This window comes from Protomyctophum bolini, assembly GCF_963924005.1.
Source record: "Protomyctophum bolini genome assembly, chromosome: 12".
NCBI lineage: Eukaryota > Metazoa > Chordata > Actinopteri > Myctophiformes > Myctophidae > Protomyctophum > Protomyctophum bolini.
The window spans coordinates 35,406,805-35,478,893 of record NC_137873.1 but is presented as its reverse complement, the minus strand read 5'-3'; the positions used below and the strand labels follow the sequence as shown (position 1 = coordinate 35,478,893).

At 41.9% G+C, this 72,089-nt stretch overlaps 2 protein-coding genes across 2 annotated transcripts in view; both read left to right on the top strand.

Annotated features, from left to right (window-relative positions):
- egfra (epidermal growth factor receptor a (erythroblastic leukemia viral (v-erb-b) oncogene homolog, avian)) overlaps window positions 1-18,733 on the top strand; it is a 65,169-nt gene extending 46,436 nt beyond the window's left edge. Inside the window, exons 19-28 of the mRNA XM_080778111.1 lie at window positions 172-270; window positions 5,529-5,714; window positions 6,704-6,859; window positions 8,021-8,096; window positions 9,848-9,994; window positions 11,681-11,778; window positions 12,627-12,794; window positions 15,076-15,123; window positions 15,249-15,342; window positions 16,317-18,733. Coding sequence (XP_080634237.1) covers window positions 172-270; window positions 5,529-5,714; window positions 6,704-6,859; window positions 8,021-8,096; window positions 9,848-9,994; window positions 11,681-11,778; window positions 12,627-12,794; window positions 15,076-15,123; window positions 15,249-15,342; window positions 16,317-16,675 — 1,431 coding nt within the window. The 3' untranslated portion in view covers window positions 16,676-18,733. The remainder of the gene's footprint in view (window positions 1-171; window positions 271-5,528; window positions 5,715-6,703; window positions 6,860-8,020; window positions 8,097-9,847; window positions 9,995-11,680; window positions 11,779-12,626; window positions 12,795-15,075; window positions 15,124-15,248; window positions 15,343-16,316) is intronic.
- A 2,341-nt stretch (window positions 18,734-21,074) lies between these two features.
- npc1 (Niemann-Pick disease, type C1) lies at window positions 21,075-53,983 on the top strand. Its single transcript, XM_080779289.1, has 26 exons — window positions 21,075-21,194; window positions 25,088-25,213; window positions 25,397-25,503; window positions 26,389-26,558; window positions 27,783-27,950; window positions 29,104-29,353; window positions 29,679-29,761; window positions 31,022-31,386; window positions 33,062-33,288; window positions 34,046-34,146; window positions 35,001-35,103; window positions 35,860-36,049; window positions 36,873-37,055; window positions 37,907-38,021; window positions 38,794-38,921; window positions 39,651-39,785; window positions 40,533-40,622; window positions 41,845-42,035; window positions 43,802-43,917; window positions 44,828-44,957; window positions 46,176-46,361; window positions 48,605-48,836; window positions 49,500-49,613; window positions 49,917-50,079; window positions 51,050-51,887; window positions 52,321-53,983. The coding sequence occupies exons 1-25, from the start codon at window positions 21,117-21,119 to the stop codon at window positions 51,130-51,132; spliced, it is 3,834 nt and encodes a 1,277-aa protein (XP_080635415.1). The 5' UTR covers window positions 21,075-21,116; the 3' UTR covers window positions 51,133-51,887; window positions 52,321-53,983.
- Window positions 53,984-72,089: the final 18,106 nt, after the last annotated feature.

Sequence of the window (72,089 nt, the reverse complement as noted above, 5' to 3'; positions counted from 1 at the left end):
TGACTGTGTATGCCTGCATGCAAGAGCGAAATATGTCATTTTTAAAGTTGGATTTGGGTATGTACGTTGTATGTAGTACTAATGATACTGTAGAAGCCTATGAAATGACACGTGCGTGTGTGTGTGTGTGTGTGTGTGTGTGTGTGTGTGTGTGTGTGTGTGTGTGTGTAGGGGCTGTGGGTTCCAGAGGGAGAAGACGTGAAGATCCCTGTGGCCATCAAGGTTTTGCGAGAGGCCACTTCGCCAAAAGCAAACAAGGAGATACTGGATGTGAGTTCATTAATATTGTTTCATTACAGCACAGGTTATTCTGTGTGTGAGCTCACTGTCGCAGCAACTGCAGCTACTAGTGGGAATTTAAGTAAGTAGCTGACTACTGTATAGGATCCCAGCTTACTTAACCCATTTTGACCTGAGATCAGATACAAAAAATGTCTTCTACATTCTGACAGTGTTTCTATGTCAGTCGATTTTTCAAAAATAGCAGACCAACAAGCTCTTAGCGCGCCACTCGGTGGTGCGCTATGAGCTTGTAGATCTGCTATTTTTCAATAGCTAAAGCATAAGCAGAACTGGGAGAAATGGGAGAAAAGACTGTACTGCAGCCCGACAACAAGCCGCGGGTTCGATTCACGAGTCCGACGGCCATTGCTGCCTTTCACTCCCTGTCTCTCTCTCTCTGTCTCTTTCCTGTCCTATCTTCACTGTGCTTCCAAAAAATACCTTTTTCTTAATTTGTTTAGGTTTTCTGAGCTCAATTGCACCCAAAAAAAACAGATTTTCTGTGGTCTGGGGTTTTCTGGCTCAAACAAGTGCTCTGATTTTCCTGCTGTCTGGCAAATCCCATATACTGTATGACATAGGAATCTGCCAGCAGATGTCACTGTTTTCCACTGTTTTGCCTGTTGTCATTGCAGCTCAAAAGGCTTCACAGACACAGAAAGAATCCCAGACCACAGAAAATCCACTGAATGTTCAAAGTTCAGGGTTTTTTTGGGTGCAATTGAGCTCAAAAAGTAAAGAAAAATTACAAAACCTTTTTTTTATGTCAATCCCTTTAAAAAGAAAACAGAATTAGCAAAATACAGGTATAATACCATTGAGTTGGTATATTATGAATGGCCCGGCCGGGGAAACTCTCCCCTGTCAGGTGAAAAGAAGCAGCTTGGACTCCTCATGCATAGAAGGAAGCATGAGGTCAGTGTAGCGCCCAGGATTACATTAGATAATTGACACTGGGTGAAAAAATGGGTTACAAAATCGTGGGTTTACAAAAATATATATATAAATATTGTGACTGGCAATTTTTTCAAGCCAGATGTTACTTTAATGTCACGTTTCCTCTAATTCAACGCACATGATGTCTATTTAGATCTAATGACCGATGATTTTCCCTTAAATGAGTAATGTGTCGGGTTTCTAGAGTGACCTTCAAATGGAGCTGTAAGGAAATGAGATTAACTCGCTGAAGACGAGAGTTTGCTGTACAGCATGGTAGTGTTCTGAAAATAACTGCCATTACCGACACAAGGAAAGAGTATTGTAGCTTTAGTAGTTGTATTCGTCACTGTACGGAAGCTGGTTAGATAAGCCAATTGACCATATTAAACATTTTCATAAATATATGGCCTACTGCCCTACAAGGTACTTCAAGTTTGTTGCACAAAAGTAGCTAGTTGCAACACGTTGTGAGCTTAAGTGTTTTGTTTTTTTTAAATCATGATTTAAGTTATTATTAGGGAAAGAAAAAGACGAGTGTTATATTATTTGTTTTTGTTATTTATTCGCTGCTTTCTTTTTCGTTTCGTTTGTCACCTCACGCTTCACATCCAGTAGATCCTGTGATCTTTTGTGGCCAGATGTAATTTCTTGGGGTCTAGTAGGACTATAGTAAATCATAACAAAGAAATCACTGTGAAAAACAAAATACACCTTTAATCACTTGTTCGAATGCCCCCGCTGCCCTGTCAAAAACAAAAAATCTAAAATCGTTAAAACGAAAGAAAGCAGAAAATGAACAAAATGTAACACTCTTCAATCTTTTACTTTCTCTAATAACAACCTAACCTTGGTTGAAACCCCCCCCCCCCACGAAGTCCTTTAAAGGTAGAGTAAGCGATTTCACTCAAAAAACCTTAGGTTTCGTTTTTGGCTGCGGGACCTAAGCCTTCGTCCAATCAGGATAGAGAGTCAAAAACGAAACCCCCAGGGGTTAACTGGGGACAGGGAGGAACTCCTTATATGGTCAGCACACTCTATAGTAGAGAGGATTATCACAACAAAACAAAAAAATAAGTGATATTTGAATTAAGTGAAATCACTTACTCTACCTTTAAATATCTGCTATTTTTTCCCACTATATTTGAAACTTTCTGAAAGTGAAAGTACAGTAAATCTGCCTGTGGGTTTGTACAAATATTTAACCAATTAAACTCATAAGAGCTTGTGAATCATTTATCATCTACATTGGATACATTGGATTGGAATGCAAGTTTCTCCACCCAACAGCGACGATGTGAATGTGGAAAAGTACTGTATAAAGCTCAGTATTAGTATAAGGGCTTATGGGAGATGTTAGGTGGTCAGTTAGTCGATGCTTCTGGTTGTTCTCCGCGCCATGCGTGGGCAACTGGCGGCCCCGGGGGGGGGGGGGGCACATGGGGCCCCCACCTTCACAACAGTTTAAGAGCCATAGCCGTAATCCCGTAACCAATTTAACTATGCACTGATAGCCAGAGCCGTAATCCCGAAATTAATCACTTTTAATTGGATTTCAATAGACGGGACTGTTGCGCAACTTGTGACTGCGACTTTAACTCGCATATATGGTAGGAACACTCTGAAATCATGTGCTAAAAAAAACCAACCCCAAATGGTTGCTTTTCTGCCGCCCCCTTGTCGTTGGTGGTAGAAAAAGTACCAAGACGAAAGACAGGTTGGTAGCGAGCGACTAGAGCGAGAGAGACGCTGGCACAGACAATCAGTTTTTCTGTTCCCTCTCACAACAGGTTGATTTCGAGCGGTGTGTGTGTGTGTGTGTGTGTGTGTGTGTGTGTGTGTGCGCGCGCGCACCGCTAGAAATGAACGAAGAAAATCATAACAGAAACGGGGCAAGTGTTCTTGTCACGTAAGACGTAAGACGACACACACACACACACACACACACACACACACACACACACACACACCCCGTGTGTGTGTGTGTGTGTGTGTGTGTGTGTGTGTGTGTGTGTGTGCTCAGTTTCAGTTACATATCAATCAAAAGAAAAAAGAAACGCATGCTGACTCTCTCTCTCTCTCTCTCTCTCTCTCTCTCTCTCTCTCTCTCTCTCTCTCTCTCTCTCTCTCACACAGTCAATGTGTTTTATACTGTCATCTATCTCGTCCTCTGTCTTTATTACCCCTCATCGGCCCACTATGAGTCACTGACTGTAAGCTGGGGCTTTGTTATCTCTTCTCTCCCCCCCCCATTTTGAGGCGATGCAACTTTTTGTTGAGGCGCAGGGTCGTCTCTCTCGCTCTCAAAGTTACCAACTAAATACTCGTTTGATCAAATGTAGCAATCACTCCATGAAACCTTCCCGTCAAACATCGATGTGTGTGTGCGACGGTGTGTGTAGCTCACCTCACGACCACCATGAACTAGTGAAGAAAAGTATATAATTCCAATCGGACATTGACTCACTCCCAGTCCCAGTCTGCATGCTGGTTGCAAAGTAGCAGCGCACGCATGCACGCGCGCGCACGTGCGCACGCATGCACGTGCGCACGCATGCACGCGCGCGCACGTGCACACGCTACTTTGCAACCAGCATGCAGCGCCAGCTGGTGCCACAGGGTGGTGCACCAACTCTGTCAAAACGATATTTTTATCCAGGGCCAGATTGGGTACTTGGGTACCCCTGGCCTGGAGCCAGGGGGCCCCTGTATAAACGGGGGGGCCCGTTTTCTTTTTTTTTTTTGTTTTTTATATTTTTTCCTAGCTTTTTTTTTTTTTTTTTTCCTTTTTTTTTTTTTTTTGTGAGAACAAGTACTGTGTGATATCACTGACATACAAAATAAAAGTCTTTAGTGAGAATTCTGAGTGAGAAAGTACCTCACACTAAAATGCAGTTTTCTCAGCTTCCAGTTTCCAAGATGGCCGTTTTTATAAAACCAAGCTTCATTCAAAGGTCAATAACTTCAGAACGGTGAAAGCAAACGACTCACGTATTTTTTCTGGGCAAAGTAGAGTAGTAGATCTTTCATTTGAGATATGTGACATCATATTTTGGTATAGCACAACATATTCTGTGGGCCTTCAAAGATTTCTAAATCGCATGTAAAAAGTGGCACCTGTGACAAAGATGGCTGACTGACTGTGGCACTGAAGGAGTTGCGGCCCGCTGGTTAAAGGACCACTTCACCACTTTTCAACCTATCTTCATATAATAGGTCCTCACTAACAATCATGAAAAAATGGCACGTTTTTTTCCCTACTCAGTCTGTGTCTCGTAGGACGGCTGTGGGCAGTTTAGAAACCGTCTTCCAGTGACATCATCATTAGGCAGATTTTTTTTAAACAAGATTTTTTTAGATGATGGCTTCCATTTTCGCATTGCAACTTTTCAGGACTAGAAAGCCTGCAGTTTCTATTAGCTTGTATTCCCCATCGATGATGTCACTGGAAGACGGTTTTCTGAACTGCCCACAGCCCTCCTATGAGACACAGACCGAGTAGGAAAATAATTTGCACAATTTTTTCATGATTATTAGTGAGGACCTATTATATGAAGATAGGTTGAAAAGTGGTGAAGTGGTCCTTTAATACTCATGTAGTATTGATTTCAGCTGTCACAATTCCAAACATGACTTTAATTACTTAAAGTGGGCCAATAATAATAATAGTAGTTTAATGACTACCATTACAATTGTATTGTGTTTTTAAAGTCCAAGGTATTTTGTTTTACGGTTTTATAAAATAGAAGTGTTTCATTTCACGATTACAATTGTGAGCTTGTCCCCTATAGGGTAGGTACCCTCACAAAAAACATGCAGTAATCCTGGTCTCTAAACTGCCTCCCCCTGGCCAGCCGGGGCGCCTGATGGAGGGGAAAGGAACTGTTTGGAATAACGTGTTCCTTCCACGCGCTACGTCCAACCAGGGAAACTCCCCCCCTGTCAGGTGTAAAGGAGCAACTTGGACACTCGGGCATGAAGGAAGCATGAGTTCAAGTCCGTTGCTCTCCCCAGGTTGGCGGAGGGTGTGCAGAACCCGGGATCACATTAGATAATTGACACAGGGGTGAAAAATGGGTTACAAAATCGTGGGATAATTTTTTTTTTTTAAACAATTGTGAGCTTGTGCACGTTTGTGTGACATACATTAGAATGACGAATTAGCGCAATAATTAGGGCAAATAATGGAGATAAGATGGTTAATAAATGGTTTCTGCCCGACAGTATATATAATGCAAATTTGTGCCCCTCTGGAATGAGTGTGGACCTTTCTAATTGTCTTAATTGTCAACACCTGCTCCACACCACAGGAGGCGTACGTGATGGCCAGCGTGGAACATCCCCACGTGTGTCGTCTGCTGGGCATCTGCCTGACCTCCACGGTGCAGCTGGTCACTCAGCTCATGCCCTATGGCTGCCTGCTGGACTACGTCAAGGAGAACAAGGACAACATCGGCTCCCAGCACCTGCTCAACTGGTGTGTGCAGATAGCCAAGGTATGGGAAACCATTCGCCGTTTACACATTTAGTTCAGTGGCCAGGTTTTCAATATTTGAATCCTGTCGAAGTTCCTGAGTTATTTCCCCACGTACACAATTTTGCAGTGCTTAATTTGTAATATTATTACAAATTAGTATTTCTCCATAGGCTTTTCAAAACGTATTTATTTAAAGACCTTTTAAGCGTGGTACGAAGCCAACTCGAGTCGTGACAAATCATGACAACAAACACAATATTTTGAAGAAAAACAACAAAAAAAGTGTTGGAACCTGCCGTTTTTTTCTACTTTCTAATTCTTTGTTTGGTCCAAAACATTGTGTTTATTGTCATGATTTGTCACGACAAGAGTTGGCTTTGTCCGCGGCGTAAACGTCTTTAAATAAATACTTTCTGAAAAGTCTATGAGGAAAATGAACGGGGATTTCTTTTCCGGGTCTCTCGAGGGGGCGGGACTGCGACACTCTATAGGCTTCAATCCCAGCCTTGACGGCGTGTCGCGGGGTCGGATCTCGATCCCGACGACCTTTGCTTGGCGTGCCACTCCTCATCCCCCATTTCCTGTCAGTCTACTGTCCTATTAGCCTGGCCCAATGCAGCCAGCGTGCTTTCTGGTATAGAGGGCCATAGGTAGCGCATGGAGCAAAGTGCCGAATAATATCGGTTCACCAATCTGAGCTCAAGTTCCGTCAACTTGGTGCTATTGATTGAACAATGGAATGCAGTGTGTAGAGAGACCCCAGGATATGTAATCACTAGAAAGAACTGGTGAAAGACATTACTAATTAAGAAACAACATGAGGTACTCTTCTGACGGAAACCGGGGGCTTTTAAAGTGCCTTTTTAAGATCCGACTTACACGAGTCACATGAGAAGTGACTCCACGGCAGAGGTCAGCCTGATTAATTAACGGGGCCACTGAACACGGCGCCGGCCGTGCCAGACTGCTCCTTTTAACCGCTCACTTCACCCTTTGTTTGACATTTAGGGTATGAACTACCTGGAGGAGCGCCACCTGGTCCACCGGGACCTGGCGGCCAGGAATGTCCTGGTGAAGACTCCTCAACACGTGAAGATCACCGATTTTGGTCTGGCCAAGCTCCTCAACGCAGACGAGAAGGTGTACCACGCAGACGGAGGAAAGGTCGGTCGGACAAAAGCGATCTGTGCACAGTATATACAGTGCATACAGTAGATTCATAAAGAGGACTTCAGATCAGATTAAGTAGTTCCGGTCATTTTGTGGGGGGCACTGGGGGCCACGCAGTAAAGGTAAATTAATCCACAAAACGAACGTAATTTGTATTGTTGACCTATTTCTAAAATATTAGCGCGACTCTCGTTCAACTTTGACCCCTCCATCACATGGAACTATTTTTTTGGGCGTAGTGATATGGACACAAAAAATATGGTTCTGTGTGATAGAGGGGTAAAAAAAAAAACGAAAGTATTATATTAATATTAATATTTTAGAAATAGGTCAACAATACAAATGACGTTCGTTTTGTGGATTAATTTACCTTTACTGCGTGGCCCCCAGTGCCCCCCACAAAATGACCGGAACTACTTGATACTTCACCAAAACCAGAGCAGAACTCCCACCACGGGAATCTGAACTATCCCTTTAACCCATTCTGACCGGGAACCCATTTTGGTGTTCGCACCATGTTATGCTTTAGCTATTGAAAAAATAGCAGATCTACAAGCTCGTAGCGCGCCACTCGGTGGCGCGCTACGAGCTTGTAGATCTGCTATTTTTTCGCTTTTTTAGCTTGTAGGTCTGCTATTTTTGAAAAATCGAAGAACGACTGACATTTTTTTAGAATCTGATCTCAGGTCAGAATGGGTTCATCAGACCAGTGTGTGTCCAGTGGAAACCTCGTATGAATCTGATCTCAGGTCAGAATGGGTTTAGGTTGTTGAAAAACCCGATGGAGAAACGCAGCTAAGAATCCGAAAAATGCGCTCTTTGTCCAGTGGACCTTTACTGTAAAGGAATCAAATTGTTCATCACTACATTGCTGGTTTTACCGGTAGATGTTCTGCGAGTAATGTGATTTGCATGGTTTATTATCATTTGTTAAGCGTCCCATTTCAAAGTAGGGAATGTATAATTCTCCTTTGCGATATTTGTATCGTCTACTGCAGGCATTTCCACCTTAAGCATCCCATTTCAAAGTAGGGAATGTAATTCTCCTTGCGATATTTGTATTGTCTACTGCAGGCATTTCCTCCTTAACATAATAGCGGACACATTTGGGCCAATCTCTACTGTATAGTTCATAAATCTCCCCTTTGCACACAGGTACCGATCAAATGGATGGCACTGGAATCTATCCTGAACAGGACATACACACACCAGAGTGACGTATGGAGCTATGGTAAGTGACACAAGTCTTAACATTAGTTCTGGTCTAATTGTCACCATACATTCATGTGTCCCAGAATGCACTTCAAAGCTTGCACAATGTCAGACATATTATAGAACCCAGAGTGCACTTGCGGTGACAGGTGTGTGTCGGAGACATATTTATTTTCGCTCAAGTGCTTTAACAGCATGTGACGAAGGAAATGTGCGGGGGTCCTTGTAACGTTTTGTAACTTCAGATACAAAAAAATATTGTTGCTGGATCCAGTACTACCACAGTCGTCAAAATGAAGTCCACGCGGGGGAGTAAGGAATAGCATTTCGGTTTTACTAGCATCTGGGATTGTAAGACACAAGTTCTAATAAAAAACCTATACAAGAGCAAATCTCAGGTGGGCAATATCACTTCAGAAGCTCACATAAACAATATTTCCAATTCAGAAACACACATGTAATAAATACCTTCATTATTCTCACACACACACACACACACACACACACACACACACACACACACACACACACACACACACACACACACACACACACACACACAGCTCCTGTCTGTGGGCCAGCCTCCAAAACCCCTTTCTTCTTTTTTTCCTGGGGGTTTGATCATACCTTCCGCTCAACAAGGCAAACACATCAAGCAGGTTCTGGCAGCGTGACAGGCCTCTTCCCTTCTCAGTAGAGTATCCTGCTCAACTCCCACTCCTTCTGCCTCGGCCAACTCCTCATAGCTTCAGCCATGTTGATATTGTGGGATATTTCAGGAAACCTACATTTCTGTCGCTTTGTAATTTTTTTCTTCTTCCCATGCTAGAGTTCAAGGTCCTCAAGTCCTCACTCCTCACCTTGGATTATTTTTTTAAGATTTGTTTTTGGCTTTCCAGCCTTTATTGATAGTGAAGATAGACAGGAAAGAGGGAGAGAGAGAGAAGGGGAGAGACACGCAGCAAAGGTCGTCATGTACGGGACTCGAACACGCGACGCGCTGTCAGGCCAGAGCCTATTATGTGGCATGCGGCCTGGACCACTAGGCCAGCGGGCGCCCACTCCTCACCTTGGATTCTGGCATGCTGGGAGTCTAACACATGCATACAGTAGCTCATGCTAGCCCTCTAGAGGGAAAAAGTGAAGCCAGTGCCAGAAACATGCGTGAAAAACCAAAGAAGTAATGACTAATTAGGACGTGTATGCGACGCGTAGCTGTTGTTGTTGTTGTTGCGCATGGAGGAGCAGCATCGCCCCGGCGGTAGCGTGCAGCATTAGCTTAGCTTGTTTTCAGGTTTTTATAAGGTCCTAAACATCCCAGGTTGTCTCATTTAGAGCAGAAAAAAAGGACAGATATATAATTTTAATTACTGGATTAAATTAAATGAAAGAAAGACGGATTTTCACGTTCTGGCAGTGGTCGGGTGGTGGAGAGAAAAAAATGGGATCCCGCGTTCGTGACAAAGATAGTGTTAACCCATTTTGGGCAGGAACCCCTTTTGGTGTTAGCATTACGTTATGCTTTAGCTATTGAAAAATAGCAGATCTACAAGCTCGTAGCGCGCCACTCGGTGGTGCGCTATGAGCTTGTAGGTCTGCTACTTTTTTTAAACCGAAGAACGACTGACGTAGAAACATAGGCTTTTTCAGAAAACTGTCAGGATGTATAGAAGACATTTTTTTTAATCTGATCTCAGGTCAGAATGGGTTAAAGTACCAGCAGTGAGCTACTGTATACACGACTACACCATACTGTCTCCCTCCCTTTAGGCGTGACCGTCTGGGAGCTGATGACGTTCGGGAGCAAGCCCTACGACGGCATTCCGGCCAGCGAGATCGCCGGGGTCCTGGAGAAAGGGGAGCGGCTGCCTCAGCCGCCCATCTGTACCATAGACGTCTACATGATTATGGTGAAATGTGAGTTTTTTGGTGGTGGAAGTCCTGTCGAAAGACGCCGCAACGCAGTGGCGGCCCGTCCATAGGGGGCGCTGGTGCGCCGCACCACCATGCACAACCCCCTAATAAAACGTGAATAAGAATGACTGAGAAACGAAATCTGCAGCCTGTAATATATTTAAAATTAGCAATCCAGAAACGTAAATATTATATTATATAAGTAGCCACTAACTAAAGGCAGTGATTAAAAGTTGTTTTATGCTGACACGTTAGTATTATGCCTCCATGAAATGTCAAATGTTATTTACGTTGTATAACGTTTCTGATTGGTTAGTGTGTGTCACGTGTTGGTGCGCGTCCATATGTAGCCCTTGGTTCTCAGCACTGAAGAGTAATGCATTGCGGTACACATGTCTTCAATACAAACTATAGGAAGCCACTGGGTCGCGAAATATGTGCGATCCATGACGTTATTCACACCACAAAACACTTGGGGGCAGCATACACATTACAGCACAGTTTGACATAGGGTTTACAGCCACAACAACATACGCTAGAAAAACGAGGGATGAGACAGATGAATGGAGCCAGGTAAAGTCAATATAATAATAGTTTAATTCACTTGCATAATGGAAAAATAAAACTCTGTGAAATCACTGCAGAAACACCATTTGAGATAAGGACACTGCAAGAAAAAATAAGAATTAAAGAGCTGGGTCCAGACAAACCTGATGTAATCATCACAAATGTATGTACAAAAAGTAAAAATTAAGCCATAAGGTGGCAGAGTCATGGCTTTGAGGGTTCTTTTATAAGGACGTTTTGTTTATTTTTTTGTTAATGTTAAAGCCACTGTAGCAAGGTCATGTGGCTTTGAGCCATTGCACTTTTTTATGGCACTGGTCCTTCTGTCTCAGGTTTGTTTCTTTAACCCTATATGAACCTTTTGTTACATTTTGATGTATTTAATAAACCTTAGACAGGCTCCCTTAGTAGATGTATTTAATAAACTTTAGACAGGCTCCCTCAGTAGATATTTAATCTATGATACCTAGTGCATGTTTTCTTGATTTTGTTATAGCGCCCTCCCTAGGACAAATGTCACCGGCCGCCACTGCCGCAACGCCAGAAAGAGCGTCGCTGCTGCTACTCTGTAGACCAGAGGATAATAAGATGGGTGTCATGTCTTCATATGTGTACAGACAATGTCAAAATAGCACTTTTTAAAACCTACTGCACTCCACTTTATACAGCTCACTTGTTGGTGCCGATACAGCAAAGCGAAAATGAGAAAACTTCAGGTGGCATATAATGATGCTTTTCGAATATTCCTGAGACTCCCAAGATGGACCAGTGCAAGTGAAATGTTTGTGACCAGTAATGTACCCATACCTTTCATGCTGTACTGAGGAATTTTATGTTTAGATTCATGTGTAGACTGAGGGAATCAAAGAATGTATTAATTATGGCCTCAACAGGGATCACACAGAGTGACACAGTCTTCTCCTCATGTTTCTGGAAACACTGGAGGCAATGTTTATAATGTTTTTAATTGACAAGGACTGCCTGGAGTGAAAATAGCCTGCTATACATAGGCTATCTCTGTGTATCTCTTGTTGTTTTGTATTTACTGTCATGTTTTTCCCTGTCGTTTGTATATGGACCCATTGTGTCTGAAATAAAGTTTTCAATCAATCAATCTCATAGGTTGGATGATCGACGCGGACAGCAGACCTCGTTTCCGGGAGCTGATGGCCGAGTTCACGAAGATGGCGCGAGATCCTTCCCGTTACCTCGTCATTCAGGTATCATTTTGCCAGCCTTAGAAACGAAACAAACTATATTATATTATACCATTCAGGACGGGAACCCCCTTATGGTGTTTTAAGCATTATGTTATACTTTAGCTATTGGGAAAATAGCAGCTCTACAAGCTCATAGCGCGGCACTGGTGTTTTAAGCATTATGTTATACTTTAGCTATTGGGAAAATAGCAGCTCTACAAGCTCATAGCGCGGCACTGGTGTTTTAAGCATTATGTTGTACTTTAGCTATTGGGAAAATAGCAGCTCTACAAGCTCATAGCGCGGCACTGGTGTTTTAAGCATTATGTTATACTTTAGCTATTGGGAAAATAGCATCTCTACAAGCTCCTAGCGCGGCACTGAGTGCCACGCCGCTACGAGCTTGTAGATCTGCTATTTTTGAAAAATCGTGAAGATGTGTCGCAAATTTGGAATATAATGTTCTTTCAGAACGAAAGTTTTTAACTCAAATCTAAGGTTGACCTTAGAACAGTTCCCCAGCTTTTTAGCCTGTGACCCCGAAAGAGAACATTTCGGGACACAAACTAGTGAAAATAGCAGATCTGCGCGTTATGGAAATTCTTAGGTTGTATTATCTTCCTAAAATCACTGGGTTGAATTCAAAAATGCTTTTTTGGAAATGTTTTTGAAATAATATTAAATAAAAACAAAAAAAAATCAAGGGAGCCATAACAATGTGTTTGCGAACCATAAAATGGGACTCCTCCTTGCCCACCGTTTGGGAAACAGTGCCTTAGATTAGAACATACACAATGTTTATTTCGTATGATTAGCTTCATGCAGTGCAGTCCCATTATGGTACCTTTATACTGTATTTCTGTTTGCAGGGCGATGACCGGATGCACCTGCCGAGTCCTTCAGACACCAAACTGTACCGCAGCCTTATCAGTGGCGAGGACATGGATGACGCTGTGGATGCAGATGAGTACCTGGTGCCCCAGCATGGCTTCTTCAACAGCCCCAGCACCTCCCGCACGCCACTGCTCCACTCGGCGGTAAGCTCACAGCACAGCACAAGTTCTGTACTAACCCATTCTGACCTGAGATCAGATTCATACGAGGTTTCCACGGGACACACACTGGTCTGATTAACCCATTCTGACCTGAGATCAGATTCTAAAAATGTCAGTCGGTCTTCGATTTTTCAAAAAATAGCAGACCTACAAGCTCGTATCGCGCCACTCGGTGGCGCGATATGAGCTTGTAGATCTGCTATTTTTCAATAGCTAAAGCATAACATGATGCTAACACCAAAACGGGTTCCCGGTCAGAATGGGCTAATAAGCCGTTTAGACCTGAGCTCCATTCTAAGAATTGTCTTCTAAATCCTGACCAGTTTTCTGAAAGACCTACGTTTCTATGTCAGTGGTTCTCAAACTATTTCATGTCAAGGGACCCCTAGAATTATATGTATTTGGCCTCTGACCCCCATCTCAAAATATGTTGTTCCAGGGACCTCCCCAGAAGCGAAGATTTGAGTTAAAAAACTTTTGCTCTGAAAGAATATATATTCCAAATGTGCGCCACATTTTCACTATTTTTCAAAAATAGCAGATCTACAAGCTTAAAACGCCAAAAGGGGTTCCCGTCCTGGTATAATAATATAGTTTGTGTTGGTTTCGGGTCACACAGTGTATAGTATAGACAGAGTATAGACCCTATGGGGTCCCTTGTCTTTCAGTAGTTTGACGTGAGATCTTTTATATTTGTATATATTTGATTTGATTTGATTTAATTGAGCCATCAGTCAAATGCAGGTCTGGCATATCAAAGCGAAATCTAAAAATGCACACACGTTGTCAATCTTGACTACTACCGGTATGTCAAATGTACTGGCAATACATTTCAGAGAGAAACGACCAAATCCAATAAACCACAATGCAAACGCAAAAGTAAGCCTCTGAGTAATTAAGAGTTTCAGCCGGAGGAGCTATCTGCAGCATATAGATTAGGCCTTTAATTTCAGTCAGAAGAAAGCATACTTGGGAGTTTTGTGTCAACTAAATTCCAGTCCACAGCCCCTAGTTTATGAGACACTCAGGCAGGGCACATTTGCCAGCTGTGGCCCGGGTACGTATTTTAATCACATATGGATTTCAACAGGAAGTCCAGAACCCACAACCTCAATTTTATCACTTGCTTTTTTTACGGGGCAAACTTTTATTGCTGCCTCAGCCTGTGTGTAGATAGTGTATATTCAGTAATTCAGCTGCATTAGATTGAAGCTGGACATTTAATGAGGCATTTTTTGCTCGTCGGCAGCATTTAAGTTTCTTCCTCAACTGCAGAAGCTGAACACATTTGGCCTAGACCCAAACAAACAGCCCCCTATCTGTAGGTCCACTGTCATGCTGATGCATGGTTAGTTTAGACCGGAGCCAGCTCCCTTTTGCCACTATAGTGAAATTGATCACTGGCTTACGTAAACTGAAGAGAGGGGGGAACTAATTGACTTGAATTGCGAGCCACCGAGTGGCGCGCTACGAGCTTGTAGGTCTGCTATTTTTGAAAAATCGAAGAGCGACTGACATAGAAACGGCTTTTTCAGAAAACTGTCAGGATGTAGAAGACATTTTTAGCATCTGATCTCAGGCCAGAATGGGTTAAACTCTCACCATCATGGCTCTTCTTCATCTTACCAAACCCCCCCCCCCCCCCCATCATCTTCCCCTCCATCTCCCACGTTTTCCTCCCAGGGGCCTTTTTTGATGATTAATAGCGAATCGAAATGAGAAGAAAAAAGAACTGTTCACATCCTCCATTTCACTTCAGGTTTTGGTTGAAGAAGGCCAAGCGTAGGTCCGGCATTTCTATCTGGGCTCCATGCCTGTCGCTGAAAGCCTGCTTAGGCCATTTTCGACTTTCAAGTTTGATTACCTTTGCAGGCGGAATCACTTGTTATAAAGTCGCCGCACAGAAAGGGGGGGGGGGGGGGGGGGCGTATGGCTCAGAATGAGCCTGTTTTTCTAATACCATTGTGTTCTGCGGTGCTAGAGAGTTTTACAGATGGCTGCCTACTCAGCGTGTTCAGTTTCCTGCTCTTGTTCAAAGTAATTGCATTGCCACAGCTGTCACTCTTGTTTCCTTTGCTCGCTTGGTTTCTTTGGTCTTACACATTTACAAAGTCACAACAAAAGTCGAAAACTAAAGTACATAACAACAGTTGTTGTCCGTTATAACGAATGGGGGGGATCTGCTCGACATGCGCGAGTGAGTCCACTTGACCTTCCTTTCTAGAGACACATCATTGAAAGTTTTGTGTGTTTTATGTTGCAGAGCCTGAACAGCAGCATCGGAACATACCACGGCAGAAATGGCTTAACGGTAGGACAATGTTCATCTTGTACAATATAATATTCAAGGAACCTGACCCTTCTTGTGTCTAGCATTTTAAAAGGGAGTCGCAGTACATACTGTATACATTTTAATACCATCTTATTCCTGGACAGAATGGATTCCCAGGGAGAGAAGGAAGTGTGGTTCTCAGGTACATTCCTGATCCCACGGACAAGAATCTCGACCAGGCCTTCCAGCCAGCTCCAGGCAAGTATCTTTCAACTTCAAAAGGACCCAAAAAAAAAAAGATGTCCACACACAATATATGTCTGCTCCCCGTCCTCTTTATCTCAACCTAATAAACAACATTTTGCCCCTGGGCTTTTCTCAAGTTCTTGACATATATCGTGTGCGGACATTCCATCGTTTTCCTTCACTCAATCTCAGCTGACTCTTCGAGTTCTCAATAGAACACCACTTCTTTCCAAGTCATGTGGTGAGCGAGAGGGACATCTAGTGGACATATATATTAGTGTTTATGAGCTTTGATGCACAGCCTCCATTGTTAACCCATTCTGACCTGAGATCAGATTCTAAAAAAATTCTATTACATCCTGACAGTTTCATTATTAACCCATTCTGACCTGAGATCAGATTCTAAAAGTGTCTTTGATTTTTCAAAAATAGCAGACCTACAAGCTCGTAGCGCCACTCAGTGGCGCGCTATGAGCTTGTAGATCTGCTATTTTTCAATAGCTAAAGCATAACGTAATGCAAACACCAAAATGGGTTCCCGCACAATGGGTTAAAGTAGCATTTTCCAATTTGGGGATTGCATTCATTTAAATAATCACACCCGTGTGAAGTGAGGGGCGCTTTACCAACATCACAAAATAGCAGTCTTATTGGCTTTTTTGCTCAGTGACAGACAAAACAAACTCTGTTCATCGTTAATGGCATTTTTAAATTAATGTTTATCTAGACAAGACAAACATTAAACCCGTGTACAGGAGAGGGGCTAGCACCCCTCAAAAAAATAAAAATAAAAATACTCTAGTACCCAAAAAAATAGAAACCAATCTTAACCCTGTCAGAGAGAAATGCCATGCCAACCCCTTGAGCTATATGCACGAGCACCAGGACTTCTACCATGGTTTATTCTGACTACCCTATATGGCTTTTACTGGCTTGCATCAGTTGCTCATCTGGCTGACTGGCTTCTCGTCGTCGATTTCTTTCAGACTACATGAACCAGAACGGAACGTCGTCCGACATGCTGAACCCCGTCTATCAGCAGCCCGGGCCGCCGCGCTGCATATTGCCCACCATCTCGTCGGACGACACGGAGTCGGAGTACCTGAACTGTTTCAGGAACGACACCTCGCCGCCCGAGTACCTGAACGACGTCCACCATGCGCCCCCCGCCGTTCTGTCGCCCACCTCCAACGGAACGCTCCACCACCACGGCGCTCAGAAATACCAGCCCCAGAACAGTATAGACAACCCAGACTATCAGCAGGACTTCACTCCCACCTTCAAGAGCCACACCAATGGACACGTCCCGTCGGCGGAGAATGTAGAGTACTTGGGCCCAGACTGAAGTGTGGCGAAGGACCCCATGCTCTTAGGATGGAAGGATATGCATTACAGACATAAGAGACCCTTTCCTGCTCCTTTGAGAAACTGGCAGGGAGGGGGGGAGGGGGGGGTTGGGTTAGCTACTGTATAGTGGTACTATGAACTGCTTTCTATGTTGTATGTATCCGGTCTTGAGGAGGCAATTGACATGCTGTGCAGCTTTTCCATATTGTTTGCATGTCGTTCGTCGTGCTTGTCACGCGAAGCTCGCCTCCACACAGGCCTCTTCCATATCACATTTGAACGGAAGGGGAAGGACAGGGCGTCACTTTGATGGATGCTGGAAGACGTGAGACCTGTTCTCAATGGAAGTGAGAGTTTCTCTCCTAGATATATACTCTCCACATATCACTAGTCCCTGTCAAAGGGTAAGAGACAAAATGCTGTGATGTGAATGTATCAATGTGGGGACGCTACCATCACATGAAAGGATTTTAGAGGGGGCGGGTGGGTGGCAGCTAAAACCAAAACATAATTTAAGGTACAGTAGATGTCAGAATTGGAACTTGGAAAAAAAAACACAGCAGTGAACAGTATTGACTAGTAACGAGGGTTGACAACTGTTTCACTATGAATACATGCGCTGCTCCGTACTTGCGGTTATGGTTAGGTTAGGGTTTGAGGTATAGGTTGTTGTCGGACCAATGACTGGTCGGAATTTAGTACTGCACCCGGCTCAGAGCTGCAGGGCTGCAGGACATCTTCCGTGTCTGCATGATGAGGTCAAGTGACTGAAAGGGGAAGCGTTCCTGAGTCCAAGCGCTGGCTGGAATGTTGGGAACTTCATGACGACACTCTTCCTGGAGGAGGAGTCAGTGAGATAAGAAAATAAATGTTAACGTCGCAATGTATCATTCATTGAAAAGGGGAATGCCACTGCATATTAGCTTTTAAATATATTGCTCGGCCTTAGGACAGTCACCGACTCTTATTTTATTTTTAAATTTTTATCCCACGATTTTGTAACCCAGTTTTCTTTTCACCCAGTGCCAATTATCTAATGTAATCCTGGGCGCTACACTTCCTCTGCCAACCTGGGGGGGCAGCGGACTGACCTCATGCCTCCTTCTATGCATGAGGAGTCCAAGCTGCTTCTTTTCACCTGACAGAGGGGAATTTCCCCGGCCGGACGTAGCGCGTGGAAGGAACACGTTATTCCGACCAGTTCCTTTCCCCTCCATCAGGTGCCCTGGCTGGCCAGGGGGAGGTAGTTTTAGAGACCAGGATTACTGCATGTTTTTGTGAGGGTATCTACCCTAGGGGACACGGGGAGAACATGACATAAACCAGACGTTTGCTGATGTATGAAGTCTCACAGTAGATATACAGTCAGCTATATAGAGAAGCAAACCTAACAAATTTAGTCTGCACACTTGCTCAAACGCTTTTAAATATTTGATGTAATGTCTCCTTGACACAGATGAGTTTGGTTTTCTGTTCTTTAGAAGTTTTTTAGTTGACTAATACTCATATGACTGCCCTAAGCCATATGCATAGCCTATTTTAATTATTAATTTTAGTGGCATTCCCTTTTTAACAACATTGCGTTAGATAGAGCAACACAAATGTATTTTGATGGCTCCAGAATATTATGGAAATAGCTGAAGATGTTTCTGCTATTGGGGATCCCTTTCCTTCTTTGTATGTTGTGTTTTTTTTTTAATGCAGTCCTGTACATGTTATTGTTTTCACAGAGTTTTAAGTGTTGACACTACATCTATAGATCTGCTCATTACTTTAAAGTCTTGTAGTCTTGCAAGAGCATTATCTTTGAATACAAATATCCTTCCTAGTTTTAAAGGAATATACTGTCGTAGCAACTTGTGAGCCTACATTTTCAGATTTTTACACAGGTACATGTACAGAGAAGAGTGATTATGCTGTGTACAATATAGTCACCTGCAATTTATCTTATCCGTACATGGTTTTGCCACTTTATACATGAATATGCACTTATTCCAGAATTTTAATTGTGTCATTCCAAAGTGAATATAAATAAAACGTGTTTTTTTTATGGAAATCTCATTGTAATAACGTACATTTTATACAGTAAAAGGACAGGTCCCAGTGAAGACGATAGTACCACACTCATTGGATCAGCCAGGACTGGACAGTGCACTTTTCAGAGAAACAAGGCAGGATGTGCAAGGCAGCATGTGGCACAAGCAGCAGCATTCTGGTAAAGAGTATTAGTGGGAACTTTGTAGTTGGGTGATGTTTACCTGGTGCATCTTGGTACCTTTCATGCTTCCTTCAACGCATGGTCTTTAATCTGTAAATATCCATTTGTAATATAACTGTTGACTGTAAATGTGACTTAATTCCAAACCTAACCTTAACGATAAGGTGTCTTCAGACATGTACAGCATATTTCCGCTGGAGGTAGATTAAAGTCTTGCTTAGATCTGTCAGTGTTTTTGAGGGGCACTGACTAACCCCTCCTATATACAGCTTTTGTCAATTTGCAATTGACAATGAAAGGAGACATTAGGTCATGTCCGATTGTCCGCCAAATATGAAGTAAATTTGTGGCAAACATTAAATACCATTGACAATGAAGGGATGATTTACGTCATAACTCTGCTGTCGGGAGGACACCTCATAACTCCAAAAAGCAATACAGCCTCCTCAAAGTTGGTGTTTACTTCCATGAGGTGGTGGAGTTAGTTGCTTTAGCAGACATTTCAAGGGTCCAATGGCGTTAAGAGGTTTTGTGTCCTAAACACATTTTACTACTTTCAATCGGTTCAATATTTTCAAAACAACACAGACGTAAAGGGTGTTCAATAGCACTGATTTATGCAAAAAAAACCACAAACCTAAAAAATGGAGCAACGATATGTATACAAGCAAATCGGCTAACCAATCACATCAGTTCAATGAAAGGAGAAATTAGGTCATTATGTGCCTCAAATATGATTTTGTCCAGTCTCATATTTGCCATTGACAATGAGGAGAATGAGGTCAAATGTCTGCCAAATATGATTTGTGGCAACAAACATTGAATGCCATTGACAATGAAGGGAAGATTTACATAATATGTAGATTTAATGATTTAGTTTAGGTACCCAATGAATAGACCCTTATGTGTCATGAAAGTACTAATACAAGCATTGTGTATTAATCCACACAATTCTATATGTGTAAGGTATGAAATAAAAATGTCTGTCCTGATTCTACGCCGGATCGTGGAATCTTCCCCAGCGATGGTGAGGTTGTCATTGACGTCTCCAAACACGGTGGGCTGAAACGACGAGGGATACGCCACTCTGGAGACAGAGCGTGGCACCTCCAGCTCCGAGAAGCCTGTGAAGAGAGTCACATTTAACCCTCAAGTTCAGGTACGAGTGTTTCATTAATAATAATACGTTAGTTACATTGGCATGATTGCATATCTCTGGCTCTGCTGTCGGGAAGAAACGTGTTAAAATGTTCATTTTTCAGGAAATTTAAATTTATATTATATATTTTGAAAACAAAGCAATACTGCCTCATCAAAGTTGGTGTTGTGACTTTTATATATTATCTATTACTTGCATGAGAGGGGAGTTTGAGGGTCCAATGGAGTCAAGGGATTTTGTCCAAAGGGTTTTTTACTACTTTCAATTGGTTAAATATTTTCAAAACGAAGTCTTCTGTGAAAGTGTAGACGTTGGTGTATCTTAGAACACAGTGTAAAGCAACCTCCTACTGCCTCCTGCATTATGTGCAAATTCTAAACAGGTGGTACACATGGGCTGTTGAGTGACAGTCAACGAGCACTTCCAAACTCCAGCACTTGGGAAAAAATCATCTGCAAGGAATTTCTTGACAGGGAGTAGCTCATAACATGTCTACAGTGGCTTTTAATGCTTTTTATTTACAGCTTATGTTCAAAAATTCTGAACTATCCCTTTAAAGAGTGAGGGCTTGATGCCCTGGAGACTTGTGAATATGTTGATCTTTGTAAATACTTTTATATTGTTTGTTTTTATTGATTTTTTTTTCATGTATTTAGCTGTTGCCTGTTATACTGTTTATACATTTGTGGATCGAGTTATTGTAAATAAAATTGTGTGTGAAATAACCATTTTGCCTTACCTTAGAGTATATATTTGAATACGCTAACAGCCTGAATAACTTTAAACATCTGATCATGAAAATGGACAGCAAACAACTCTGGATACATTTCATTATACAACCATTATCAATGGTGCATTGCAAAAACATTCTCCATCCACAACAGACTGTTGTGGATGTTCCACATCACAGCACCAGGTGGCGGCACCAATCGAGGGATTGTCTCCGCCCATAACAAAGCTACAAAGAAGAAGAAAGCAATAACAGGAAACGTGAAAGTTGATCAGCAGCAGAGCTTTTGGTCAGTTCACTCAGTTGGCTGTTGTGTGTTCAGTGTGGGAGGTATGGGGCTGTTAGTTGAGAAAAACAATCCCTTTCTGTGTCTCCTCTTCGTTCTCTTGGCAGTGGGACATTACCAGTGGGTAAGTTTGTTGACGTTCGTCTCTTTCTACCGACATACAAGACGACCGAGTCAGCCCTGTTGGCTGTTGCTTATTGTTATCATGTGAGCCTGGCGTGTTTTGTTTGTGCGCGCGACTTATGCTAGTTTGTAAATGAGGGCTGTTGTTGTGGCTGTTAATTTCGCTGCTGTTCTCTATATTTATTAACTGCCTGGCCCCCGTGTTACTGTAGGGAGATGGAAAAAAATAATGTGGTTTTATTATAGCTAGCTGAATGAACTGTTTTAGCACGCCGGCTACAACTTGAGATCCAGATCAACGTACAGTATCTCTGGGGAGAACACATTGTTCACAGTGTCTTGTCAAGATGCGATGCTGCTGGTTGGGATGACAACAACGCTGTGGAATGTGTTGCTGCCCCCCCCCCCCCATTTGAAGTGACAGCCTATAGGCATCCAGTCCAACACAAGAGAACGTTAGCTAAAATGATACTCTGCTGCACACTGGTCTGGCAATAATCCTCTGACATAATAATCCTCTGACACACACAACCCAACCTAGATAGGTAGCTATAAACGGTAACATCCAGGGCCAGGCATCCATTCCAAGGCATGTAATACTGAGAGTTTTACTAGTTCATTATAATCTCTTGCGTTAGAAATGGATACATTTAACATTGACGATTCTACTGTGCTGCTTTTTGTGATGACACATTATTTGTGGTCCTAGAATGGCTGTGATATTGCATACATTTCATGTATCAAATCAAATCGACCTTTATTTATATAGCACATTTCACACAACCGGAATTGACCAAAGTGCTTCACAGGAGAAAAATAAAACAAGGCAAATTACATTGATTGATTGATTGAAATCTTTATTAACAGTTTGCAGAATTACAGTACATTTCAAGCACAAACTCAATACAAAGACTGTTAACTGTGAGTGGACGACCCAATTAAGCCTTACACTTGTTTACAACAGGGTCCACATTGTTCAATTCATCAAAACATTTAGAGACAAACAAATAGACACTTCTATGTAGTTAAAGAACAGAACAGGAATTCATCATATAGGAAGCGAAAAGGGAAAAAATATATATATACAGTGAGGGGAACAGGGGGATAAAAGAAAACGAAAGACAGAGTGTAGGGCGCCTGCACACAACACCATGCGTTGATGCCATGTGTGCATATGTGCAGGCACCCAACACCACGTCCATACAAAAACATAGTACATCAAGCATTACATTACATAACAAACCCCAACAATTAAGGAACATATGTACAACACACAGAAGACAGACAATGAGAATATGTAACCATTTAAAATCAGATAACGGTGAGTTTTAAGAAGGGACTTAAAAATCTCAATGGATTGGGCAGCTCTTAATGTAGGGGGGAAGATTATGTGGAATAAAATGTATGTAATATCACAGCCTTTTCTAAGGTTCGCTCCAGTACAAACTCTGTTCCACCGTCACATACTTAAACATTGTCCTCACTTCACCTCTGTGTTTTAGTTTGCTGTCCTTTAGTAATTCATAGATAACTTTGTCATTATGTAGGTTAAGGCTACAGAGCAAATTCCATTCTAAACAAAGCTGAAGCCTGAAACGGCACGTTGCATATGTTGATAAGTTGCCAAACGTGTGATGCTGTTCCTGATAAGACTGTTGAATGATCAAAAACATAACAATAATTCAGCAGGGCAGTAGAATGACGTCTTGAAAACTGCTTTCTAGAATGCACTGAAATGCACATGGCCACTTTGTTTAACATTCGTGTTTGTTTCACTGGTCAAATTGGGGTTATTACATTTTTATAACCAGTTATAAAATTGCTCCAATAAAATAAAAACGAATTATGGAACTGTGGCTTTAGTGATTTTATATACTAGGCCTATAAAGCCCTTGCGATCATCAAGGTTCAATAATACTAGTCTACACTACAGCTCTGCTTGTAGGCCTGAAGACATGGGGTTTGTAGATTGACATCACTTTGGTTATCTCATGATAGTTTACATTAAAGCATTATTTCAAGAGCACACTCTTGGATTTATTGAGACCTAACCTCATGGCATGAAGCTCTTAGAAAAACCTCCCTTAAAACAGAAACCAACTTTGGGTGGGCAGCCATCTGCCTTGACAAGTTTGGAGGGGTATGTGACTGTGTGTGGAGAGATGGGGTCTTTGTCTGATGATGCAGTTGGGTACTGCGACGGCATGATTTAACTTTTTTTTAAGAAAAGCTGCTGATGCTGCCTAAAATGCTGGTATCGGCGAGTATGCCACTCCCATACCACATTCAACTGTAATGTTTCAGTTGATGTTGCACGTTTTATACTCTTACTGTACTATAATAACAATAAGAGTTACTATATAACTGTATACTATATACATTATTAGTTTACAAACTTGTACCTCCACAATTATTCATGCCATTTTGATTTTTTCCTAGACCCATGGTTCTCAAACTATTTAATTTCAAGGACAGTCAGACACTCATAACTCTGAGTGAGAGTGTACAAATTAAATTTGGTTCCATTTGTTTGGGAGAGTTACAGAGCTGTAAGTGTCTTATTTGGAACGCTCTCAAGGAACACACAGGGATTGGTACTCTGTATCGACTGATACGCAAGGGCATTTTGTATCGGGAACGAAAGACTGGTATTTTCTTTATCAGCCTGTGTCTATACACATCCATTAGGATGTGTATAGGCAGCTCTGAGATTACATTCAGTCCTTCCAGTTTGGTGAAACGCCCAAAGTAGTCAGCTCCCAACCTGTGTATAATAATATGGTTTGGTGCACTTCAGTGCCTCTGAAAAAACATTGTGGAAATAGTGGCATTTTGAATGGTGGCCTTGAACTCAGCTCGGACTAGGACAGAGGGTAAGTGGTAGCCTAAGTCATAAAACGTTGTGCAAGCGAAGTGAAGTTCCCTAACGCACCCCTCTTTTTCTTTTTTTTTGCCCCTCTCAGAGGACTGGGAGCATGTGCAAGAGGGCTAAAGCTGAATAGTCAGCTAACCGAAGAGCTGGTTAGACAGATTGCAGACAAGCTGCAAGATTTATTTTGCAGTCGCAAACTTCAGCCCATTCAGATGTTTTATTTTTGTTAGGATAACATACCCCCCCTCCCTACAAATGATACACTACAGATAAAAAAATCAAGTATCAAAGCCAAATTATAGTGTATAGAGTAGCCCCCCCCCCCTTCCACACTTTTTTTTAGAAGCTTCAGTCAATAGAAGCTACTAAGCACATGATGCAGTCAGCCTGCGCTCAGCACAAATATTTGGATACAGCAGGTCTGTCGAGACTCGAGAGATGATGAGGCCAGTTGTTGTTTGCAGAAGTAAGATTTTTAATTAGAGGTTCTGTAAACAAAGGAAATGAAACATGACTAACCATGACTAACTTTGGTCATGTTTCATTTCCACCTTTTAAACTGTTTAATACCAAAATTAGACTATCTTCACAATGCCTTGCACGTGGTGAGCTTGTACTAGATACCGGTAATCTAATTTCTGTGCACGACACAGCAACCATCGGAGTATAAACCAAGCTTTAACTTCAAGGTGAAACACAATAGTTAGCCTGAAACCCCAGATTATGGTTTGATCCTTTGCACAAACAACCATGTCATGAGGTTCAGCTATGATAATGCATACTGTATTTTGGGATCTCGTCAGGGCAGACATTGTAAATGATGTAAAATGCAAATTGGAGTTATTATGCTCCATATCTTAACTAAGATAATTGTATTGTAATTGCGTCTTGGTGGAACTCGCCACCCCATCAAAAAATAAGTTGGAAACCATGAAGCTGTCATGATGGCCAAATCGGATTTAAGCAAAAAAAAATCACACAAGAGAAATGATTGTCCAGTAATGTGTTGCCTTTTGTCTCAGGTTCAGGCCCAGCACTGTGTGTGGTACGGTGAGTGTGGAGACTCTCCCGTTGCAGGCAAGAAGTACAACTGCAATTACACCGGTCCGCCCATAGCGTTGCCTGCTGAAGGCAATGAACTTCTCGCGGTAAGTACACACTCGCACACACACACACACACACACACACACACACACACACGCGCGGTCGGTCAACACTGGAACCAACATTCTGCATCATATTCAAGTGGAACTGTACCGTCTACTGTATTTGGCTAACTAGTAAACTACTCACGAAGCTCACTGAGGATGTGCTTGGTTTTTGTCACGTAGGAGCTGTGTCCTGGCTATGTCTATGGAAACCAAAGCTTGTGCTGTGACGTGGCCCAGCTCGGTACGCTCAAACGGAGCCTGCAGCTGCCTCTTCAGTTCCTGTCTCGGTATGATTATGGGCTGTAATGTTATAACCCATTCTGACCTGAGATCAGATTCTAAAAAATGTCTTCTACACGCCGACGGTTTTCTGAAAAAGCCATGTTTCTATGTCAGTCGTTCTTCGTTTTTCAAAAACAGCAGACCTACAAGCTCGTAGCTCGCCACCGAGTGGCGCGCTATGAGCTTGTAGATCTGCTATTTTTTTCAATAGCTATAGCATAACATAATTCTAACACCAAAAGGGGTTCCTGCCAAAAATGGATTTTAACCACCAGGCGATCATCATCACATGGTCACGCACTCTCCTACAACATTCGCTTGAAAATAATTCCCACACCCCTCCTGGTGCTGCGGCGGCCATCTTGGAAACTAAACACAACATAAACAGTGGGAGAGGTGTTGGGGCCGAGAAAGGCCCTTATTGGCCCGTCCGTGTTCAGGGGGGGGGAGAGGGGGGAGGCTGAAAAATAGTCCCTGCACGTAATCCACGGGCTGGGGCGGCAGGTGAGTCAGTAAGATTACAGCAGCAGTGACACAGCAGCGTGTGTGTGTGTGTGGGGAGGAATCAATTTTTGTGGGAGAAAAGGGGTAAAAAGTCAAATAAATAAATAAATATAACAATTCTACACACAAACTACAGGCTGACTGTCATTCAAAACGTTTAGTGCTGCACTGTACTGTTTAAGTGCCCAATCTGCCCATACTGTATGCTTCATATCTTGAGAGGGTTTGATTTGCAAGCACCAAAACAAGCGTTCCTTTCTGGATTCTATTTTATTTTTTTGTTGACTCGCCGTCTTCATTTTTTAATTTAAGATTCACGGTCACTCTTTAAAATCTTTTATAGTCATTTCCACAGTTTGATTGTCTTCCTCTGCTACTGTGTGCAGATGCCCTGCCTGTTTCTTCAACCTGATGAACCTGTTCTGTGAGCTGACCTGCAGCCCGCACCAGAGTGAGTTCATGAAGGCCACCCAGTTTGGCCCCGAACCCGAGCTGAACACGTCCGCTGTCGATGTGACAGAGGTGGAGTACTACATCGGACAGACATTTGCTAATGGTAAGTTCATGCAGCGGCAGTCTGGTCACATAATGTCATTTTTTTTTATTAAACTACTACTACTTCACTGACAGGGTTCTCCCGGGGGTCTGTACTTGGTTCCCCCCCTCCCCTCTACACCAAATCTCTTCCCCCAAAATTGCAGATAGACATGCATATCGTTGCTGTCGGGCAGAAACCTCTTATCTCCACATTATAACTTTTTGTAAATGTACGTCCTACTCGATCATACTAAAGCATCAACGTAGCAGATCTACAAGCTCCAAATGCGGTGCGAATCGACATGTTTTGAGCTTGTACTTTTGAATCCTGAAAATGACAGCTTTGGACCCGACAGAGACGACATACACGTTGCATTGCAAGTGCCGAATGTTAATGTCATGATATAACGCATGACAGAATTGGGACCCTAGGGTTCAGGGAATTAAGTGCAATAATGCCAAATAGTAATGACAGTTGCTATTGCTAGCCTATGATATGGTCAGGACACAAGGGAACAAGTTGTACTTGACTACTGGGCACATTTATCTGTGCACGTCAGATGAATGGTGCTGAGTAGTAAACTACATCACTTCCTTACTTCCACTCAGGCGCTGCCTCGTGCTACCCTGGGGGTGACTAATGGTTGCTATTGTCCTATATTTAGCCAATGGAGCCTTGCTTTATATTGAATGAACTCGAACTGCACACATGACCTCCCCTTCATTTCCCAATCTCTTCTACCCTCGCTTATCAAGTCATGCTTTTATACACCTACCATGCAGAGGGGGGTTTGCTTTCTTTTATTCCTAAGGTGAGGTGTTTAGAAAATGAAAATCAGCCCCATTAGTTCTTTATATGGACATAATAATGAATAATTCCGTAATTTCACATTTTATGGTTTTTCCAAAAAGATACCCAGTTTTGCTAGAGGATATATTGCACATGAGCTTCCGGAATTACTACTTTAGTAGGTGTCCAGGGTCTATTTTTCCCCTCAATGAGCAGTTACAGCACAATAAATGATAGTGTATTAAACATATTGTAACAACTCTATCACACGAATTGGTTCAAAACACAATTTATTCATTCAAATAAGTTCTGGAATTCGGTGTTATCAGTCGTGCTTTGTTGTTGCACAACTAAACCCGGCAGCGGGAATGGGGGTTTTGTCCCGGGGTGGGGCATTGTTGACGTTCCATGGTTCAAAGATAAGTCAAGTCTGATGTCTTTCCTATTTTGCAGCCATGTACAATGCTTGTAAGGACGTGGAGAATCCTTCTACCAACGTGCAGGCCCTGTCACTGCTGTGCGGTAAAGAGGCCAAGGACTGCAACGCCACCAACTGGATCCAGTTCATGTTTGACATCAATAACGGCCAGAGTCCTTTCTCCATAATCCCTAAATTCTCTGGTAAATCGCTTTTTAGTACTTCAGCAGATTACTCTGTTGTCCTATATATAATATCGTTGCTGTCGGGAGGAAACCTCATAATCTTTTAGGTTATTGATATTTCTTTCTTCAATAAATCAGTGCTATTGAACACCGTCTGTGTGTTGTTTCGAAAAATATCGAACCAATGGAAAGTAGTCTTTGAGAATGACGGCTCTGCTGTTTGCAATCATCACCTTGACACGTTCGTGCCGTTTTGTCCTTGCAATGTTCTAACTATTTGGGATACATAGTTATTCATATTGTGACATTTCATTTCATAATGTTTAAAAGCTGTTTATTTTTCATAGTATTATTGTTTACAGTTTAATAAGAGTTAAAAATAATTGAATTAATTTAGAATAGCTGTTTCTGTTAGTACTCATTTACTGGACGTTTGCTGGAACTGCATTTCCCACAATGACTTTGAACTAGCACCGGATATCCGGTGAACGTGCCGCTCTTCTTCAGTTTGTTGATACACGTGAGACGATGGATACGAGCTAACTAGTAGACCAGCCGAGAGAAAAACCTCTTATGACCAGTGATGACTACGATTCATTCTTATATTGCCCTTTTCTTGTAACGCTTTTTTCTTCTTATATAAACTGGAAACTGGAAACTTCATCCACAACATCCTGTCAAGTCTTTTCGATCTAATAACTAGGGATGCCGCCGATTAATCGATTTTCCGATTAATCGTCGTAGTCTCCAAAATCAAAAAAACAGTTAAAATATAGTCTAATAAGTAGAGTGTAGACTAGTGAACTGAACATGTTCTCTTTATATCAAGTACTTCATACCAGCCCCTTATGAAACTACTTCTCCCCAAATCCAAATGGATTTCATTTTCCATCCTGAATGGCACTGAGAACTTAAGATCTACACAAAGGTTTACTCATCTCAACTGATTATAAAACTGTAACCATCAAAGCATGCTCTCAACATATAATGGTTTTGTGACCATGGCATGTGCATAATATAAAATCTTAAACGTGTTATCTGATATTGATAAAAAAAAAAAAATCTGGGGGGGTGGGTTCAATTCATTGATTATTAATCGGCAGTGCTGTCGACTATTCGATTTGGCTGATGGTCACTTTGTGGCATCCCTACTAATGACTATATTCCTCAGATGCCCCGGTGTCCGGCTTCACGCCCATGAACAACGAGACGTTTCCCTGCACCGAGGGCCTGGACGACGGCTCGGGCCCGTGTTCCTGTCAGGACTGCGCCGGGGCCTGTGGGCCCCAGCCGGTCCCCCCTCCTCTGCCTCCTCCCTGGACCATCCTCGGCGTCGACGCCATGTACGTGATCATGTGGATCTCCTATTTGGCTTTCCTCCTCGTCTTCGTCACCGTCGTGATGGGAGCCTACTGCTACAGGTAAGAAAAGAACCATAGCACATACCCAGTGTGAGTCTCTCTCTCTCATGTAGGCTGTCGTCTATTTAACCCATTTAGACATCTCTTGTATCAATATTTTATCCATATCATGATGGATATTGTCTTTGATTTTGGATATTGTACTATTGTAAGTGTTCGGGATTAATCGTATCCGCAGATACTAAAAATAAATAAATAAACATGATCTGCGCATCCCTGTCAACAACTAATAATGACGCTAAATAACTTGGACAATATATGTTGACGTTTTGTATTTCTTTAGCTGTTTATGTTCAAACAATTTCTATATTTTTCTTGCCTACAGGAAAAGGACAATCACGTCTGAATATGGCCCCATACTGGACAGCAACAACCCACTGTCTCTGAACAATGACGACCCTGACCGAGGTACAGTACTGTACTGTGTGCTTGATGAAGTATCAGCTAATGGGGGGTGGACGGAACTAAATAAACTTGAGTAATCACAAAGCAACGTTTGCCGTCAAACCTTAAGGGCCTGAAGTGAACACACCAAGTTGTTGTCAGGCAATCGGGCCCCATCAAAGCCTCCTGACAGACATCCTTTTTTTTGTAATCTTGACTTGGATATAACGAGTTGGCACATGATGAGCTGGGTCAGGCAATCTGGGAACCCATCGGACAAAAAAACCCGAAAAAACGGCACCCTCTGCTGTTTGTAGCGCAGCACAGAATCTGTTCTTGAGAGATTAGGTCAAATGTGACTAGACTGGAACTGACCTATGCTTTCTATGGCCAGGAGAAACTAGACGCAGCTGCAGGACATGAGACTAATTAATTAGAGCGACAGAGAGGAGTGTGTGTGTGTGTGTGTACTGTGTACGTGTGTGCGTAAATTTAACAAGGCTGCAGACGATCCGCAGAGAGAGAGAGAAACGTTAGTGCTACTGTATGCCGAAATTGAAGTGGACACGAGCCCAGACTTTTATTTTTTCTTCCTGGAAATAAAAACGTCAGTTTCCAAGGCTAAAAGTGACAAACCAGAGAAAACTAAACAAAAGACATATAAGGCCTACTCATCTATTGGCAGTGGGTAGGGAATAAGGATTCAGTTGCCTAGTCTTCGCCAGGTTTTCCCCCGTTCAAAAACACTCCCAACACAGTTGGGACCAAGGCAGCTTGGTCTGTTCAGACCCATTCTAGGGAACATAACATTGAGAAAAAATAAAAATGATTTTATTTATTTTTTACTTAAAAAAAATAAAAAATAATCTTTCAACTCTCTTTCAAAAAAAATTGAACAAATCTATGTTCGCCTGTGCTGAACTATTGCTACTGCCATTTAGCTATGTATGAGTTTTAACCCATTTTAGGCGGGGACCCATTTTGGTGTTAGCATTATGTTATGCTTTAGCTATTTAAAAATAGCAGATCTACAAGCTCATAGCGCGCCACCGAGTGGCACGCTACGAGCTTGTAGGTCTGCTATTTTTGAAAAATCGTAAAAATGCGGCACAAATCTTTGAATAGGTATATATTCATATCAGAGCGAACGACAGGCCTAAATGGTTTAAAAGGCAAAGAAATTAGATAGTATCTCAGTTGGCCTTTCACTTTCAGCACCCCTTTCCGATCCGAACGTATAATCCCCCCGGTGTTTCTTTCTCCCCCTTATTATCCGCTGTATAGACGCGACGTGCTGCGAGACGCTCGGCGAGCGCTTCGAGAACGCCCTGCGGCTGGGCTTCACCGCCTGGGGCTCCTACTGCGTGCGGCAGCCCCTGGTGGTCGTGCTGTCCACGCTGGTGCTGGCGGCGGCCGCGTCCTCGGGCCTGGCCTACATGCGCATCATCACGGACCCCGTGGAGCTCTGGTCGGCGCCCGACAGCCGCGCGCGCCAGGAGAAGGACTTCTTCGACGGCCACTTTGCGCCCTTCTTCCGCACGGAGCAGCTCATCGTCACCACCACGCTCAACGGCACGTTCACCTTCGAGCCCCAGCAGGGTGCCGACGTGCCCTTCGGCGCCATCCTGGGCAAGGACGTCCTGCACCAGGTGAGTAACTAAAGTAACCCATTCTGACCTGAGATCAGATTCTAAAAAATGTCTATTACATCCTGACAGTTTCATTATTAACCCGTTCTGACCTGAGATCAGATTTAAAAATAAAAAACGGCACCCTCTGCTGTTTGTAGCGCAGCACAGAATCTGTTCTTGAGAGATTACGTCCAACGTGACTAGACTGGAACTGACCTATGCTTTCTATGGCCAGGAGAAACTAGACGCAGCTGCAGGACATGAGACTAATTAATTAGAGCGACAGAGAGGAGTGTGTGTGTACGTGTGTGTGTGTGTGTGTGTGTGTGTGTGTGCGTCAATTTAACAAGGCTGCAGACGATCCGCAGAGAGAGAGAGAAACGTTAGTGCTACTGTATGCCGAAATTGAAGAGGACACGAGCCCAGACTTTTATTTTTTCTTCCTGGAAATAAAAACGTCAGTTTCCAAGGCTAAAAGTGAAAAACCAGAGAAAACTAAACAAAAGACATATAAGGCCTACTCATCTATTGGCAGTGAGTAATGAATAAGGATTCAGTTGCCTAGTCTTCGCCAGGTTTTCCCATGTTTTGGTGTTTAAAGCATTATGTTATACTTACTGAAAATGTGGTGCAAATCTTTGAATGCATGTTCTTTCAGAGCAAATGTTCGGACAAAATCATGACAAACACAATATTTTGGGCCGAACAAATAATTACCAAGAAAAACTACAAAATAAAAAGTCTTGTACCGTGCCCTTTTTTTCTTCTTTAAAATGTTGTTTGTTTGTTTGTCTTTAAATAAATACTTTTTCAAACGTCTACTCTATGGGGGAAAAAAATGCATGGGGAAATTCTCTTCTGGGTCCCTCGTCGTTCTGAAAGGGGGGGGGGAGGTCTTCGACGCTCTATACGCAAAATGACGCATCTCTCTGTTGCTCATCATTGGGGGTTTCTTTCTTCCTACCGGACGACTATAGTTCGGTTTGCGGAGCGGTCTTGATATTGGAAAGGTCGCTAGTTCGTATCCCCGGACTGGCACGTTAAAATGACCACCGCTGAAGTGCCCTTGGACAAGGCATTGAACCCCTACCATGAAATGTTCTATGAGCAGGGCCTGGCTGTAAACAAGTTCTTGAGCTTAGTCCAGTTACCCTGCAGGGTAAACATAGTACCTTTCCTTTCCTTAGTCCAGTTACCCTGGGTAAACATAGTACCTTTCCTTTCCTTAGTTCAGTTACCCTGAGTAAACATAGTACCTTTCCTTTCCTTAGTCCAGTTACCCTGGGTAAACATAGCACCTTTCCTTTCCTTAGTCCAGTTACCCTGGGTAAACATAGCACCTTTCCTTTCCTTAGTCCAGTTACCCTGGGTAAACATAGTACCTTTCCTTTCCTTAGTCCAGTTACCCTGGGTAAACATAGTACCTTTCCTTTCCTTAGTCCAGTTACCCTGGGTAAACATAGTACCTTTCCTTTCCTTAGTCCAGTTACCCTGGGTAAACATAGTACCTTTCCTTTCCCTAGTCCAGTTACCCTGGGTAAACATAGCACCTTTCCTTTCCTTAGTCCAGTTACCCTGGGTAAACATAGCACCTTTCCTTTCCTTAGTCCAGTTACCCTGGGTAAACATAGTACCTTTCCTTTCCCTAGTCCAGTTACCCTGGGTAAACGTAGTACCTTTCCTTTCCTTTCAGGTGCTGGACTTGCAGCTGTACATCGAGGCCCTCGTGGCCGAGTACGACGGGGTCAACGTGACCCTTTCGGACATCTGTCTGGCTCCTCTGGCGCCGTACAACGACAACTGCACCATCCTCAGCGTCCTCAACTACTTCCAGAACAGCCACGCACAGCTGGACCGCATCAACGGGGACGAGTTCATGACCTACGCCGACATGCACACTCACTTCCTCTACTGTGTCAGGTACTGGGGGAGTGTGTGTGTGTGTGTGTGTGTGTTTGTTGTTTTTGGATTAAACTTAAAGTTTCATCCTCTGGTTTAAATTACCGTCAGATTTGTGAGAGGTTTAGAGCAGTGTTGATTTTGTCGACTAAAACTATTTCCTTTTTTTTTTCTTTTCGTTGACTACCTTTTCTCACTGACGAAAACCAAATGGAAACTAATTGTCTAGAATTGTCTAAAAGTCTAAGCTATGATGACTAAATCTATGACCAAATATATAATATTGACAATGTTGTCAACAAATAAAAAAACGAGACCAAAATGTTAGGAAGGGACAAGAGACCCAGTACAAGTCATTTTACACTTGGTTGCATGCAGAAAATAGCAGATCTACAAGCTCTACAACGCGTCGCGACACGTTGTGAGCTTGTAGATCGGCTATTTTCAGCAAGTGTAAAATCAGCCATTACGACGGCACCAAGGCTTGACAAAATACATTTTAGCCTAGTTTTAGTCGACTAAATCTACAAACACTAAAACATTCCAGGTGACTAAAATGTGACTAAAACTAAATGAAAACGGAGCCTATCATTCATGCTTCCTCATTTCCGTTGGCTCCTCTGTTGTCACACACGGAGATATCGAGAGAGAACATGTAGCGATGGAGAGTTTGGTTCCTCGGAGAAGGATGAGCTGCACTCGTGACTGATTCGTATACAGTAATGATTCTATTCTCGACCATACCCGTCATGGCCTCTTTGTCTCTTCTTCCTTTCAGTTCTCCAGCGTCCCTCGATGACATGACTGTCCTCCATGACCCATGCATGGGCACCTTTGGAGGCCCCGTGTTCCCCTGGCTGGCTTTGGGGGGCTACGACGGTGAGTCACAACACAAATTGGATAAGGAAATGTTAACCGAAGATGTGCTACAACAAGAACGCACTCTCGAAATTCCAATAGTTTTTTTTTTGTAATCTTTATTCCAAGTTTAAATGTTACTGTTCACACAAGAGCAGTTTTGGTCGTCGGCCCTGTATTGGATATCTTTAATTCATGAATACTTTGACACTAGTGGTGACACAAAAGCCACACTTCAACAGTGACTTTGTGTAAATGAAATGTTAGCGTTTAATAACATAGGCATACAACTGGTTAACAGCGAGAATGAGCTTTTCTTTCCTTTACGGAACAGAGAAGGACTTGTAGGGAGAGAGGAGTGGAAATGGTGAAACATAAACATATACTGTATGTGCTTGACATTTCACTGTGTCATTGGAGCGCTGGAAAAAGTTTAAGCAAGCTCAACTTTTTTCGTAGCGCATCACACCCTTCACGCATGCCCACACCCACCCAGCCAATGAAACGTACCATAGTTACGTCATCAAAAACACACAATGCCTGATTGGCCGAGTGACGCCACAGACATACGCAGCCGAAAACGGTACTTGCGCACTCTGCTCGCGCGAGTAAATATTGGCATCGCTAGTGCTTTTATGGGATTCGTCATGGTTTGTATATGCAGTACATTGGCTGAAATAACCCATTTAAAGGGGCCCGAAAATATCATGATACTGTACTGTATCACGTGGTCTCAGTGAAAACGGTGTGTCAAGTTTGGGTCACGTGTATATCCCTCTTCGAATACCTTTAGTTTCCATTATGGCTTCTGTTGTTCGGTGTTTATTACATGGCCTGACTGTGTCGTCACTTCTCTCGTTCCTCCTCCTCCTCAGGCACTCACTACAACAACGCCACGGCTCTGGTGATCACGCTCCCCGTCAACAACTACAAAGACGACGAAGTCAAGCTGGGCAAAGCTCGGGCGTGGGAGAAAGAGTGAGTCGTCGCAATCGGGGCTCATCGCCATGTGGTGGACATTTTTGTCAATTTAATCTTTTTTTTGTATGCCACAGACATACCAAACACATAAAAAGTGGTTGGCCTACTTGGGACCATAACAGACTCTGAGAGGGTACAAATGGAAGTGGAGTGTACAAATGGAACTCTCAGAGTTAAGGGGGTCCTTAAACATTTTAGAACCACTTGTACTAGTTGGACTCATAATGTGCCATAGTGTCTGCAGTAAATCATACAGTCATACAGTACATCTTCTGAGTCTTGACATTATCTCAGATTCAAAACAGGTGGTTACGCAGGGCTGTTGAGTGATACTGTATCTAACGAGCACTTCCAAACTCAAGCACTTAGAAATCATCGCCTGCAAGTAATTTCTAGACAGAAAGTAGCTCATAACATGTCTACGGCGGTTTATAATGAAACAAACACTTGGTTTGCAGATAGAAAGAGGATGATTCAAGCTTTTCGTATAATACAGCTGCAATCAGATAAGACTTTTCTGTTTGGATGAATGGGCTGCCAATGGGAAGTTGCACCTAGTTACCACCCTGCCATTAACTTAATGGCAAGATGGCCGTGGTCTGCATGATATGGTCAATTCCCTATCGGGGCAGTGTTGATTTTCGTCGACTAAAACTAAGACGAAAAATGTGCTGCCAAAAACAACACTGTAATCATTCTTTTCACATGACTGTTTTTTTTTTACCGTGTGGATGATGTGTGTGTGCATTTCAGATTCATCCGTTACATGAAGAGCTACAACAACCCCAACCTGACGATAGCGTTCAACTCCGAGCGGAGCATCATGGACGAGATCGACCGGGAGAGCGACAGCGACATCGGCACCATCGTGGTCAGCTACGTCATCATGTTCGTCTACATCTCCCTGGCCCTCGGCCACATCCACAGCCTCCGGCGACTGATGGTGAGACTATAGTCTCCGCGTGCCAGTTGTGTTGTTCAGTTCAGTGTGTCGTCGCGTTAACGTCCCATGATCCTAACCAGTGTGTCATACATAGTGTTACCATCCATCCTAACCAGTTTGTCATTTCATTAATTTTTTTTATTTATTTATTTGACAGGGACAAAGCTCATTAATCAACATGTCAGTTTTCACATCAATGTAAATGGGCCAGAGTTAGCCGAAGCTAAATTTCATCTGTAGTCCCTTATATCCCATAGAGTGTCTCAGTCCCGCGGCTCCGCCCCATTTCAGAAGTACCAGGGTCTGGAGTCCCCCAGGGGTCTATGCTAGCCCCCCCCCCCCTCCTTTTCCCCCCTCTACACTGAGTGCCCTTACCCCTTATCCCTAAACTTATTTGCCTTTTCTTTTTTTTTCTTTTTCTTTACTATTTTGAAAAACATTTTTGAATTGTTAAAATGGACAATCTACAAGCTCACAACGTGTCGATGTAGATCGGCTGGTTGAACTATTAAAAAAATAAGTTTAGGGATAAGGGGTTTAGCATGGACTACAACAGAGCCCTGTAAATCTCTCCGATGAAGATCGATCTACAAACATGATACTTAGAATAGGGACGCTAGGCCCGGGTCCGCGTGTTTGAATCACATTTGAAGGTTGATTCATTGAAACGCCACTCTTGGTCACCTACGAACACAACACATAAATGTTCAGCGATGTGGAGTGAAACCGGCCTGACACGCCTGGCGAGTTCTTGGAACTGGTTAGTTTAGAACTGGTTTAGCAGACGACTGATTCATTGGGCTTTGTGTGCCCAATCCTATAGGTGGACTCTAAGATCTCCCTGGGGATAGCGGGCATCCTGATCGTGCTGAGCTCCGTGGCCTGCTCCCTGGGCATCTTCAGCTACGCCGGCGTCCCCCTCACCCTCATCGTCATCGAGGTCATCCCCTTCCTGGTGCTGGCCGTGGGCGTGGACAACATTTTCATCATCGTGCAGACATACCAGGCAAGGTTCCGAAATGCACCAAAAACCCTTTTTTGTGGTGTTATGTGTGAACGTGACAATTGTAGGGCAAAATCAAATGTGACCGTTTCGGACCAAGCCTAAGTTATTGATTTCATTTTTAAATGTATTTTTTTTATTTTTATGTCATGCGAAAGCAGGGAATCATTAGCCTGGTTAATAAGCCAGACCGAATCAGCCGGCGGATTACGATCTGGAGAGGCTCAATTGTACGCCCATTTCCTACACCAGGGAACTGGTGTGGCCAATCGGGACACGGTATGCAATATGGGTGGGCTTTGATACAGTGACATTCAATGCTTGAGACCTTTGACTGACAGTAGCTCTGACCAATTGCGTCAAAGAGAAAATGTTTGAACCCACCCCCCCCCCCGGGAAACAAGATCCATACACGGCATCTCCAGACTCAAATACCACACGACAGTGTGATTTGAGTCTGGCTTATTAGCCAGGCTAGGGAATCATAGCTTCAAATTGACATATTGGCTGTTCAGTTTGACCCACCAGTTTTGGAGATATGACTTATAGAGTAATGTCTAGCAGAAACGGCCCTGAAAGGTTTCACTCCTGTGGATTTTACACCTAGCTTCATGTTTATTTATTTCATATTTGCATGTCGATCTCGGCTCTGATATTTATTTCAGACATGCTGTAGTATTGTGAAGAGTCTGCCTGTGCTATTAACTCATTTTGGATTTTAAAAAAAGAAAAGTTTTTTTCTCCTCTCCTGAACAGTTAGTCTTGCCACCGTGACTGTCTGTATCTGTATCGGAAAGAGTCACAAATGTTGTGCTCTTGTGTGTGTGTGCGTGTGTGTGTGCGTTTGCGTGCAGAGGGACGAGCGAATGCACCAGGAGGAACTGCACGACCAGATCGGTCGTATCCTAGGAGACGTGGCCCCCAGCATGTTCCTGTCCTCGCTGTCTGAGACGGTGGCCTTCTTCCTCGGTAGTAACGCACACTTTATTACACCACTGTTGATTTTGACAGCAAATTTAGATAGTTCTTTTGAAGAAACTTCCATTTGGTTTTTTGTCAACGTTTTAATTACCTGAAATGTTTTAGTGTTAGTTTAGTACACACATACTTTTTCATTTAGTTTGGCTAGCAAACATCCAGTTCCTCTCTGGTGCTGGACTAAGGTAAGTACAGTGAAGAGAAGTGAGTCCGCACACAGGTTTGCTCCAAAGGTGTTTGCTTTTTATTCAAAACGCCATAAATAAGACACAACGTTTCGGCCGTGAACGGCCTTCATCAGGTGAAGGTTTAGCCAAACTAAATATCATAAGATTTCTATTAGACAACTAAATCTACAGTTGTTTTCGTTGACTTAAATGTTGTTTTGGCGGGGTTCCTTGATGTTGTCGTAAATGACTGATTTTACACTTTGGTTACATGCTGAAAATAGCCGATCTACAAGCTAAACAACGTGTCGCAGTGCGGCATGTTGTGAGCTTGTAGATCGGCTATTTTCAGAATGCAACCTAGCATAAAAGTGGATCTCTTATATCCACTAGTCCCCACCCTAACATTTTCTTTGTTGACGCAATTCTCAATATATAGTCATGGTTTTTATTTTGTTTTTATTAGTCGGTGAAAAAAGGCAGTCGCCGAACATCTTTCGTCTTAGTTTTAGTCAACACTGCACTACCCCCCCCCCCCCCCCCCCCCCCCCAGTTAATAATGATGCTAACGAGTCCGCTGGACGTCTGTCTGTCAGGAGCCCTGTCCGACATGCCGGCGGTGAGGACGTTCTCTCTGTTTGCCGGCCTGGCCGTCTTCATCGACTTCCTGATGCAGATCAGCTGCTTCGTCAGCCTGCTGGGCCTGGACGCCCGCAGGCAGGAGGTGAGAGAGGGGGGAAGACGTTGCTGGTGTTTAACTGGTGGTATCTATCAACCAGTGTTGGCTTTTTAGTTATATAGTTTTTTAGTTATATAGTCTCTTGAATAGTTTTCATTTAGTTTCAGTCACATTTTAGTCCCCCCGTAATGTTTTTGTGTTGGTCTAGTTCTAGTCGACTAAATATATCATACGATTTTATTCGACTAAAATCTAGAGTTGGTTTTAGTCGACCAAAATGTAATGATTTGATGTCTCCCCGCCTGGAACCAGACTAGTGAAAATAGCAGATCTGTTATTTTCACTACTACTTATACATTGGTTTTTTTATTTATGGAATATTTTAGATTTTCTGTTGATTTTCTTCATGAAATTACTGTAAAGATTTATTTTTACTTAATAATAATAATAATAATAATCCAAATCAAAATGTAGAAAATAAAAAATACAGCCACTCATAAAAACTGGTCCACGACCCAACTTTGGGCACCAGTGGACTACCAACTTCTAAGTGCTCAGATCGGGGAAAAAAACAAGTTCTACTTAATCCAGCATTACATGCTACTGTATATGGAACCATTGTTTCCATGAAAACAAATAAGTCTTTGTGATTATATACAATTGTTCAATATAGCATCATTTTAAGGGCTGTAAGTGAGCTATAGATTTTTTCCCACCAGCTCTATATAAAATATTGTTTGTTGAGAGTGTATTGTTGTGTGTGTGTGTGTGTAGGGGAATCGCCTGGACATCATTTGCTGCGTGAAGCTTCCAGAAGGTCAGGAAGTGAAGACTGAGGGCTTCCTCTTCCGCTTCTTCAAGAAGATCTACGCCCCCTTCATCCTCAAGGAGTGGGTGAGACCCATCGTGGTAAGTAATCCAATGATTGCTTTTTGTTACTGAACTGAACTGTCTTTGGGTGCCTTGTAGTTTCACTGAGAACTACAACTCCCATGAGTTATCATTCAAGTGTTTTGACATAGGTGTGATCAATCATCCAATCAAGTGAGGAACATATATTCTGTCCTATGTCACTTTTTGATTATGCCTGAAGAAGGTCAGTAGACCAAAAGCTTGCTAAATGAATACATTGATTGTGCGCAGATCTGAGTGTGCAGAGCTTTACTTCATTTTTTTCTCATGTTCCCTTTGTGGCTCCAGCACCTCTCTTAAGTCTTTTCAGCGGATGAGCGGTGGTTCTTTTTCCATTTTTGTTACTGAAGAACAAAAATGATGGACAGCTCTCCCACACGCCTTCTATGTCTTCTGGTCCGAGTACCAAATCTCGGACTGCACATTTCTCTCTCAAACCGTTTTGTGGTTTGACCTGAGGACGATTCCACAAAATGTCTTCTAAAATCATGACCGTTGTCTGAAAACCCCTTGTTTCTATGTCTGTGGTGCTCAACCTTTTCTGGGGGTCAGAATTATCTTTATTTGGCCGCGGACCCCCATCTGAGAATATGTAGTTCCAGGGACCCCACCCCCCCGAAGCAAAGATTTTAGTTAAAAACGTTCCCTCTGAAAGAATATATATTCAAAGATTGGTTCCCGTCCAAGAATGTGTTGCCATGTCGAGATTTCACAGTTTCTATAACCTCTCCTCCCTTTCTGCAGGTAGCGGTGTTCGTGGGCATGCTCTCCTTCAGCATCGCCGTGGTGAATAAAGTAGAGATCGGACTGGATCAGAAACTCTCCATGCCGGACGTAAGTCTCTGCGCAGTTCTTCTTCTTTTTTTATATATATATATTTTTTATTTATCCTACGATTTTGTAACCCATTTTTCACCCCTGTGTCAATCATCTAATGTGATCCTGGGCTCTACACACCCTCCACCAACCTAGTCCCCATATATGGGGGACAAGGAGAGAACAACGGACTTAACTCATGCTTCCTTCATGCCTGAGTGTCCAAGTTGCTCCTTTACACCTGACAGGGGGGGGGGTTTCCCTGGTTGGACGTATAGCACGTGGAAGGAACACGTTCATTCCAACCAGTTCCTTTCCCCTCCATCAGGCGCCCTGGCTGGCCAGGGGGAGGCAGTTTAGTGACCAGGATTACTGCATGTTTTTTGTGAGGGTATACCTACCCTGTGCAGTTCTTGGTCCAGATTGTGTCCTCGTACGTCGTGTACATGAGAAGTCTTGTCGTGTTGGATGTGGATGCTTTCAACATTGTGCCGCTGCAAACGGAAAAAACAATTAAATCCATTTAGAGTTAAAAATCTTTGAGGTTTGTAGAGTTCATTAAGCGTTGTCTTCCAAGTTGAAGAACCTGAGTCGATGTGAGAAGAACGCGTGTTGGGTTTTAGCTCATTGTTAAAACAACCTTTTGGTTATCGGCTCTTAATCGCAGAAGATCAATCTCTTTACTTTATTTAACTAATTTATTACTTATTACTAGTAGTTAAAAGTTGCAGACAATCACACAATATCTTTTTTATTAACACGTACATACACACCCTTCTGGATTCCCATATTCCCCTATGCACCCTTTACTATAAGAATTTGAGTGTGAATTAAATACTGTACACTTTATGCATTATGTTATGCTTTAGCTATTGAAAAATAGCAGACCTTCAAGCTCATAGCGCACGCTATGAGCTTGAAGGTCTGCTATTTTTGAAAAATTGAAGAACCACTGACATAGAAACATAGCTTTTTCAGAAAACTGTCAGGATGTAGAAGGATCTCAGGTCAGAATGGGTTAATAATAGTTTGATTGAACTTTTTCACAGTCCTATTCGTGCCGTTTGTCAAATGGGAGTCAAACCGCTCGGTTCCTATACGCATATTTCAGATCTCATTTTCACATCTGCGGTGTTCTGTGCAATGAGAACTTTCTGTTCCTTTTTGCCTCATTTAGAACTCCCACTCCTTTCACTACTTATACATAACCTTCCTCTCTCTCTCTGTTCTTTGCCTATAGGACTCCTACGTACTGCGGTACTTTGAGAACCTGACCACGTACCTCCACACGGGCCCTCCGGTGTACTTCGTGGTGGACGGGGGGGTCAACTACACCAGCCTGGAGGGTCAGAACAGCCTGTGTGGAGGGGTGGGCTGCAACAACGACTCCCTGGTCCAGCAGGTGTACTACTCCTCGCTCATCAGCAACTAGTAAGAAAACTAGTACCGACCGGTTACTGTCCCGACGGGACAATTTGTCCGTTTCTACAAAATGTCTTCTACATCCTGACAGTTTTCTGTAAAAGCCTATGTTTCTATGTCAGTCGTTCTTCGTTTTTTCAAAAATAGCAGACCTACAAGCTCGTAGCGCGCCACTCGGTGGCGCGCTATGAGCTTGTAGATCTGCTATTTTTCAATAGCTAAAGCATAGCATAATGCTAACACCAAAAGGGGTTAATTTACAATACCTAGTGAGGGGTTTTCAGGTATTTACAAGCTCAACAACGACTCCTTAGTCCAGCAGGTCTACTACTCCTCGCTCATCAGCAACTAGTAAGAAAACTACCGACTAGTACCGACCGTTTCTGACGGACAATTTGTTGCGAGACGAAATGAGCTTGTGCCGCGCAAGATCAGTCTTAGGATACTAAACGAGTAGAATCTGCGGATTGACTAGTTTCACTGTCTTCGCGTTGTACGACAAAATTTGTAAGTAGGGCGTAAGAGTCAGAATCGGCTTTATTGTCACGTCAAGTGGGTGAAATTAGTTTTTGTGCATAGTTCCCATCGTGGTTTTTTCTCTCCAAGAAAACAAAGAAAGGGAAGAAGAGGGGGGTGGGTTAAGGAGATCAAGGCAGGAAATGTAAAAGGTCTCATCAGATAGCATTTGATACAGACTTATAGCATGTTATGTAGACAGCACTATGATTGCATTGTATGTAGTCATAGTACATATGTATAGCATAGTAGTACAATTTACAATTTAGGCATTTAGCAGACGCTCTTAATCCAGAGCGACTTACATTAAGCAAATATGTATAGTGTATGTAAGTAGTATGTATATGTATACATGTATAGTTTATATGTATAGTTTCATTATATAGATATTCCACCGTTACTAGTTTCATGACAAATGCTTTTTACGTGATGTATTCATGCTTTATTTTGTTCTTGCTTAATGTAAGTCGCTCTGGATTAAGAGCGTCTGCTAAATGCCTAAATTGTAAATTGTCTCAGATATTTAGAAGCTTGTTTCACAAACGCCACACTCGTAGGGTCTCTTAAGGGCCTCACACACAGTCTGCGAACGCCGTGCGTCAAAACAGCCGCCTCCGTTATTTTCAATGAACCTATCGCACACCGGCGGCGTCCGACGGCCGTTCACGCCTCGCCTGACGCTCCGACACGCCACCGTTCTATTTTCCAGGCGTTGCCACGTGGCAACGCCTGTGTCGCGTCGCTGCGCACCCGGTGTGTGTCAGGCTTTAGCTTATTTACAAACGGCACAGCCGCAGGGTCTCTCTTCATCTACAATACCTAGTGAGGGGGTTTTCAGGTATTTACAAGCTCGTTGCACAAAACGGCACAACCATAGGGGGGTTTCTCTCTTAGCGTATTTACAGGCTGTGTACAGCCGTACAACCAAGGGGTCTCTTTTTTTTCCACCAAGAAATGTACACATGGTACTTTTACCGGTATACCAGTAAGACGCCCTGAGGGCGAGAAGCGACCTGGCCGCGCGCACGCACGCATCAGTGTCGTGATCTCCATATATGGAGAGGACCATATATGGTGGCGTGAAGTGTCAGGAGGCGTGACCATAATGTGGTCGCGTGATATAGCCTCTGTTGGAGGGGAGCGACACAGACGCCCCTTTTTACTAACACCTACTGTGTCCTTTCACAACGGTAGATGCAGGTTTTCACAGTAAATGCGACCTAGGAATAGTTTTTATTTGTTGTGTGTTTTGCTCGCAGCACTACCATCGCCTACCCCCCCTCCTCGTGGCTGGATGACTACTTTGACTGGGTGAAGCCCCAGTCGTCCTGCTGTCGATACTTCAACTCCACAGGGACCTTCTGCAACGCCTCGGGTAATCCATTAACCCATTCTGACCTGAGATCAGATTCTAAAAAAATGTGTTCTACATCCCGACACGTTTTCTGAAAAAGCTATGTTTCTATGTCAGTCGTTCTTCGATTTTTCAAAAATAGCAGACCTACAAGCTCGTAGCGCGCCACTCGGTGGCGAGCTTGTAGATGTGCTATTTTTCAATAGCTAAAGCATGACATAGTGCCTGCTACATTCCATATGCTCTTCTCCTCTTTTGAACCCAGTTAGACCGGGAGGTCGATTCCACGTCAAACGTCTTCCAAATCCTGAGAGTTTTCTGAAAAACGTTATCGGTGGTTCTCAAACTTTTTTCATGTCGAGGACCCCCAAAATTAATATATATATTTGGCCGCGCCGACCCACATCTGAATATGTTGTTGCAACCACCCGCCCAGAAGCAAATGTATGAGTTCGCTGTGGAAGAATATATATTCAAAGATTTGCGCCACATTTTCACAATTTTGTGAAAAGCTCATATATAAAAGCTCAGATCTATCATCTACAAGATATGAGCTTGTAGATCTGCTATCTTTCAACAAATAAAGTATAAAATAATGGTTAAAAGTGTCATTCTCCGACGACTCCATGGATACACGGTATGTCACCCACGTGTGTGTGTGTGTGTGTGTGTGTGTGTGTGTGTGTGTGAAAAACAAGAGGAAGTTTTTTTTGAGCAATAAAATAGCCAAGTAGCACATGATGACATTTGTGCTCTTTAGTTGAAATTGGATTCCTATTATTAAACTTTCCTTTTGTGATTTTTCTTTTTTTTCTTTTTTGTGGAAGGAAGTAGTAGTGATGGTTACTGTATATTTAGCATGTCACGTGAAGTGTTCGCCCCACATGTCTTATTGCTATTGGTCTGGTCTGAACATGCTGTGTTTTCCCAGTGGTGGATCCGTCGTGTCTTCACTGTCGACCCATGACTGCCAGTGGCAAACAGAGGCCTGAAGGGGAAGACTTCTTGCGGTTCCTGCCCATGTTTCTGTCCGACAACCCCAACATCAACTGTGGGAAAGGGTAATTTAATTTGTGTTTAAAATAATTGTTTTGTTGTGTTTTGAATGTTCTTTGGTTGTCTTGATTTGGAGTTTGTGTTTTTAGTTTTTTGTAGTTGTCACACTTTTTTTATTTCTCAATTTACTTCTATATTTGTAAAAAACAAAAAATTAATAAACAGAACATTAAAAAAATATATAATAATAAATAATTGTGTAGTTAGTTAGTTCAATTATTAGTCTCTTTTCTTCTTTTTGAGCGGTGCCTCTGTGTGTGTCCCTATGTAAGTCTGTATGTCTTGTCTAAGCACGGCCAGCTGCAACACGGGTAACTCTGTCATTTCTCGAACCGTTTCGGATGCGGGGCGGCTCGCAGGAACTCGGGCCTTGCCCACTTTCTTAGTCCAAAGTACAGTACAGAGCACTGTACACTACAATACAGCACAGTACAGTAACTATAACAATAAATGTATAGTTTCACCGCTCACTTCACACGGGTGTGATCTTTTTTTTTTTATCTAGTAGGGCTGCAAAAGTTAACCACTATTATTTATTTTTTTCAAAAATAGCAGACCTTTTTCAAAAATAGCAGACCTACAAGCTCGTAGCGCCACTCTGTGGCGCACTATGAGCTTGTAGATCTGCTATTTTTGAAAAATGTCTGCTATTTTTGAAAAAAACGACTGACATGGAAACAGTTTTTTCAGAAAACTGTCAGGATGTGTAGAAGACATTTTTTAAATCTGATCTCAGGTCAGAATGGGTTAAACCAAGAGAGGGACATGACACTCATGACGGTATCACTTCTGATTCCCGTCGTACCATTACATTACGCTGCTTCCTTCTCACTTCGCCTTTGTTTGACCACTTAAAACCCATTTTGGGCGGGATCCCCTTTTGGTGTTTTATGTTATAATGTAGCTATTGAAAAATAGCAGATCTACATGTGGTGCAAAGCTTTGAATATATATATATATATATATATACTCTTTCAAAGCGAACGTTTTTAACTCAAATCTTTGCTTCTGGGAGGTGGTCCCTTTCAGATGGGGGAGAGGGGGTCAGCGGCCAATTTCATATATTTTTGGGGGTCCTTGACATGAAATATTGAGCACCACTGATATAGAAACATGAGGTTTTTCAGAAAAAAAAGACATAAAAAAAAAAAAAAAAAAAAAAAATTCAGGCCTAAATGGGTTAAAAAAGAATGTCTGCTTGTGTGCTCCCTCCCCTCCCATAGAGGCCACGCTGCCTACAGCTCAGCGGTGCAGCTGGGTCCAAATTCCACGGGCGTGGGGGCCACCTACTTCATGACCTACCACACCATCCTGCAGAACTCCTCCGACTTCATCAACGCCCTGAAGATGGCCCGCCTTCTGGCGGACAACATAACGCAGGCCGTGGGCCACAGGGTCTTCCCTTACAGGTATATAAACCTTATTGGAATCGGACCAAACAAATGGCTTCAATCACAAAAGCTCGAGTAGAATAGCCTGGAACTCACCTATGCTGTTGCACAGGCAGGATCCGCCGGGAGAAACTGTGCGCAGCTGCTGCACATGAGACTAATTAATTAGAGCGACAGAGAGAGAGAGAGGAGTCTCTGTGTGTGCGTCAATTTAACAAAGGTGCAGACGATCAGAAATCAGCAGAGAGTGATGGACGTTTGCGCTACTCTATTGAAGTTGACTTGGACCCAGACCTTTTTTTTCTCTCCCTGGAAATAAAAACGTCTGGGTTTAGAATGACCCCCAAGCGTGTTTGAAAAGTGGAAAAATCCCTTTAATTTGTATGGTATTATTATGACCGGTTGAGTTTGTTTTGAACTCAAAGTTCAAGGGGACTATACAACTGTGCCATCGATAACATCGTTCACAACAACGTTTTATAGCCCATATAGGCTAGCAAATGTTTGACCTCAAATGGCTCCATGCATTCACTTCATACTTCTAATCCAATGTATCCTAGATTTGAGAAAGTCTGCATAGTGCGTACAGTACAGTACAGCAACACTAACTGATGAATGGGGGAGCAGGGTGTTGGGAGCAAAGCGTAAAGAAAAGTGTGCCATGAATATAAATGAACTTAATGTATCAGGATGGAATAGGATAACGAGGCACTACAGTATAGAGCACAGCCAGATGAGTAGAGGCAAAGGTTCCAGATAAACATCCTTGTCAAGTAGATCTTGGTTTAGATTTGCTCTTTTATAACCAACAGTATAATGAACTTGGTCTGCCGTTAGGCTCATGGTTATTCTTAATAAGTGTAACCCTTGTTTAGGTCGTCCTGCTAGCAAGTTTGCTTTAAGCCATTTCTACCTGAGGAACGCACGCATCTGTCGCCTTAGCTTTTAACCGTCATTTTAAACGTTAGCTGTTGGAAAAATAGCAGATCTACAAGCTCAAGCTTGATCTGAAAAGTCGTGAAAATGCGGTGCAAATCTTTGAATATATATTCTTTCACAGCAAACGTTTTTAACTAAAATCTTTGCCTCTCAAGGGTCCCTGAAACAACGCATTTTCAGATGGGGGGTTGGCGGCCAATTACATATAAGTTTTGGGGTCCTTGAAATCGGTACATGAAATCGATCGATCCCTCGGGCACATCGTTTGTACGACAGACAAACTCAGACATGTTCATGGCATGCTCTACGGGCAGCAGAAGTGAAAACGCATTTGGAAGGGTGCTCTTTAGAGGCCCTTCTACATGCTATTTCAATTTTGGGTATGATTGCTCCAACATTGGAGCCAATCCAAGGGAGCTTTGAGAAGGAAAGGAAATGGTGGTCACGTGATGATTTAGGCCATGTTATCTGCTGGTGTTGATCCACTGACAGTCAAAACTCAACAATGGTTTCAACACAGCCATCTTTTTAGAGTACATTGTGCTTCAGTATGTTGACAAGCTTCATGGAGTTGCTAATTTTCCTTTCCAGCTCGATTTGGCACCTGCCCACAGAGCCAAAACTACTAGTAACTGGTATACTGACCATGGTATTACTGTGCTTAACTGACCCGCCAACTGGCCTGACCTGAACCCCATAGAGAATCTAGGTTGTATTGTCAAGACTAAGAGGAAGGTGTGAGACATGAGACTGAACAATACAAATTAATTTACGCCTGTTATCAAAGCAAACCTGGGCTTCCATAACACCTCAACAGTGCCACAGGCTGATCACCTCCATGCCACGCCACATTGATGAAATGATTTGTTCAAAAGTAGCCCAGACCAAGTATTAACTATATACTTTTCAGATGGTCGACATTTCTCGTTTAAAAAGAAAACGCGAAACTTGTTTTTAGTGGTCTCGTAAAATATTCTAATTCATAATCGTCAAGATGAAAACAACAAGAGGTTTTAAATACTTCACTTGTTTTGTTTATTTCAACCAAGCATCATGTTTAGAGAAAGTAAAGATGAGTGTTCTTTTTTTCATTTTCTGCTTTCTTTCTTTATTTTTGACAGGGGACGGGGGCATTCGAACAAGTGGCTCCTAAGGCCTTAAAAGAAAAAAGCTAAATTGTATTTCCTGCTTTCCCGGGACCCAATGAAACGAGCTCTGTGAACGTTCTATGCAACAAGTCTCTTCATTGGGCAGTGGGGGGCACTCCTTAGGCTTTCTAATCCATCCCTCTGCTCTTCCTCCTCTCCCCTCCAACAACACAGCGTGTTCTACGTCTTCTACGAGCAGTACCTGACCATCGTCTACGACACGGCCTTCAACCTGAGCATGTCGCTGGCGGCCGTCTTCGTGGTGACGGCGGTGCTGCTGGGCTTCGAGCTGTGGTCGGCCGTGATGGTCAGCGTCACTATCGCCATGATCCTGATCAACATGTTCGGGGTGATGTGGCTGTGGGGCATCAGCCTCAACGCCGTGTCCCTGGTCAACCTCGTCATGGTAAAAAGGGCTCAATTTAGGTCCTTTTTTTTAAAGCCATTCTGACCTGAGATCAGATTCTAAAAAATGTCTTCTACATCCTGACAGTTTTCTGAAAAAGCTCTATGTCTATGTCAGTCGTTGTTGGATTTTTCAAAAATAGCAGACCTACAAGCTCGTAGCGCGCCACTCGGTGGCGCGCTATGAGCTGCTATTTTTCAATAGCTAAAGCATGACTTGTTGCTATAACACCAAAAGGGGTTCCCGCCCAGAGTGGGTTAAAGCTGCTACAAGCAATTTTTTTGTTTGCTACATTTTGTTTTTAATTATTAACTATTAAAAAAAAAAAACCTTCCCCAAGATAGAATTTTGTTTTTAATTAATGAAAATGTTAGCTATGTTTTTTCTTCTTCAGTAATTTCATGAAGAAAACAACGAAAATGCTATGAAATTCCATAAATTGTAGTGAAAGTTGTGAAAATAGCCGATCTACAAGCTCACAAGTTACAACGCATTGCACCGCGCTGTGAGCTTGTAGATCAGCTATTTTCACTACTTGTTCAACTTTTGGGTCAACGGTTCAACGTCTGGTCTGCCAGTGGAACGTCCAGCATATGAGGCAGCAGATCCGTTTTGTTGTTTTGGCTTTCCGCGTGACCTTTTTTTGTGTTTTTCTTTTTGCAGAGCGTTGGCATCTCTGTGGAGTTCTGCAGTCACATCATGCGGGCGTTCTCCGTCAGCATGAAGAGCACCAGGGTGGAGCGAGCCGAGGAGGCACTGGCTCACATGGGCAGCTCGGTAAGTGTCGTCGATAAGACTCACTTAGGGCCCGATTCATATACTCCTATTTTTACCGCTGTTTCGGCGCTGTAGTGCCGAAATGATTTCGGCTCTTCAGACATTTTCAGTAGCACCGAAGAGACGACTTTAGGACGGTCCCTAAAGTCCCTAGTTTGATTTGGGCGACTGTGAAGATGAAACGGAAGTAAGGAGGAGGCTTCACTTCCGCTTTATCGCTGGGTCGAATTTAATTTGCATGCATGAAGGCAAGTGAGGAAGCCTTTTTGAGCCTCGTGTGATATCTCTTTTTTTTATTTCCAGGTTTTCAGCGGGATCACCTTGACCAAGTTCGGCGGCATCCTGATTCTGGCCCTGTCCAAGTCGCAGATCTTCCAGATCTTCTACTTCCGCATGTACCTGGCCATAGTGCTGCTGGGGGCCACGCACGGACTCATCTTCCTACCGGTGCTGCTCAGCTATATAGGTCAGAACCACAACTTAAACCCGTTTAGCCCTGAGACGATTCTACAAAATGACTTTATGAAAGTTTTCTAAAAAACTTTGTCAGTGGTGCTCAACAATTTCATGTCAAGGACCCCCAGAATGATCTGTATTTGACCCCCAGAAGCAAATATTTGAGTTAAAAACGTATTCAATGATTTGCACCACATTTTTCACGATTTTTCAAAAATAGCAGACCTACAAGCTCGTAGCGTGGCACTTGGGGCAGCGCTATGAGCTTGTAGATCGGCTATTTTTAAATAGCTAAAGTATAAAGCATAATGCTTAAAACACCAAAAGAGGTTCCCGCCTAGAATGGGTTAAACCCATTTAGACCCGAGAACATATTCTACAAATGTCTTCTAAATCAGTGGTGCTCAAACATTTTCATGTCAAGGACCCCAAAAATGATATGTATTTGGCCGCTGACCCCCATCTACAATCTATCTACAATCTCGTAAAAAGCTTGTAGATGTGCTATTTTTCAACAGCTAAAGTTTAAAGTAATGGCTAAAGTGATTAAAAGCTATAAAGTGACACAGACACGTCCTCAGGTCTAAATACACAAATACAGTATACACTTTTTTCTATGCTAGCGACCCCTTCCTTTTATCCAGTTGAAAATAGCTGATCTTCTCGTAGATGAGCTATGTTTTCTTATTTAAATTGAATGTTTGACTGTTATGACATGACCAGCATAGGGACTCTTGGATTCAGGCGTTTAATATATGTGCTTGCACAGTACACCAAAAAGAATCGTGTATAAATTACCATAGACATGTGTAACCCCACCCACCTGAGCGTGAAGTAAGAGCAAATATTTTAGGAATGCACTTTTATCGCTTTAGTCAAATAAAACTAAGCTAGTACCTTGGCACACGATTTCAAAATCTCCACAGGGTGCGTTGAATTGAAATGTGTGCGACTGAAGGCTGTTGTGAATCACTCCGCAGGTCCCTCCGTGAACAAGGCCAAGGTGTCGGCGGCCAACAAACGCTACGCGGGGACGGAACGGGAGCGCCTCCTCAACTACTAGCGGAGAGAGAGAGCCGCTTCAAAACGTCGGAACGATTGAACTAACAATGCACTGGCAAAAAGACCGCGTGGGAGTTGAGCTTTGAGCAGTTTCTGTGATTACTGACGACGCACTCATCATCGCCACTAACCACAACTATGCACGGATGTACCGTTGACTCAGGAAACCACTTGGGAGTTAAGAGAACCAGAGGCCTTGTCCTAAGCTTAGAATTGGTGTACGGTGTATATCCCCCCCCCCCATCTGTAGCCACGCCACCAACCATCACCCTCCTATAGGTCTATGGTCAGTTCAGACCATTTCTATCTTTGGCAGGAGTGTGTCACCTAAACTCGCCATGGAAGTGGAATGAGATGGTGTGGAAGTAGGAGAGACGCTGCCCTCCACACTAGACTTTCAGTCAACAATATTATGCTAGTCGCAATTTTTCTTGCAGGATTCTTAAAAGGGTAACCGTTAACTGATGTTTTTTTAATATATATATATATATATATATATATATATATATATATATATATATATATATACTGTATATAACTTACGTATATGTAAACTGGACAAAATAGAATGTGTGTAAAGGAAAATTATGTTCATGAAATGGTTTACTAATGTGGCACTTTTGTAGAACAATTTGACACGGTGGATCCATTTTTGAGAGTATCACTGTATATGCTAATTTAACTTGTACTAATGATGACAGTACTAATTACGATAACGATGGGTAATAATAATAATAATAATAATGGTTACTAATGGTGGATAACTTGCTTAAAGGGACACTTCACCCTTTTTGCAAAAAAATATATGTTAATGACGTTTAGAAGCTTTAGATCACTTTCCTGGGGGTCTTTATGTGTGTAATATGTGGTTTTAGATATTTTAGATTGTAGCAGTGAGCCTGTTGTCTCTGATGTCATGGACACTGGTCTCACTACCTTCCTGGACTACAATTCCCATAATTCTTTGGTGCACTGCTCCTCCTTGTGGATAGGGGGGAGAGCTGTCCTACTGAGACAACAGTAGTCCAGGAAGGAAGTGAGCCCAGTGTCCATGACATCAGAGACAACAGGCTCACTGCTACAATCTAAAATATCTAAAACCACAAATTACACACATAAAGACCCCCAGGAAAGTGTTCTAAAGCTTCTAAACGTCATTAACATATATTTTTTTGCAAAAAGGGTGAAGTGTCCCTTTAAGTTACTGAAACGACCCTGTCACATTTTAGACCGCGGTGGGCGGGTGAGTTTGCCACAGAACTCTAAATGGAGGGCTAATGTTCAAACATTTACCGCTACAACGTGAAACGCATTGTAGAATGTTAGCCGGGCTAACTGTGTAATCCTACAACTTGTAATACCTCTTTAAGAAAGCTTTATTCAAGCTGAAAACATTTTGTCATTAAATGGCGTGAAGCCCATACAACGGAGAAAGTGTTTGAGACATTCCTCGCAAAGGAATGTGTCGCGTCACGAGGCACAAAGAGAGCGACCGTCTTCCTCCGAGCAGAGCGTCAAGCTTTAGAGTACATACATGCACGCCTTCACTTGTCCGTCAGTCAACCGTAGACATGGAAAGGTAAGATGCTCTGGGGGCGACTGCTCTCAAAGTAAGGGCAAGCGCCCGTGTTGGTGCCAAGGAACGTAATGAAAGGGATGTGAGTCACGTGACTGGACTCCATATATGTCCATGGGCGCACCGCCGCCCTCTGTGCGAGTCGCTGAGTCGTCACGCCAATGAATTGCAGCTGGCGAATGAGGCGTTGTACCTTTCTATGTCTGCGGTGGCGACGCCCGGCCCTCGTGCCGCCTGAAATTGTGACTGTTGTGTTGGATAAGATCGTTAGTTTTCACAATGGTGTTTTATATAGATTTGAAAGGGGTGATATGTTTTGCTGGAGGAGGACGTAATACTAGTGTGAGTGTGAGTGTGAGTGTGAGTGTGAGTGTGTGTGTGTGTGTGTGTGTGCCAAGGAGCATTAGTAGCATTCCTTCATTATAGCTGCAATCCGTAACTTATTTTTAAATGGTTATAGGTATAACTTTCAAGAAAGTATGGAGGTATCCCTACTCTAACATTGAGACCCTGGTGTTGAGGAGTAATGCCTGAAGCACATGAGTGCGATATCTTCCCTATAGCCAAACGTTTGGGATTCTTTCTTTGAACAGTAGACCATGCATTTCGATATTTAGACAGATTGCAGCTTTAATTATGTATACTTGAAGGACCGCTTTTCAACGTATCGTCATATACAGGTAATTGGTGCTCACTAATGTTGACATGATACAAAATGCCACATTTTCCTACTCTGTGGGCATTTCTCAAACCCGACCACCAGTGACAGAAAGCCTGCCGTTTCTATTGGCTTGGATTCCCCATCGACGATGTCACTGGTGGACGGGTTTCTGAACGGCCCCACAGCCCTCCTATGAGACACAGAAAATAATTGTGAAACATTAATGACGACCAATTATATGAAGGTAGGTTGAAAAGTGGTGAAGTGGTCCTTTAACATTGGTTGTCTCGTTTTGCTTTTTTTTTCTTTCTATTTTGCTTCTTTTTTTTCATCAATGTTGGGCCTGGTACTGGGCATTTGGAAATCGATACATAATGAATGACTTATGCTTGTTGACAATGCAGTGCATCGTTGCGGGTGAATCATAACATTTGTCCAGAAACACACACTTTTTACACAAAGGAGAGAAACGAGCTAGGAGGCCATGTTTCTTTAGGTTTTAATGATGTGTATGATTTACCTAGCCTTGTACTAGGTGTTGTGGTTTTAAAGGTACACCACTTTAAATGTCATGTTTTTCTTATTTTGTTTTTGGAATATAATATATCACCAATACTAATGCATCCATATTTGTTCTTTTTATATCAAGTACTCGCATGTGTTTGTAATTAAGTAAATGTTTAGCAGAACTTACTAAGGTATTGACGTCAAAATATAGGCTACTTATGGCCTACTTCAACTTGTGGCCAACTTTGTCACATTTGACTTGCCCAGTTATACTCGAATATGGCATGGTGAGTTTATAAGGCTCACAGCGATAAATAATTGTAGTTGCACAGTTCTAAGTGCAGATTGCATAATCACCGTGGAAACTAAATGCATATTGTCGACTACGCCGTACCTTTGGTAAAATGGAGAGGTCTGGTATATGCCCTCAAATATTTCAAAAGATGAAGAGGCCTTTTAGTGTGTGTGTGTGTGTGTGTGTGTGTGTGTGTGTGAGACTGTGGAGCCAGGATGGGACTACACAGCCACCAGAAGACGCACAAATAGGAGAAGATGGTCGTCATCGGACACTATGGACAACCTTCAAGCAAGTGTGTGAGTACAGCACCTTTTTAAAAGTTCATTTTCCTCCCAAATCTAATTCATATATTCTCAATTCGTTGTGCATAAAGTATTTAAAACCTTTTTTTGTTTTAATCTTGATGATTATGGCATACAGCTCAATAGAAATCTAAATATTAGAATATATTACGAGACCACTAAAACAAAGATTTTTGAGTGGTGCAACCACTCCAAGGAACAGCAATGTCCGTGTTCACTGTTCACCAAACCTATGTGTTCACTATTCACCTATGTGGCCATGAGCACCAGTATGACTATGTACCAGTAGGGGCGCTGTTGTGCCAGAAACAGAGAGATAGTATTAGTGCTGCACTGTTGCCTGCTAATGAGAGAGAGAGGAGAGGGGGGGGGAGAGGGGAGTTGCACCACTCAGTTCACACGGGTGTGACGAGAAATGTCAACCATCTGTCAAGTATATTAATGGGCTACTTTAGAACAAACCATTTCATCAATGGGGCGTGGCATGGAGGTGATCAGCCTTTGTTCACTGTTGAGGTGTTGTGGAAGCCCAGGTTTGCTTTGATAACAGCCGTAAGTTAAGTTGTATTGTTGAATCTACTGTCTGTGGGGTTTAGTGCACAACCCGTGTAGGGATTAGTATGTATAGCGTCTCCTCATGCCGAACATAAATTGTAAAAATTACATTTACTTCTATTGCCTTCTGCCACACTGTGCGATGCTGCACGATGCTGTACGTGGCGTTGAGGTTGCAGTCAGTCAGACCAGTCTTCCTGTCCTCGCTTCACATAACTTTCCACCAGTGGAAACTAAACAACGGTTAGTCTAACCACACCGGAGTGGAGCTTTTCATCAGATGAGACTCGGTTGAATTTGAAAGGTGCAAACTGCATCAAGAGAAAGTATTTATAGACTCAGAGGTTGTTGTTTTTTTCTTCACCATGCTGTATGCTGTAGGTATCTGTAAGATTGGTTTCAGTCACATAGCCAGATACTGACATGTAACCTGCATGCTCCACTCATGTATGTACTGTACTATATGCATCAATTTCCTTTGTTCTCACTTTACTTTGTGTGGCTCATCAAGGCTGAGATTCTGACACCAGTACGGCAGAATCAGAATCGACCGATATGGTTTTTGGCCGATATTACCGATTAGTGGAGAATCAAAAAGCCAGATAGCCGATATTATGACCGATATTAATTTAAGTAAAACAATTTTTTTTACAGTAACATAAATTCTAACACAATAATTCATTTAAATGCATTGGAGAACATTTATTGCTTATAAAAAGTTAGTGCAAGAAGCACCAACATCGTTTTCAGTAACAACCCCTCCATCAAATGCAGCTTTAATTTAATTAAAGTGCAAACATGTACTGTAGCAGAATATGGAACATAGTGCTGTATGAAGTGCAGGCACAGGCTTAAAACATTTATTTAAAAAAAAAAATCAGGGAAAAAAAATCAGTTTATTTATCCAAATTGGTGATCTACAAGCCCACAGAACATTGCAGCATGACATGTTGAGAGCTTGTAGATCTGCTGCCCAAACTCCCCAAAGCCATGTTTCAATATCATAATTTTATAGCAATACAAGACAATAGCCTTTTATGTCTCAAAACACTGGCCTACCGTTATATTATTGTCAACTAAATAAATATGAATTAGAAATTAAGACAAATATTGACAATGCTACTGATTGGTTCATTCTTCATTGGCTTGCAGTTAGTTATTGCACATAGCCGAAATGCAATAATAATAATAATAGGCTGGTCAGGATGGGGGGAAAAAGTTGTCCTTTTAGAAAACAGTTGGCTCGCATGCATGCACGCACGCACACACACACACACACACACACACACACACACACACACACACACACACACGCGCAGCATGTGGCCACGCACCCACGCGCGCACGCACACACACACACACACACACACACACACACACACACACACAATCAAAGAACCGTTTACAGCTGCAGTAAGTTTGCAGCGTTAGCATAGGAGCTAGCGTTGGCTAATGTAGGTCTACCACTGTTACACCTTCTGTCCCTCTCAGTGTGGATTTTATTTTTGTTAATGCAAGATGAAAACAGCAATGCTTATGGTTACAAGGTAGTATTACTCCTTCTAGCCCTCTCTCTTTTTACTCCGTGTGTGTGGAACTGGGAGGGAGGGAGGAGCAGGCACAGCGTGCTGTGCTCTGTGTGTGTCTACTCCTGTGTTACAGACACGACACGCAGCTAAGCTATATACATCTCCTTATAACCGTACTCTACCGGATTTTCAATGAGAGTGGAGTGGTTGTTGTACTTTTTTGCGCATTTATGACAAAATATAATAATCGGCCGTTTTTTTCCCCGATTATTACCGATACCGATATTAATAAAAAACATGAATATCGAAGCCTTCTTATAAATCCGGTAGAGTAATAGATCACTAGCTTTTTGTGTATATTATCTAAAAAATCACACCCGTCTGAACCGAGTGCTGCAACTCCCCCCCAGGCATCACATAGGCGAAATTGATCAGTTTTTATTGTAGGCTATACATGAAACAGTTGAGAAAATAGAGTAATAGATATACTGTGAGTGTGATGTTTTTTTTATTATTATAGGAGAAGGCAAAGCAGAGGTGGAGGATACTGAAAACATGACTACATACAGGAGTAGTTCAACCTGCGGTTTATCGTCAACAGGGTAAGCTGTGAAAGTGTTTGAGGAAATGAGGTGTTAACACGTCACTGGCAGGAAAGGAGTACACATGGCTCTGTGTTAGTGATCAATGAGGGCTCAACTGCATGCACAAACTATTGTTGTTCTGCAGCTAAAACAAGATGGCCGTGGATTTCTCCACACCGCCGTCACTCCTTCTGAAGGTACCTGACAGCAGAATAGGTTACGGTGTCACTGTTGGACTTCACTCTGTCCATCCTGGTGGAGGCACGGCCTCTAGAAGTGAAACTCACGGCTGCATAGTTGACATCATCGCCATTCTGACGCTGTATAAGGGGCGAAACAGAGATGTATACACAAATCACACTTGTGTGAAGTGAGCGGCGCTCTTAGTTATCACCATACATCACATTCCGTACTCGGCCTAGCAAATTCATCGATTCCGTGATCATACAGACACACATACACATAAAGCTGTGCTAGCGCCACTCAAAAAACTGTGTGCAAGAACAATAACGGGTCCTCGGTATAGTCAATTCAGACAGATCAATCCACACAAGTAAAATAACTGTTAGTGTTAGTGTAACCTATACGTAAAATATGTTTTACCTACAATAACACATGTTTATATGATAATACGCCTGAATTCATTTATGAGTAGCTTGTAATAAACATGAATTCATAATTTTATTTATCTTTTAATTAAGGCCTGGCCAGCCTTGTAAAAGGTTTGAACATTTTTGGAAACTTTTGGAAAAACTAGAGGTTCGACCTGGATAGGTAACCGGAGAACGCGCCGGTTTTCCAGCTCGCCGCGGTTTAGTGCGTTTTTGTTTTACGATCACCTTTATTCCTGCACCATAGTTGTTTAGAGTTTACACTAGATGAAGTAGGAATGCTAAAGTTTAAACACCAAAGTACCGAAACAATGTAATTCATTAGTAAACAATAATATCCTGAAATGGTAGGCCTACTCATCATTAGTATTCACCATACTCACCTTTTTATCATTATCTAGCTGACCATTTAATTGCACAAAATAATTTGATCACTTTGGAAATGAACTATAAGAGCTGTGGGTTTGACATACTATACAGACAGCATGTTAACATAACGATGAAGACATTGAACTTCTAATATCGCAGCGGCGAGTTGGTAAACCGACGAGTGACTTCCAATTTGTGATATGAAGGTAGGCCCAAAATAAATCAAATTACCTGAGAGGAAGACAGGTCTGCATTCCCTGTAAATTGAGGTAAAGAATGTCAACATATTCCTTTTAGTTTTCACCACAAAAGCTGCATGTGCAGGTTGTAATACTGATGCTGTGATAGCTAGACTATTAGACCTACTATACAAATACAGTATGTATGTTTGACAATCATTGATTCATTCTACCCTCGACCAGAACAGCAGTAGTAAAGATACAGAATATGTACTGTCAAATATTCATACTTTGTATACTGTACAAATATATACATTATGTACCATTTTGTGTTTCAAACTGAATTGCCATTGATTATACTACAGCTCTGAATAATGCCTTTTCATGTATACTAGTATAATAACTTTCAATTTTTTAATTTTTTTTTTTACAGCTGTTCATTTGAAACAAGCCTCAGCCCTCCATCAAGATAGTGGATTTAAATCAGCTAACATTGGAGACAATATAACTTTGCACTGCTCCTATGATGTTAGATGCTCCCATAGATACAGTCTGTTGCTCTCCCCATGTTGGCAGAGCAAGTGTAGCGCCAAGGATTACATTACAGTAGAGAATTGACACTGGGTGAAAAATAAAGAATAAAAAAAAAAACATCTGCAAGCTCACAAGTATGTAGAAAGTGTTTAAGATAAGAGGTCGTAAAAGGTCACACTCTACAATTAACAAGTGTTCATACCTTTTCTGCATGACTTGCAAAGAGCCCTGCATGCAAGTAGAAGTGTGGACATCCCAAGAAGTACATTTGAAATCACCAACACAGTGATGGTTGGATCTGCATGTACTGAAATGAAGGCAGAATAATTATTAGTTCACATTCACCACTTCAGATGAAAAGAAGAAACATTGTTTTCACAGTAACACTCCGTGTGAAAGGCATGGTAATTTGGTAACCCATAGAAACATTAGCTTAGTCTTAGTGTAATTACATATTTTCCCTCCATCTAAATGCTATACCATGTATCATACACGTGCAATTTGGAATTACGTTTAATATCCAGCGTTGTTCCATTTCCAAAGTACATTTCCCCACAAAGGGTCACACCACAAATGTAAGCTCCATCATCTGCAACAGTGACATTCCTCTTGGTGAGCTCGTAGACACAGCTCTGTGTAGACCTCCCAGGTTCAGGAGCCTTCTTGCAGACTCCAGTCTTATCATGCGTGTAAACGACTCCAGGTTGAGATTCTCTGGAGCTTCTGAACCAGTAGACGCTGTGTTCTCCATCACAGGTCTCACTGTGGACGGTACAGTTCAGAGTCACAGAGTCTCCCACCTCGACCGACTCAGACACGGGCTGATGGATGACAGGTCGAACGTTGGACCCCGAACCTTTTACACTGAGAATTGCCCCGTCTGAAAATCTGTTAGGCTTGTAGCAATGGATGTCCAAACAGTAGTATGCACCGGAGTCTGAAGCAAGTAAAAATGAGATCTGCAAATGATTTGTGCCCTTTTGCAGTGAGAAGCGCAGATTGTCCTTGAATTCATCATGTAGAAATGATGTTTGCGTTAGTGTATGGAAGATAGACACAAGCTGTGGTTTCTGTCCCAGTGTTTGCTTGTACCAACTAAGGATTGCATCTGTTCCATCATAGGAGCAGTGCAAAGTTATATTGTCTCCAATGTTAGCTGATATAAATCCACTATCTTGATGGAGCGCTGAGGCTTGTTTCAAATGAACAGCTGTAAAAAAATATATATACAGAAAGTTATGATACTAGTATACATGAAAAGGCATTATTCAGAGCTGTATAATCAATGGCAATTCAGTTTGAAACACAAAATGGTAGCAACTCACCCATTTCCCCAAAGAACAGAAATACGACGCACAGTGTGAACTTCTGAGTTGTCATCTTGTTCAAAATTCTGCATAGAATGTAAAGAATTTCATACATACTCCTCTGTTCAGAGATCAGGGTGACTTTTGATTGGCCAGACAGATCTTGTTTGAATTTGGGTTGATGCCTTATTTGGCTAAAACGGATCACCTGTTTCGTAGCATCCTGCGCTGCTTGTAAACATAATTGTGAAAGTATTTGTGGAGTTAGTTGACTTTAGATATAGAGCGTCGCAGTCCCTCCCCCTTTCAGAACAACGAGTGGTCCAGGAAATGAATCCCAATGCATTTTTCCCATAGGCATTTGAAAACGTATTTATTTAAAGACCTTTAAAGCGTCGTACGAAGCCAACTCTTGTCGTGACAAATCATGACAACAAGCAAAAAAATTCGGGCCAAACAAATAATTAGAAAGTAGAAAAGAACGGCAGGTTACAACACTTTTTTTGTTGTTTTTCTTCTTTGTAATTATTTGTTTGGTCCAAAATATTGTGTGTGTTGTCATGATTTGTCACGACAAGGTCACGACTTAAATGGTCTTTAAATAAATAAGTTTTGAAATGCCTATGGAAAAAATGCATTGGGATTCATTTCCTGGGCCACTCATTGTTCTGAAAGGGGGAGGGACTGCGACGCTCTATAGGCCCCTACAGTAAGACCTGTCATCCTGCATATCTTCACTTCAGCTACAGTGAAGGGTCTTCTTATGTAATTGCTAAAATCAAAATATTAGAATATATTACGAGACCACTAAAACAATGATATATTTTTTTAAACGATAAATGTCGACCATCTGTCAACTATACTAATGTATGCAGTCAATACTTGGTCTGGGCTACTTTAGAACACATTATTTCATCAATGGGGCGTGGCATGGAGGTGATCAGCCTTTGTTCACTGTTGAGGTGTTATGGAAGCCCAGGTTTGCTTTGATAACAGCCGTAAGTTAAGTTGTATTGTTGAATCTACTGTCTGTGGGGTTTAGGTCAGGCCAGTTGGCTGGTCGGTTAAGCACAGTAATACCATGGTCTGTACACCAGTTACTAGTAGTTATGACACAATGATGATGTAATAATATAAATTATTATTATTATTATTATCATTTCATTGACAAATAGATTATTTTATGACAAATGAATTACAAAAGAAAAGAAACACCCAGAGTGACCGGCAGCAAGTGAACAATAAAATGGGGGCATGGTTATAAGCACAACCCGTGTAGGAATTAGTATAGCGTCTCCTCATGCCGAACAGAAATTGTGACAATTACATTTACTTCTATTGCCTACTGCCACACTGTGCGATGCTGCACGATGCTGTACGTGGCGTTGAGGTAGCAGTCAGTCAGACCAGTCTTCCTGTCCTCGCTTCACATAACTTTCCACCAGTGGAAACTAAACAACGGTTAGTCTAACCACACCGGAGTGGAGCTTTTCATCAGATGAGACTCGGTTGAATTTGAAAGGTGCAAACTGCATCAAGAGAAAGTATTTATAGACTCAGAGGTTGTTGTTTTTTTCTTCACCATGCTGTATGCTGTAGGTATCTGTAAGATTGGTTTCAGTCACATAGCCAGATACTGACATGTAGCCATGCTCCACTCATGTATGTACAGTACTATTATGCATCAATTTCCTTTGTTCTCACTTTACTTTGTGTGGCTCATCAGGGCTGAGATTCTGACACCAGTACGGCAGAATCAGAGGCTGTAGAACGTTTTGGCTTTTTGTGTATATTATATATAAAAAAATAAGTTGTCCAAACAATACAGTATAGTGCTTAAGGAAAGGCCATTGGCCACCAAAATCAGTAGGATTCATCCTGCAATGTTCCGGTTAAATGATGAGATATCTCGCATGCGGTAATTCATCATGGGCATCCTCCCTCACATGTAGGACCAAGAAGAGAACTAAAACATTTTCCATTTTCCACCGCAGTGCCACCGTGAAGCTGATATATGCCGCAAGGCTAAACCAGCTGTTTTGATTGTTTGGTGTAGGCTATTGCAACAGCTTTAGGTGTGTGTGTGTGTGTGTGTGTGTGTGTGTGTGTGTCTTTTTTTACTGAATGGGTTACCAGATTGCGTTGGCACAAGAAAGGCAACACATGGACAAACGATATTGATCAGTTTTTATTGTATACCAGTATATTGTATACAACATGAAAATGTTGAGAAAATAGAGTAATACTGTGATGTTTTTTTTATTATAAGAGAAGGCAAAGGAGAGGTGGAGGATACTGAAAACATGACTACATACGGGAGTATAGTTCAACCTGTGGTTTATCGTCAACAGGGTAAGCTGTGAAAGTGTTTGAGGAAATGAGGTGTTAACACGTCACTGGCAGGAAAGGAGTACACATGGCTCTGTGTTAGTGATCAATGAGGGCTCAACTGCATGCACAAACTATTGTTATTCTGCAGCTAAAACAAGATGGCCGTGGATTTCTCCACACCGCCGTCACTCCTTCTGAAGGTACCTGACATCAGAATAGGTTACGGTGTCACTGTTGGACTTCACTCTGTCCATCCTGGTGGAGGCACGGCCTCTAGAAGTGAAACTCACGGCTGCATAGTTGACATCATCGCCATTCTGACGCTGTATAAGGGGTGAAACAGAGATGTATACACAAATCACACTTGTGTGAAGTGAGCGGCGCTCTTATCACCATACATCACATTCCGTACTCGGCCTGGCAAATTCATCGATTCCGTGATCATACAGACACACATACACATAAAGCTGTGCTAGCGCCACTCAAAAAACTGTGTGCAAGAACAATAACAGGTAGACAGATCAAACCACAGTAAAATAACTTAAGTAAAATATGTTTTACCTACAATATCACATGTTGATATGATAATACGCCTGAATTCATTTATGAGGAGCTTGTAATAAACATGAATTCTTAATTTTATTTAACTTTTAATTAAGGCCCGGCCGGCCTTGTAAAAGGTTTGAACATTTTTGGAAACTTTAGAAAAACTAGAGGTTCGACCTGGATAGGTAACCGGAGAACTTGCCGGTTTTCTAGCTCGCCGCGGTTTAGTGCGTTTTTTGTTTTACGATCACCTTTATTCCTGCACCATAGTTGTTTAAAGTTTACACTAGATGAAGTAGGAATGCTAAAGTTTAAACACCAAAGTACCGAAACAATGTAATTCATTAGTAAACAATAATATCCTGAAATGGTAGGCCTTACTTATCATTGGTCTTCACATACTCACCTTTTTATCATTATCTAGCTGACCATTTAATTGCACAAAATAATTTGATCACTTTGGAAATGAACTATAACAGCTGTGGGTTTGACATACTATACAGACAGCATGTTAACATAACGATGAAGACATTGAACTTGAAATATCGCAGCGGCGAGTTGGTAAAACCGGCGAGTGACTTCCAATTTGTGACATGAAGGTAGGCCCAAAATAAATCAAATTACCTGAGAGGAAGACAGGTCTGCATTCCCTGTAAATTGAGGTAAAGAATGTCAACATATTCATTTTAGTTTTCACCACAAAAGCTGCATGTGCAGGTTGTAATACTGATGCTGTGATAGCTAGACTATTAGACCTACTATACAAATACAGTATGTATGTTTGACAATCATTGATTCATTCTACCCTCGACCAGAACAGCAGTAGTAAAGATACAGAATATGTACTGTCAAATATTCATACTTTGTATACTGTACGAAGATATACATTATGTAAATTATACAGAAAATATGATTAATTATGTATCATGGCAATTATTTAATTCAAATCACATTTAGTTTGTGGGTTGTGTCTGTTTCTTTCACCTCCCTCCTGCTGTGACTGACTGACAAGTGTTTCTTGTTCTTTCTTTGTCTTCTATGTTTTTTCTATTTCATCTTTCTTCTGGCATAATACTGTAAGTGGATTGGGGGCGCACTACAAATACCGAACCTATGAAGTAGCTTCATTTATTTATTAGCAATTAGGTGTTTGCCTACTATTGTAAAATTTATGATTTGATTGATTCGTTGGATACATTCAGTCATAGATACAGTCTGTTGCTCTCCCCATGTTGGCAGAGGGAGTGTAACACCAATGGATTACATTACAGTAGATAATTGACACTGGGTGAAGAATAAAGAATTTAAAAAAACACATCTGCAAGCTCACAAGTATGTAGTGTTTAAGATAAGATGTCGTAAAAGGTCACACTCTACAATTAACAAGTGTTCATACCTTTTCTGCATGACTTGCAAAGAGCCCTGCATGCAAGTAGAAGTGTGGACATCCCAAGAAGTACATTTGAAATCACCAACACAGTGATGGTTGGATCTCCATGTACTGAAATGAAGGCAGAATAATTATTAGTTCACATTCACCACTTCAGATGAAAACAAGAAACATTGTTTTCACAGTAACACTCCGTGTGAAAGGCATGGTAATTTGGTAACCCATAGAAACATTATCTTAGTCTTAGATGGAGGGAAAATATGTAATTACACTAATTGCTATACCATCTATCATACATGTGCAATTTGGAATTACGTTTAATATCCAGCGTTGTTCCATTTCCAAAGTACATTTCCCCACAAAGGGTCACACCACAAATGTAAGCTCCATCATCTGCAACAGTGACGTTCCTCTTGGTGAGCCCGTAGACACAGCTCTGTGTAGACCTCCCAGGTTCAGGAGCCTTATTGCAGACTCCAGTCTTATCATGCGTGTAAACGACTCCAGGTTGAGATTCTCTGGAGCTTCTGAACCAGTAGACGCTGTGTTCTCCATCACAGGTCTCACTGTGGATGGTACAGTTCAGAGTCACAGAGTCTCCCACCTCGACCGACTCAGACACAGGCTGATGGATGACAGGTCGAACGTTGGACCCCGAACCTTTTACACTGAGAATTGCCCCGTCTGAAAATGTGCTAGTCCCATAGGAACGGATGCCCACACAGTAGTATGCACCGGAGTCTGAAGGAAGTACAAATGAGATCTGCAAATGATTTGTGCCCTTTTGCAGTGAGAAGCGCAGATTGTCCTTGAATTCATCATGTAGATTTGATGTTTGCAATATCCTATAGAAGGTAGACACAAGCTGTGGTTTCTGTCCCAGTGTTTGCTTGTACCAACTAAGGATTGTTGCATCTGTAACATCATAGGAGCAGTTCAAAGTTATATTGTCTCCAATGTTAGCTGATATAAATCCACTATCTTGATGGAGGGCTGAGGCTCGTTTCAAATGAACAGCTGTAAAAAAATATATATAGAAAGTTATGATACTAGTATACATGAAAAGGCATTATTCAGAGCTGTATAATCAATGGCAATTCAGTTTGAAACACAAAATGGTAGCAAAAAAGGCCCAACTCACCCATTTCCCCAAAGAACAGAAATACGACGCACAGTGTGAACTTCTGAGTTGTCATCTTGTTCAAAACTCTGCATAGAATGGAAAGAATTTCATACATACTCCTCTGTTCAGAGATCAGGGTGACTTTTGATTGGCCAGACAGATCTTGTTTGAATTTTGGTTGATGCCTTATTTGGCTAAAACGGATCACCTGTTTCGTAGCATCCTGCGCTGCTTGTAAACGTAATTGTGAAAGTATCGCTTTGTGGAGTTAGTTGACTTTAGATATAGATTGTCGCAGTCCCTCCCCCTTTCAGAACAACGAGTGGTCCAGGAAATGAATCCCAATGCATTTTTCCCATAGGCATTTGAAAACGTATTTATTTAAAGACCTTTTAAGCGTCGTACGAAGCCAACTCTTGTCGTGACAAATCATGACAACAAACAAAAGAATTCGGTCCAAACAAATAATTAGAAAGTAGAAAAGAACTTTTCTTGTTGTTTTTCTTCTCTGTAATTATTTGTTTGGTCCAAAATATTGTGTGTGTTGTCATGATTTGTCACGACAAGGTCACGACTTAAAAGATCTTTAAATAAATAAGTTTTGAAATGCCTATGGAAAAAATGCATTGGGATTCATTTCCTGGGCCACTTGTTCGCCGCCAGTTCTTAAAATACCATTACTCCTCCATTATTTATCCTAGAAAAGTAATTTTGGTGTCTAACCCTATGTTTTGGTTATCTAGGAATCCAATTAGCATATATAAATTTTAGTCAAGCAATTACAAGTACAATGATATATTAAAGCAATTGGTTATAAGGTTATAACAGTGTAATAGGACATTACCCTTTTCTATAATGCCGTACTGCCCAGGATTGGTGAATTCATCACCTATACAAAATTCACATTCTGTTGAAGCTTTCAGGAGATTTATTTTGATACCATAACAATAAGGAATATATATTCATTATTACTGGGCGGAACTGTCATATGATGTGACATTTGTAAAAGCATGGCTGCCAAGTGATAGACTCATTAGACTGGGAATATTACACAAATCATGGAAGAAATGTACAGAGAAATGTCTGCACTATTTTATTTGTAAAGGTGTCTGGCAATAATAATAATATAAATATGTCCCCTATAGTGTAGTGGTTCCCAAACTGTGGGCCGGGACAAACATTGTGAAAATAGACTATCTATAAAAGCTCACAATGCTGAGTGTCTTTGCACCAAACACACTCAGTAGGACCAATTGGCCACTTGTCTGGTCTATGGGGAAGATGGACTCCTCAGTGGGGATACATTGGAGAGAAATGGCCCCTCATGGGCCTAGAGACTAGAGGGTGTGAAGTCAGTCCAGAGCTATCACACATGTATCTTGGTATATAGGCAGGTGGTGGAGTGTGGCATGGATAGGGTTCAGTTATGCTTGACACAGACATCTTCTTATTCCCGAGACTGTATACGTAGTTGTGTGTGTAAAATTAATTTCACATTTACTTTGTGTTTGGTACTGCTGGCAATAACCTTGAGCCCTGGGCTCCAGTCTCGGTCTCCCCATAGAATCCCAATCTAACCTCCCTCCACGCTGTAGCCCTGCTGCTATCCAACAAACAAGCATTGCTGCCTTCCAATGCATGGCTTTTTAAGTCATATGGCAGCCAAGACTATGGACTTTAATGTTTGTTTAGGGCACACTAAATGACAACGTAGGATGCCATGTGGCCAATATAAATACAGTGGGCGCCCCTAATTTCGTGTTTTTTGCACTTTTTGCATTTTCGTACTACAGTAGCTGTTCTAGAGGAGAGGGGAGAGGATATTCTGCGCCATAATGATCAGTCACTGGGGGCCCCAGTAATATTAATAGTCAGCCACCAACCAGACACCGAATCTCCTGTGAGCCAGTCCGACATAGGGACACCCCTGTCTGCCTGACAAACAATTATGCACCACGTGGAGGTCTTATAACCACCACTATGTGGGTCTGACCCTTCTGTATACCTATGCTCACTCTAAGCGCCTAGCTCAGACTTAGGAGCCAGCAGGAGGTCCCTTTGCAAGAAACTATGGCATTGCATTTATTGCACTTTGCGTGCTCAGCCTCAAGAGTAATTTCCCTCTCTGTTAACCACACTCGCAAAGTGCAATAAATGTGATGCCATATAGTTTCCTGCAAAGGATGTTGCAACTTGCACCAGGAAACATCTACAAATCAATACGCCTACACGAATAACGTTAGAAAATAAAAACTACTAACTTCTACAGAGCTTTTTATTATGACTCGACATCTTTCTGTCTGAATCACGTTAACTATAGAGCCATGAATTAAATAAAAATCAATTTGTCTGCACTTATTTTTTACAACTTATAAGCAACTCAATTGCTTTTTATTTGGCTCTAAATTAATCACGCAACTGTTGAGAGCCCAGCCTTTAGGTGCATATACATATACCTCCATAGATTGATTACTTTATAAACAGTTTGCAGAAAAAAGCACAGGATCATAGCCTACAGTACAATAAAAAATAATATTAAATTAATCTGAATTTGTCACCACAACAATATCATTATTGCAATGTGTACTGTATATTTAATATACAGTACAAATTGCAACAATGATATTTTCGTGGTGGCTAGCTGGTGGTGGTGAAGTTTAAATAATAGTGCCAACTCATAATTGTAAAGTGCAAATACAAGTACTTGTCTAGGATGAATAATGAAGGAGTTAGGCTATTTTAATGGTTTTTAGGCCATCTTGGACGCCATCTTGAAAATAACACCTTTCGGGTGGTCAAACTTTGATAAACCTTTAGTATGTTATTAAGGACACCTAATACTACATAAATCAGTTGAGAAACCTTTTGTTACAATTTTTTTAGGGTAAGGTGCTTTTTTTTCATACATTTACCCGCCTAAGAACGTTTTGGCTTTTTGTGTATATTATATTAAAAAAAAGTGTGTGTGTGTGTGTGTGTGTGTGTGTGTGTGTGTGTGTGTGTGTGTGTGTGTGTGTGTGTGTGTGTGTGTGTGTGTGTGTGTGTCTTTACTGAATGGGTTCCCAGATTGCGTTGGCACAAGAAAGGCAACACATGGGCAAACGATATTGATCAGTTTTTATTGTATATATTGTATACATGAAACAGTTGAGAAAATAATATAGATAATATACTGTGATGTTTTATTATTATAGGAGAAGGCAAAGGAGAGGTGGAAGATACTGAAAACATGACGGGAGTAGTTCAACCTGCGGTTTATCGTCAACAGGGTAAGCTGTGAAAGTGTTTGAGGAAATGAGGTGTTAACACGTCACTGGCAGGAAAGGAGTACACATGGCTCTGTGTTAGTGAACAATGAGGGCCCAACTGCATGCACAAACTATTGTTATTCTGCAGCTAAAACAAGATGGCCGTGGATTTCTCCACACCGCCGTCACTCCTTCTGAAGGTGCCTGACAGCAGAATAGGTTTCTCTAGAAGCTAAACTCACGGCTGCATAGACATCATCGCCATTCTGACGCTGTAAGGGGCGAAACAGAGATGGATACACAAATCACACTTGTGTGAAGTGAGCGGCGCTCTTATAACCATATATCATCATACATCACATTCCGTACTCGGCCTATCAAAGTCATCGATTCCGTGATTGAGAACAAAAAGATATCTCATACAGACACACATGCACATAAAGCTGTGCTAGCACAACTTATAAGGAGCTTGTAACAAACATTAATTATAATTACAGACCGGCCGGCCTGGGCCGTAATAAACGCGTATTAACAGTTAATCAGTCCCTTAAAGTCCATATTAGATTAAGATAGACTATGGTTAAGCGTTGCCTCAGACTATACGTTTATTATGCGCTTATAATAAACTTGTTAACATTTAATAGACTGCTTAAGAACATTAATACAAGTCATCACGAAACGTTCTGAGCTTGTACAGCAGGTCTGCTATTTTCATTTTTGGAAACTTTTGAAAAACTAGAGGTTCGACCTGGAGAATATGGCTTCCAATTTGTGATATGAAGAAAATAAATCAAATTACCTGAGAGGAAGATAGGTCTGTATTCCCTGTAAATTGAGATAATGAATGAATGATAATTAATATGAATCAACATATTCATTTTAGTTTTCACCACAAAAGCTGTGCAGGTTGTAATACTGATGGTGTGATAGCTGGACTATTACCGGTATATACATTACTATACAAATACAGTATGTATGTTTGACAATCATTGATTCATTCTACCCTCAACCAAAACAGCATGTAGTAAAGATACAGAATATGTACGTACTGTCAAATATTCATACTGTATTAACTGTACAAATATACACATTATGTAAATTATACAGAAAATATGTGGTCAAATTTGACTGAGGGACTGCCATTGGATTTTTTTGATTTGGATTTCATGTCATATGAAAGCAGGGAATCGTATAGCTTCAAATATATTAGTTGTTCAGTTTGACCCACCAGTTTTGGAGTTGTGGCTTATAGAGTAATGTCTTGCAGAAAACAGCGAGTTGAGAAAACAGGCTTAAAAGGTTCACTTCTGTGGTCTCTAACATTACACCTAGCTACATGTTTAAGCATTTATTTCATATTTACATGTTGATTTCAGCTCTGATATTTATTTCAGACATACTCTATAGTAGCCTATGGGAAGAGTCGACCTGTGCTATTATCTAATTTTGGATAAGATATGGCTCTCAGTCAAATCTGGTCACATATGATCAATTATGTATCATCACATGGCAATTATTTCATTCAAATCACATTTACGTAGTTTGTGGGTTGTGTCTGTTTCTTTCACCTCCCTCCTGCTGTGACTGACTGACAGAGTGTCTTGTTGTCCCAGTCTAGTCTTCTTTGTCTTCTATGTTTTTCTATTTCATCTTTCTTCTGGCTGTGTAATAATTAAGTGGAATGGGGGCGCACTACAAATACCAAACCTATGAACCTATGAAGTACCATAATGTATTTGTCTTCATCGAAATAATATAATAATCAGTCAATTAAGTCTTTACCTACTATTGTAAAATGGATGGATACGTTGGATACATTTCAGTCATACATACAGTCTGTTGCTCTCCCCAGGTTGGCAGAGGGAGTGTAGTGCCCAGGATTACATTAGATAATTGACACTGGGTGAAATAAATGGGTTGCAATTTTGTGGGATAAAAAAACCCATCTGCAACTAGCTCACAATGCATTGCAACGCATAGTGGGCTTGTAGATCTGTTTTTTTCTTTTGTATAGGGTTAGGATATAAGTGTTTATAAGATAAGAGGTCGTAAAAGGTCACACTCTACAATTAACAAGTGTTCATACCTTTTCTGCATGACTTGCAAAGAGCCCATGCAAGTAGAAGTGTGGACAACCCAAGAAGTACATTTGAAATCACCAACACAGTGACGGTTAGATCTCCATGTACTGAAATGAAGGCAGAATAATTATTAGTTCACATTCACCACTTCAGATGAAAACAAGAAACATTGTTTTCACAGTAACACTCCGTGTGAAAGGCATGGTAATTTAGTAACCCATAGAAACATTATCTTAGTCTTAGTGTAATTACATATTTTCCCTCCATCATCTAAATGCTATACCATGTATCATACTGTACATGTGCAATTTGGAATTACGTTTAATATCCAGCGTTGTTCCATTTCCAAAGTACATTTCCCCACAAAGGGTCACACCACAAATGTAAGCTCCATCATCTGCAACAGTGACGTTCCTCTTGGTGAGCTCGTAGACACAGCTCTGTGTAGACCTCCCAGGTTCAGGAGCCTTCTTGCAGACTCCAGTCTTATCATGAGTGTAAAGGACTCCAGGTTGAGATTCTCTGGAGCTTCTGAACCAGTAGACGCTGTGTTCTCCATCACAGATCTCACTGTGGACGGTACAGTTCAGAGTCACAGAGTCTCCCACCTCGACCGACTCAGACACAGGCTGATGGATGACGGGTCGAACGTTGGACCCCGAACCTTTTACACTGAGAATTGCCCCGTCTGAAAATCTGCTAGGCTCGTAGCAAGTGGTTTCCTGATTGTCCACACAGTAGTATGCACCGGAGTTTGAAGCAAGTAAAAATGAGATCTGCAAATGATTTGTGCCCTTTTCTGCAGTGTGCAGTAAGAAGTGCGGATTGTCCTTGAATTCATCATGTAGATATGATGTTTGTGTTAGCGTATAGAAGCTAGACACAAGCTGTGGTTTCTGTCCCAGTGTTTGCTTGTACCAACTAAGCATTCTTGCATCTATAATATCATAGGAGCAGTGCAAAGTTATATTGTCTCCAATGTTAGCTGATATAAATCCACTATCTTGATAGTGGGCTGAGGCTTGTTTCAAATGAACAGCTGTAAAAAAAGAATAATAGAAAGTTATGATACTAGTATACATGAAAAGGCATTATTCAGAGCTGTATAATCAATGGCAATTCAGTTTGAAACACACAATGGTAGCAAAAAAGGCCCAACTCACCCATTTCCCCAAAGAACAGAAATACGACGCACAGTGTGAACTTCGGAGTTGTCATCTTGTTCAA

Bases quoted from the DNA above. Each gene is read 5' to 3' on its own strand.
- npc1 (XM_080779289.1), top strand. From the start codon at position 21,117: ATGGGGCTGTTAGTTGAGAAAAACAATCCCTTTCTGTGTCTCCTCTTC. The intron at 38,022-38,793 runs GTAGTAACGCAC...TCTGTCTGTCAG, and splicing joins GACGGTGGCCTTCTTCCTCG to GAGCCCTGTCCGACATGCCG. The intron at 44,958-46,175 runs GTAATTTAATTT...CCCCTCCCATAG, and splicing joins AACATCAACTGTGGGAAAGG to AGGCCACGCTGCCTACAGCT.